Source organism: Gorilla gorilla, chromosome 7 (genome assembly GCF_029281585.2).
Source record: "Gorilla gorilla gorilla isolate KB3781 chromosome 7, NHGRI_mGorGor1-v2.1_pri, whole genome shotgun sequence".
In the NCBI taxonomy this organism is placed as follows: Eukaryota; Metazoa; Chordata; class Mammalia; order Primates; family Hominidae; genus Gorilla; species Gorilla gorilla.
This window is the reverse complement of record NC_073231.2, coordinates 102,234,416-102,306,504: the sequence shown is the minus strand read 5'-3', so window position 1 is coordinate 102,306,504 and position 72,089 is coordinate 102,234,416. Positions and strand designations below refer to the sequence as shown.

Sequence of the window (72,089 nt, the reverse complement as noted above, 5' to 3'; positions counted from 1 at the left end):
TGCTGGCATATAATACATGCTGATAAATGTTAACTGATAACATCCTCCTCCTCCTTACCTGAATGCTAGAAAACCTAGCCCTAATGCTTAGCGTATAGTTCTCAATTCCTTCATTTGGACAATGGCTTAATGAGTGCCAACTATGCCAGGAACTGTAATAGGCACTTTAGAATATAAAGATGAATGAGTGTGCTCCTATAATCATGTTGCTCACTAAATGATGAAGGAGACTGACAGATAGCATGGTAAGTTAAACGATGAGAGTGGTAATGCAGGAGGAAGAATAGAAGGAAATCAATACATTTTCCTGATGAATTCAATGGGCATAAATGTGCTCACTGCAAAGGCTGACCCACCATCTCTATTTCCTTCCAGAACATAAAAGTGTATTTTGTCGAGGCCCAGGGAAAACACTGTACTCCACTATCTGCCTGTTAGTAGAGGCTTCCTGGCAGGGCTTTCAGGGCAAGTGAGATTACGACACAGAAAGACATATTCTCAAAATGGCAGAACCCTGTGGTTGTCCTCTGAGCCCCTATGCTGGACATGGCTGCTTTGCTCAGGTCTGGGGCAGGCCCTCCATTCATTCACTCATTTATTTGTTCATTCATTCATTCTTTCACTCAGGGAGTGAATGGTCTCTGGGTCACTCTCTTATTAACGTGGGTGGTTGGGCTCCTACATAAACATGTGTATGCCTAGCATGTTCCATGTTCACAAACACTCAAAACCTTCTGTCAATGATTTCCTTTTTTAACGGTTTGTATATCTTCTATGTTTACATATTATGATGCTGTATACAGGCTTTTGTGTGTAGAGAAGAGGGCACATGATTCAAGCCTTGGATTTCCCACTAGCTTTCTGGGCAATACTGCTCTCATCTGTAAAAGGGGAGGTGATAAGACTGGCCCTGCCTCCCTCCCATACTATATCAGGATTCAAAGAAGGAAGCACATTCTGGAGTAAAGAAAACTATATACATTTAAGTCAATGTTATTGTTATTACTAAAATGAATACCTTTTTAATTTATCACTGTTTCTTTTCTTAAATAATAGAAAAATCAGTGAAAAAAATCAATGGAGAAATGTTCTCAATTTGCCAGTTGCTTGTCAGTATACATGTTTAGTAAGGACACACTAAAAATATCTTGTACAAAGGGATGCCTCAGAATGTTCAAAGGGCATGCGCCTACAGTATCAGGGTGCAGTGAAACATTTGTCAGTCAGCGACAGGCTTTGCAGAAAGGCCTCATCTATGCAATGATATAGCACTTTATTACAGATGCTAAATGGGATCGTTGCTTATAGAGATCCTGAATGTGGTATTTTAATAAAGCAGAAGACAGCTGGCCTCTGTTAACCAGACAGGAGGACATGAGTGGATGATGACTTTGATCTCTGAAGAAATTTATAGAGTGGGATAAGAAAGGAAGAAGGGGAAAGAGCAATAATATCAAAGCAAGAAACATCCATTAACAAGGAGCTAGGGCAAGAAAAAGATTCCATGTCCAGTTCCCTGTCTCTGTCGAGGGAAATGAATCTAAATTCCATCACAAAAACACTATATTGAGCGACAATGGTTCCAGAATTCCCCACAGATACCAAAATCTATGCATGCACAAATCTCTTACATAAAATGATAATGTAGTATTTGCATACAACCTATGCATACCCTTCCATATACTTTAAATCACTCTAGATTACGTTTAAAATATAATACAATGTAAATAGTTGTTATACTATATTGTTTTCTATTTTTATCATTTTTATTGTTGTTTTTTTTTTCCAAATATGTTCAACCCCCAGTTTGTTTAATCTGCAGATGTGGAACTCATGTATATGGGGGGCTGACTGCATATGAATATTTGGGTCTTGCCAGAGCAGAAAACTGCTGTAAAACTTGTAACTCTATAAACCTTGACATACTCATTTTTGAGCATGGAAGGATTCAAACTATATACATGTTTGTTATAGTATAGTTAAATCTAATCATGAGGTGAAATTTGCATTTGGGGAAATAATAGTTAGAGTCACTATTTTAATTCCTGTGCAGCATTCACACTGAGGCCACACTTTCCCCAGACTTCTCCAAGCCAATGACTAGCACAGTGGAGTAGAAGAGCCTGGTGATTTCTGCCCAAAATGGGACACCTCTACTGGGAAACTTTTGCTCTGGAATTCCCCCATAACCTTGGCTGAGACTTTCTCAGAGCTAAACTACAGACTAAGTCTCTTCTTACTCAAGCCTCTTTCCTTCCCTTCTCCTTTTGCTGGGGTCAGACCAGCCTCACATCTGAAATCTTTCCCTGTTAGACCAGCTCCCTCTTCTCTTTATCCTCCACAGCCATTCCTCCCAATAAATCCATCGCACTTCTAAATCCACCTGCTTTCTGGTGAGCCTGAACTGACACATATCCTCAAAGGTTTGTTGTGAAGATTAAATGAGATCATGCATGTAAAGTGCTTGTCATGATGTTGGACTCATAGCAAAAGCTCATTGAGAACGAGCTGAATTTTGAGAAAGAAGAATACAGTTGGAAGAATCACACAATTTGATTTTAAAACTTATCATTAAGCTACAGTAACCAAGAAATGAGGGTATTGATGAAGGAATACAGATGCACAAATCAATGGAACAGAATAGAGTCCAGAAATAGAGCCACTTCAATATATCCAACTGATTTTTTACACAGGTGCAAAAGCAATTCAATGGAGAAAGGATGATCTTTTCCAACAAATGGTGTTGGAACAATTGGACATTCATAAACAAAAAAAAATGAGCCTTGACCTAACTTTATATCTTATACAAAGCTTATCTCACACAAAGATCTTTCAAAGATCTATATGAAAAATCTAAAACTATAAAATTTTTAAAAAAAGAACACAGGAAAAACTATAACATGGGGTTAATTCTTAGACATAAAGGAATGACTCATAAAAGAAGACAATCATACATTAGACTTCATCAAAACTTTTTACCCGTGAAATGTACTGTTAAGAGAATGAAAAGACAAGCTGTAGACTGGGAGAAAATATTGGTAAATTAAATATCCTGCAAATGACTTATATCTAGAATATATAAGAATCCTCAAAATCAACAGTAAGAAAACAAACAAATCAATTAAAAGCCAGGAAAGACAAACAGATACTTCACTAAAGTGGACATATGGATGGCAAATAAGCAAATGAAAAGATACCCAACATCTTTAACCATTAAGGAAATGCAAATCAAAATCACAATGAGGTATTGCTACACACCAAGTAGAATGGTCAAAATAAAAAAATACTGACAATACCAAGTGCTGGGAAGGATACAGAACAACCAGAACTCTCAGACATAGCTGATGAGAATGCAAAATAGTCAAGCTATGCTGATGCTTCCATATAAAGTTAAATATAGGTTTATCATATGACTCAGCAATTCCACTCCTAGGTATTTACCCTAGAGAAATGAAAATGTGTGCATAAAAAAATCTGTACACAAATATTTATAGCAGCCCTACTCTCAATTGTCTAAAAACAACCCGAATATCTTTCAACAAGTGAATGCATAAACTGTGGAGCATACGTACAATGGAATACTACTCAGCAATGAAAAGGAGAAAACAATTAATACATGCAACAACTTGGATGCATCTCAAAAGCACTATGCAGAGTGAAGGAAGTCATTCTCAAAAGGTTATGCATTGTATGATCCATTTATGTGACATTCTCTAAAAGACAAAGCTATAGTGATAGAGAACTGATCAGTGGCCCAAGGATATGGGTGAGGGGAGGGTGTGACTACTAATGCGCAGCCTAAGGGAATTTTTCTGGAGTGATAGAATTATTCTGCATCCTGACTGTGGTAGTGTTACCGAGAAATCAATGGGCTTGCTGCCTGATGTACACAGAGGTGAATACCACGGCACTCACTTTTGAGCAAAAATTCTTTATTTGGCAAGGAGACAGGAGGAAATGCCCCAGTGTGTCTCCCCAAGCTGGGTTTGGGTCAGGTTTTATAAACATAGGATAATGAGGTGTGATCTGGTTGGATCTTGCAATGAAGTGATGCTGGGAGGCATGATCTGACTGGATCCTGCTATCGACCGTGGGGCAATGCCAGAGCTCGATCTGATTGGATCCTGGATCCTGACATGCAGTGTCTGCTTCTTAATTCAGTCTCTGCTCCTCAGTCTGGGCACTTAGGTTCCCCCTGTGATTGCACACTTGGTTCATCTGGGCATGCTCAGGTTACATGACCTTCATCCTGGGGGTCTATGGCAAATGAAAAACAATTCACAACATTGTTGCATAAAAGTTGAGCCAGTGGCTGGGCACAGTGGTGTAAACCTGTAATTCCAGCACTTTGGGAGGCCGAGGCGGGCGGATCACCTGTGTCAGGAGTTCGAGACCAGCCTGGCCAACATGGAGAAACACCGTCTCTACTAAAGTATGAAAAAAAAAAATTAGCCAGGCATGCTGGTGGGCACCTACTGCAATCCCAGCTGCTCAGGAGGCTGAGGCAAGAGAATCGCTTGAACCTGGGAGTCAAAGGTTGCAGTGAGCCAAGATTGCACCACTGTATTCCAGCCTGGGTGACAGAGTGGGACTCTTGGCTCAAAAAAAAAAAAAAAAAAAAAAGTTGAGCCAGATTGATCTGGTGTGGTTACCGTAGTGGTTACATGAATCCATACTGTATTAAACTTCATACCATTATGTACCAAAAAAAGGTTGATTTTACTGTATGATAATTTTTAAAAATGAAGTCAAAAAATTTGGTCATTGATATAAATATTGATATCATTGAGTGTTTATTATATAAATAATAGTTGTTATTGATTATTGTCTACTTGTTTTACATATTCCTAGTTTTTACTTCCCCCACCCTGCTAAACCTCTACTCAAGCTCATGCCAACTCTCTCTTGCTGTTGGCATGCTAAAACCTCATTCAATCCTGAAGTAAATCTAGGAATATTTTCTTCAGAAAATTGGTTCCGCAAAGGATAGCTAAAAATGCTGTTAACTTTCCCGAGTTAATAATGATGACGATGATGATGATGCAGATTATGATAACAGCATTCTGAAACTCTGAAGTGTTTTCCCAATGGTTCATATGTGTAGGACAAGTTATTAACAGTAACTCTTCTTCCTGGCATGAAAGTCAGCAAGTCATGGCTCAAAATGGGGTGAGGACTTCCAGAGGGGTGCCCTTGGACTAAAGGATTATTTTTGCTTCCTGGGAAGACTCTCGATGGGTCTGTGTGGCGGGGTGGAATTATAGAAATAACTATAAGGATTGATTCATCTCTTTTTCTTTTTCTTTTTTCTTTTTTTTTTTTTTTTTTTTGTGACGGACTTTGGCTCTCGTTGCCCAGGCTGGAGTGCAATGGCGCGATCTCAGCTCACCGCAACCTCTGCCTCCCGGGTTCAAGCGATTCTCCTACCTCAGCCTCCCGAGTAGCTGGGATTACAGGCATGCGCCACCACGCCTGGCTAATTTTGTATTTTTAGTAGAGACGGGGTTTCTCCATGTTGGTCAGGCTGGTCTCAAACTCCTGACCTCAGGTGATCCACCCACCTTGGCCTCCCAAAGTGCTGGGATTACAGGCATGAGCCACCATGCCCGGCCAATCCATCTCTTTTTCACTTATTTTCTGATTATGCCCACTCTTCATCAGTTGCTGACTTGCTTCTGAAAACTAGGCAATCCTGTCTACCAGGTACCTGCTGGATTGCAGATGGTTTGCCTTGGTTGAGTGATGGAACACTCATCCAGTGATGAAGACTGGTATGGGGGCTCCCAGGGCACCAATTGCATGAATCAAATGTAGCCAATTAACTGTCTTTTCCCCCTTTGGATAGTCCTATTATTTTTCTCAAAAGCACATCCACCTCATCTACCTACCAACCACAGAACCACTCTGAGTTCAGAGTTCCTACGCAAGGGCAACAATTCTCTGGTTGAATTCAGAAGTCCACAAACCTTATTTACGCAGTCACTGGAAGTTCATCCACAGTTTTTAAGGAAAATTCACCAAGGATAGCAAGTGTGACTTTTGTGGGTACAGAGATCGCTGCGGGTGTCCCACTTGATGGTATTTTCCATGGCAGATACCTGAAATGCTTTCTCAGTGTTTTTTCCAAAGGCTGTGTTCAACAACAATGGTTATTCAAATTAACAAAGCTTAAACAACACTGAGTTACTATTCTTTTTGTCAAGTTGGCAAAGCATGACCTTGGCCATGCCCTCGCTCTGCAAGTACACAGCTTGAGTGGACCCAGGGCCCCAGGTCCAGCCAAAGCCCTCTTCCTGCACACATACCCTCATGTTTTAACTTACTATTGTCTATTTATTTAATAAAGTTTACTGCTTTTCTATCATAAAAGCAAATGTGTGCTTAGTATAGAAAAATATACAAAACACCAAAATATGTAATCAAGCAAAAGTATTCCCTGTAATCTCAACACTCATAGAAATCGCTGTCAAAATGTTGATAACATTCCTTAAAGTGTTTTTTGTAAGCAGTATTTTTTCCTGCTTTGAAGTAGAGTTAGGATGACATTAAATATAGTATTTTCTGGCTTTTATTTTCACAGAGCCTCTCATCAGGCATAGCCTGTTTGTACCTATGTTTTCATTTTATTTAAGTAGGGAAGTACTCAACAATTCTTGTCCCAAATGATAGTTTTGACATCTCATCATTAAAAATTCATACCACCTACGCCTGCCCCACTGCCAGCTTCAACTCCTTGTTTTGTTAAAACTTTTGCATGCATGTTTTCTCTGTTCTCTGCCATAGGGAACTCCAGGGAGAGGGAAAGATCAACATTTATGTGGGGTTTTCACTTTTGGTTAAGAGCTTTATGGCTAACAAACTTCTCTCTCCTGTTAAGGGCCTCTTGGGATCAAATTCTCTTTCTTAGAGAGCTTCAGATGTGTCCATGCAACACCCTGGCGTCCTTCCAGCAACTTCCCAACACAGAGAGAAGATACACATCTGATTCTAGTGTTACCATCCTTATTAATGCCTCATTTCTTTGCTGGAATAACACCACCTGCCACAGCTTAGAGTTAAAGCCTTCCTCAGTGTTTCTTGTAGTACCCAAGAAAAACAAACACCCATTTGCTACAATCTTTCAAATCTGCTTCCTGAGAAATAATGACCACAGGGGATTCCAGCTGCTTCACAGGCTCTGAAATGGCATCAGCTTTAAAAATCTCATTCAGACCTGTGCTCCAGAATTAGGAAAGAATGTGAAACTTTACTGTGCACCCAAAGAGAATGCAGAAAAATACTAAGTGTTCTGAATTTACAAACAGGGTAAGGGATCATCAAGGCTCAACCTAAGTGCTCTCCTTCAGGGAAGGCTTCCTGCAAGAGATAATATCTGAGGAGAGGTATGAGGAACGAGTAGGAGTTAACCAGGGCGGGGTGGGGGCAAAGAGTGGGAACATCTTGGCAAATGTGTATGATATAATCAAAGGCACTGAAGCAAGAAGTGGGGAAGGAGAGGTGCAGAGGGAGAGCAGTTAAGACCCAAAACCAGGGAACAAATCTCTCAGAAAAACCCCCAACCAGTCTAGGCTGAGTGTAACTATTCTGTTGGGATTCACTGATGTGGGATTGTTGCTGCTTGCTACAATTTGCACCATATTAAAATCCCAATATGTAAACTAAGATATAAACAAATGTATTTTTAGCAATTCTCACTTCTGAAACTTCCTTCTTTCCACATTTTCTCCTCAATAAGAACCTAGCTCCAAATAGTTTCCATCCTTTTTTGATGTAGTTTTATGTAAGTTTAGATTATTAGCAACGGTCTCACCCAACAGTAGGAGATAATCTGCTTATATTTGAATAAAGATATGAGCGTTTGTATATGTATGTGTGTGTGTATGTGTAAGGTGACACAATAGATATGCTTTATCCATTGAACTTTATTCCCTAAGTACCTTTTCATTGCTCTGTGGCTTGGCCCATGCTGTTCCCCATGCCTAGAATGCCTTTCCTCCTATGCCTTCCCCATCTGATGAATCTTTGCTAATCTTTCAAACCCAATACCCACTCCTTGATGCCATTCACCATGGCCCAGGCAGTGTGCATTGTTCCAGCTGTCTTCCCAGAACATTTTCTATCAGTTTTGAACACTTAAGATGCTCAACTGTGGCTGGGCATTAAGATCGTTGGGTTTGTTTTGTAAAAAATACCTTTTCTTAGCTTTACCCCTCGAGATTCTGAGGTCATTGGTCTGGGGTAGGGCCTAGGAATCAGTATTTTTAAAAAGCTCTCCAGATATTTCTAATGTGAATCAATATGGAGAACCAATACTTATCCTAAGAATCTATCTGTTGACCTGTCTTCCTCCCCTATTAGACTTTGTGATGGTTAATTTTATATGTCAATTTGGCTAGGCCATGGTACCCAGATAGATAGTCAAAACTATTCTAGCTGTTACTGTGGATGGACTTTTTAGTGAGATTAACATTTAAATCAGTAGACTTTGAGTTTCTTTGTTACAACCAAGAACCCTGACCAGCTGCAAACCCACACAGAAATAGAGAAGGAACCTTAGGGTAGTCATTTAGATCTTGCAGAAGAGAAAGCAAAAGCAAAACCACAGCTACATTTGCTCAGAGAACAATTCAGGCACCACATGGCACCAATTACGACATTTTTCAGGATTAGTAAATCAATACGAATTAAGCACAGATCACCTCCCATAATATGGGTGGGCCTTATCTAATCAGTTTACGGCTTTGAGAGAAAAAGGTTGACACTCCTTCCCTCCACCCTCCAAGGAAGAGAGAATTCTGCCTCCAGACCATCTTTGGACTCAAGCTGCAACATCAACTCTTCCTTGGGGCTCCAGCCTTCAGGCCAACCATACAGATTTTGGATTTACCAGCCTCCATAATTGCATGAGCCATTTCCTTAAAATAACTCAGTCTCTGTCTCTGACACTCTCTCTCTCTACGTATATATATATATATATACGTATACGTACACACACACACTCGGATCTTATTGGTTCTGTTTTTCTGGAGAACCCTGACTAGTACAAACTGTGAGCCACTCCTGGAAGGCAGCTGTGGCTGATTCCTCTCCATTTCCCCAGGGCCCAGCACAGTATTGGGCACACAGATGGTACAGCACTTCTATTACAGGCAACCAGAGAGCCCTGGCTAACAGAAACCAATTCAATTAGCTTGAATAAAAGGGGGAAATGAATAATGAGGACACCAGGGTGTCTTCCATGATCAGAGGGTGATATGGTTTGGCTCTGCGTCCTCACCCAAATCTCATCTTGAATTGTAATCCCCATTTATTGAGGGACAGAGGTGATTGGATCATAGGGGTGGTTCCCCCATGCTGTTCTCGTGATAGTGAGTGAGTTTGCACGAGATCTGATGGTTTTATAAGTGTTTGACAGTTTTTCCTTCACACCTCTCCTACCAGCTGCCATGTAAGACATGCCTGCTTCCCTTTCTGCCATAACTATATGTTTCCTGAGGCCTCTCCAGCCATGCAGAACTGTGAGTCAATTAAACCTTTTTTCTTTATAAATTACCCAATCTTGGTCAGTTCTTTATAGCAGTGTGAAAACGGACTAATACAGAGAGCAAGAAGTTCTTAGGTCTCAGTAAAAAGCGCTGAGAGCTCATTAGGACTCTGACCCCATCTCTTATTCTTGCTTCTCTTTATTTCTCTTTCCCCTGCTTTCAGCTTTTCCCAACATGGCTTTACCTTTCTTCTGTAGCTCAGGATAAAAATCTTGGCATCATTCTTGACTCTTCTCTTTTTCTCACACTCCTCATCAATCAGTCTGCGAATCCTATCAGCCTGACCTTCAAAATATTTCCGAGTACAAGTACTTCATCCTGTCATTATCAATACTAAGCCAATATCATCTCCTACGTGGAGTACTGCAACACTGTGTCCGGAATTGGGGCATTTTTGGTCTCACTGCCTTCAAGAATGAAGCCACAGACCCTCGCCGTGAGTGTTACAGTTCTTAGAAGCAGCTTGTCTGGAGTTCGTTCCTTCTGATGTTCGGATGTGTTCAGCGTTTCTTCCTTCTGGGGGGGTTCATGGTCTTGGTGGCTCAGAAGTGAAGCTGCAGACCTTTGCGGTGAGCGTTACAGCTCTTAAGGCAGTGCATCTGGAGTTGTTCATTTCTCCCAGTGCGTTCACGGTCTCGCTGGTTTCAGGAGTGAAGCTGCATACCTTTGCAATGAGTGTTACAGCTCACAAAGGCAGTGGGAACCCAAAGAGTGAGCAGCAGTAAGATTTAATGCAAACAGCAAAAGAACAAAGCTTCCACAGTGTGCAAAGGGACCCCAGCGGGTTGCCACTGCAGGCTTGGGCAGCCCGCTTTTATTCTCTAATCTGGCCCCACCCACATCCTGCTGATTGGTCCATTTTACAGAGAGCCGATTGGTCTATTTTACAGAGAGCTGATTGGTCCATTTTGACAGAGTGCTGATTGGTGCGTTTACAATCCCTGAGCTAGACACAAAAGTTCTCCACGTCCCCACTAGATTAGCTAGGTACAGAGTGTGGATTGGTGTATTTACAAACTCTGAGCTAGACACAGAGTGCTGATTGGTGCATTTACAAACCTTGAGCTAGATACAGAGTGCTGATTGGTGCATTCACAATCCCTTAGCTAGATATAAAGATTCTCCAAGTCCCCACTAGACTCAGGAGCCCAGCTGGCTTCACCCAGTGGATCCCATGCTTGGCCGCAGGTGGAGTTGCCTGCCAGTCCCCCACCGTGCGCAGGCTCCTCAGCCCTTGGGTGGTCGATGGGACTGGCCGCTGTGGAGCAGGGGGCAGCGCTCGTTGGGGAGGCTCTAGCCAGGCAGGAGCCCACAGTGTTGGGGGTAGGCTCAGGCATGGTGGGCTGCAGGTCCCGAGCCCTGCCTCATGGGGAGGCAGCTAAGGCCCGCTGAGAAGTCGAGCACAGCTGCTGGCCCAGGTGCTAAGCCCCTCACTGCCTGGGGCTTGCGGGCCGGCCGCTCCGAGTGCTGGGCTCCCCGAGCCCACGCCCACCCGGAACTCGTGCTGGCCAGCAAGCACCGGGGGCAGTCCCGGTTCCCGCCCACGCCTCTCCTTCCACACCTCCCTGCAAGCTGAGGGAGTCGTCTCCGGCCTTGACCAGCCCAGAAAGGGGCTCCCACAGTGCAGCGGCGGGCTGAAGGGCTCCTCAAGCGCGGCCAGAGTGGGTGCCAAGGCCGAGGAGGTGCCCAGAGCGAGCGAGGGCTGCGAGGGCTGCCAGCATGCTGTCACCTCTCAATAGCTCTTCTGGGCCCCTGGGCCTACAGCTTATTTACTGCCCGCATGACTGATCCTCAGAAACATCAGTGAATAGTCAGTATACCGATGTTTCAGGTAAGGAATTCGAGAGGCAAAATACTAAGTGGCTAGCCTAAGATAACACAGCTTGAAGAAATTAAAATTGAGACCCAAACCAATTAATTATAGATTATAGATCATAGGTTTAAAAAAAAAAACCAGTGGGTTTACAAACTAATTTTGGAATTTGGGATCTGTTTCCAAACAACATCTTAATATAATTCCAATATATACATTAGATATGAACAGAGTTGCTGGGATCGAAAGGTGGGATTGGCCTCCAGGACACGATGGCTCTACGTGATAGAGTGTGGAAGTCAGCACCCTGCATTGCACTTTGGCATTGAAGGATGGAGGAATGACCAGTGAGAATACAGCTTCCTCCCATTGTAAGTGGAGTCCATATGATGTGTGTGCTTTATTTCAACAAGTTTTATCACAGTTCAATCCCAGTTTCTTCTGCACACTGAAGTTGAACCCATTTCTCCCATTATTTCTACTCTAATATAGGAAAGAGGAGAATCTTGCATCTTGACAGATCGCCACCTGGTAGACTATTCTGCGATATTCTTACCTGGGTTTACTAGAGAACAAATACAAGATTAATCTTGGGCAATGTCTATGGAAATCCTGAAGTTCTCCTTTTATTAAGCCATTCTTTACAATCCTCCAAAGGGATGCTTTAGCCAGGAGGCTCAGTGAGGAGCAGAAAGGCCGTGGGCAAGGGTCGCAGGGTGGCCACTGATGTGGCTCTCCTCTGCCTCATCTCCAGTGACTCGTTAACAAGCCAAGTTGCAGTGAAGTGTGCGTGACCTCTGTGGCTTTCTGCCACATTGCCATGTGAGTGGCATCTCAACAGAATAATGTTAAAGAGTAAACTTAAAAAAAATTGCTCTTGTGATTACTTTTAAGTTTCAGGCTTGAAATTTAATCTCTACTAATTCCTGGAGAAGAAAAAACAAGTGGCTTCCACAGTCCCAGCTGCTGGTGTCACTACTCACTGTCCCTCCCCCACCACACACACACCTTGGGGTATAAGGAGGTGACCATGTATAAACCCCAACAGCCCACACTTTAGGAAATATATCAATGCCAGTCTGTTTTATTTCTGTGACTACTGGCAGCCAGAGGGGCTAAATGGTGGCTACTGCAGCATCAGACAGGAAGGCGATAGCTTCATGGGGTGTCTAACCACTTCCAACGATTGTACTAGGTCAAATCCTTCACTGATACGACCTATTTGATTTTTTCCGGAACTTTAAACTTTTATTTCTATGTCTTATCTTTCATAATTTCTATCTCTGCTCAGTTTTGCAGTAGGTAATTTGATCATATCAGTCTTCCAATTTTCTAATTCCTCCTTCAGGGACAAACTGTTTCTAGTATAGTCTAGTTTTTAAAAGCATTTACTGTGGGATTACCCCCAAAACAATAACGACTAACTAGTATCTACTCTAACAAAATAAAGCATAGAGGAGTCTTTACCAAACATTGGATTAGTTTCAAAACAAAAAACAAAATTTTTTGTTTCAAGATAGTCAAATAAAATCAATAACAACCTAACAATCAAATGAAATGAATTAACTTTTTTTCCTCTCTTTTTGGGAGACTAGTCAATGCCAGCAAGGATGTGTGTGAAATAGATATTTTCATATATTTCAGGTGTCAATATAAATTAGTACAATAATTTTAAGAAGCAATTTAAAATATGTATATTAAGAAAGTTTCTTCGGTAGCTAAAGATTATGAAACTTATGTAACAAAGATAATGCTCTGAAAATAACATTACATTTTGTTTGTTTGTTTGTTTTGAGACGGAGTCTTGCTCTGTCTTCCAGGCTGGAGTGCAGTGGTACTGTCTCGGCTCACTGCAACCTCTACCTCCTGGGTTCAAGAGATTCTCCTGCCTCAGCCTCCCGAGTAGCTGGGATTACAGGCGCCCGCCACCAAGTCCAGCTAATTTTTTTTTCTGTATTTTTAATAAAGACAGGATTTCACCACGTTGGACAGGCTGGGCCTGCCTCAGCCTCCCAAAGTGTTGGGATTACAGGCATGAGCCACTGTTCCCATCCTGGAAATAACATTAAGTTTTAAAACAAAGTATAAATTATATGTGCAGTATGAATTATTACTATGGAACATACATGGAATAAATTGGGAACAGAATTTGGTTTGGGGTGGTAGAATTATAGGGTAATGTTTTTCTTTCTGCTTTTTCTTATTTTAAAATAATAAATTTCATTGTACTGCTTTTTATGAATGTAAAATTTACATAACATAGAATTAAGATTTTTAAACTGTACAATTCAGTGGCATTAAGCGTATCCACAATGTTATACAACCATTACCTCTATGTTGTTCTACAACATTTGATCACTCCAAAAGGAAACCTCATATCCATTAAGAAGTCTCTTCATACTTCCTCTTCTCCAATCCCTGGCAACCACTAATTTGCTTCTGTTTGTACTAATTTACCTATTCTGAATATTTTATGTAAATGGAATCATACCATATGTGACTTTTTGTGTCCAGCTTGTTTCACTTACTTAGTATGTTTCCAAGTTTCACCTATGTAGTAGCAGGTATCAGCACTTCATTCCTTTTTATGGCCAAATGCTATTTCATTGTATACTATACCACATTTTATTTATCCATTCATCCATCCATAGACATTTAGTTTGTTTCCAACCCTTGGCTATGGGAAGTAAATAGTGCTGCTATGAACATTCATGTACAAGTTTTTGTTCGACACCTATTTTCAGTTCTTTTGGGAATATACCTAGAAGTGTTGGTACAGAACTAGAACTAGTTGCTCAGTGAAGGCATATTTATCAATTTTTCTCTCTCAATTTGTGTGTAGCATCTTGGATGTGATGGAAAGCAGAACCATAGAGTAGATTTCTCATCAGCACAGTCCGAAGTGAAAGTGACAGGAAGTGCGTGAGCTCTGGTGAGCAGCCGCGGTTGTCCTGAGGACACCCTAGTCTAGTGTTACTGAAGTGCAGTCCAGGAAGCATCCTGTGAACAACATAGTGCCAATCAGTGGACCGGCATTTTGAGGAGTATGGCTTAGGGCTGGTAAGGTGCTAAGCACTGATAAGAACCTGAGGAGGTTTTGTAATAAGACTAATGGAGATCCAAGAATCCTTGAATTAGGGTTAAGGTAAGAGGGGTCTTTTAGGTCTGTAGGGACATAACAGTAGGCTTCTATTAACCTTGCATGGCAGCCTCAGGCCACATCTGGAGGTGGGGAGGAACAAGAAGTGTCTGTACACCCCTTCTTCCTGGCAGCCCTTCTCCTCTCACCGTTTATGACTCAAGGCTGGCTTGATGGATTGATGGTTACCCAGGCAACAGAGGTTGTATGGCTCTTATCAAAGGTTCTGCTTTGTGTGTGACAACTTAGTCAGGAACACTGGGCTTTGCAATGCTTTTCTGGAACAATTGGGGCTCTCATCTGGAATTTGCTTCCAGTTTCATCACAGAGAGCTGGTCTCAATGTTATGGGTATGGGCTGAATGCACCTCTAACTTCTTTTTTTCCTGCAGGAAGAATAAAATCATAAAAACAGATTACAAATGGAGAAAACAACCCCCTTGATAAAATGGATAGAAACTCATTTACATATTATTTTTTGAATGTCATATGTTTAAGCCCACAGGAGCCCCTGCAAGGATATTGCAAAGATATTGCAGCCAGCACACACACGCACACACACAAAAACTACCTGAGAAATAGTTACTCCTCTTAATGGGAAATGGAGATTAATCCCAATTGGTCATCAAACATCAGCCAAGTGCTCAAAAATTGTAGAGGCAGAAAATGTTGGAGATTATTAATCAAAGTTCTGGCTGGGTCAAAGTGATCTTCCAAGTTGGTGCAGCCAAATTTAAACATTTCAACCAAAGGTGAGTAGCCTTTAATGCTTCTCCGTAACGACAGTAAGAGTGCTTTAATTAAATAGGAGAGTGAAGCAAGTAGCTGATGTGAATCTGTTCTTACATATTCAATGCAAAGCCCAAGTTTGAGCACTTCTTACCAAGCTTTCAGTGCCATTCTAGGGTCTGGATTTGGGCTAGTCAACAAGTGTCTGCTGGTAGCTAATACCAGGATTGAAACATCAAAGAAAGGCACCTTAACCTTGAAGTCAGGTTCTGTTCCTTAAGTAAGTGTTAGCCTCAGCATTTGAGTAGTAGAATTTCCAGGGGTAACGTTCTTCCCTTTGAGGCAACTGAGAACTTGGAAAAAAGTGTCCTTCCTGAGCCTTTGGCTCTGCGAGTTTCCTTTAGAACCCCTATGGCCCTTCCAGATTTATCTAGTTATTCCAGTTAGCAAATAGCTTTCAAAACTGATTCATAGTGATCCTGCAGGGGTGAATTCAGAAGGAGTCTAAGGCCGTTTCGGGGCTTAGTAACAGAGTGTGCTACATGCTGCCGCAGGCCTGGGAAAGGATTTCTACACCTGCCATTTCTGTTTGGCTTAGAGTCCACAGTTGTTTCCCATTACTAGAGCTGTTTCCCTGGCCTGAGATCCTATCTTCCCACCCATTGTCCCAGGCCTGCCTAGTTTCTCAGCAGTGGGATGGAGTGGAATGGGTTTTGGTTCAAACTGCCCTAGATTCAAACCCTAGCTCTGTTGCTTATTAGCTGTGTGTCTTTGGTGAGAGAATGAATTGAAATAACACAAGTAAAATATACGGGAGAGGACCTAGGCATGGTAGGTGCTCAATTAATGGTACTCTTTTTTTATAACTCAAGTAGAGCTACTTTTTGGAAGCTATTTCTGGCTCACTTAGTTCCCATGGCCTCCCACACACCCTCTCCTATGGACTTGTCCCACTTGACTGTGATCGCCATTTTCATCTCTCTCCCCAACTGGTCTGACTTATTTGTCTTGTTTATCTCCCTGTATCTCCAGCAACCAACACCATGTCTGACACATCTTAATTGTTCAAGAAATGCTGCTTGTTGACAACTTGCTGCTAAGCTACTAGTTCTTACCTATCTGCCTTAACAAGTTAAGATATTATGGCTTGAATGATGAAAAACATCAGTTCATAAGGCTTCCATCAGCAGTGTCAAGGGCAAAGTCAGCCCCAGAAGCAACCGCTCTTCTCCAATAGAAATGAGCCAACAGCACAGAATGTGAAGAGAGCCCCAGTCATTTCCAAACCATCAAACTACAAAAGAGCTCTTCCAAACCACCATACGGCCGGTGAGGCCAGATGCATCCACTGACAAGCATCATGGTGACACACTGAGCCAGGCTGCTCACTGAGTCACTGGCAGTCAGGAGGTAAGACTTTTGATGCTGCTGGAATCAGGATCCCAGTGGGGTTTAGGGAATGATGCATCTACCCAGCTGCTCTTAGAATTCTCTATTAAGTTCTTAACCCTCCTAAATTAGACCTCAGGAGCTTAAGCTTGGCATTGGGTGACCTTATAAAGAAAGCCATGAAATGGTCTCTGTACCAGACCTCTGTGTGGGGAATTAAGTAGAAAATTTCTTAACATATTTCCTGTTGGTTCAATGCTGTGGCCACCCCTATTGTTTTTCTTTGTTCTGCCTTAGTGCAGAGGGGGTCTTTTAACATAAAATAGGTACATATTTTTCTGTGGGAGATGATTGGTTTTAGCATGAAAGAGGCTGGCTTATGTGGTGGGTACTCTACCTAAAGAATTTGAAAACACAGGCAAACAGGACCCCAGTCAGGGAACTATGGAGAGCCCTCCAAGATGACACTCATCAGCTCCACCCCAGGGCAATGACAGTATGAGGCTAGGACCTGGGGAGATGAGTGTTGAGAGGGTGGGACGCCAGGAGGCCAAGGGGAAGTGGTTTCTGTGTGCCACATAATATTGAATCAGTGCTTGCTGAAAAGTGGCCCAAAGGGAAAGTGAAGACATATATATGTATTATATGCATGCAACATATATAGTAGATAATATATATAGTATATACTAGAAATATAATCTATTAGGGGCCACATGTGTTTCTGATAAGCCATAGCTAAGATTAAGTTTTTCTTGAGATAAACTAAGAGGGTTCATCTTTCTGGACTTTGAGGACCACAGTGGCAGGATTACGTGGGCATATCTCATTTCAAAAGGAAAAAAGGAAGCTCCTGAGCACTAACCTGCCTGGAGAATTCTCCCATTCTCTTATCCATGCCATAACAATCACTTTTACTACAAGTCAGGCACAGTTCAATGCTTCCCATGTTTTAACTCACTAATTCTGTAAGTATTATCATTTTATCATTTGTAACTGAGAGGAACTGAGGCACTGAGAAATAAAGTAGCTTAACCAAGTCACAGGAGCTCATGGTGGCAGAGCTGGAATTGTGAGTGTAGGCCCTTGGAGTCTAGAGCCTGTGCCCCTCACCGCTAGGCCATACAGCCTTTCCTCAGCCATCGAGAGCCTCTTCCACACACCTCCTTTAATCCTGACCCGCCTCTTGCTTCCTGCGGCTGCTCCCTTCTGTGATCCCAAACTGTGCACTGGGGGCTGGGCAGTGGTCCTCCTGTTACTTGGAGTATCTATTACTCACTTCTGGGCTAGTCTATGAGATAGGAGCATGAACCTCATCTCTTAATCATTTTTTAATTCCTTGGTGTCCCATTTGATAAAAAGCACAAAGCTAGTACCGACAAATGTTTGACAGATGAAATGAATGAGTAAGTGAATAAACTTAGGAATACGGGAGAAAACTGGGGTCATATGTGCATCATCAGACCTAGTGACAATAGTCATTAATATTTATTGATGGTTTGCTATGTTCCAGGCAGTATGCTGAGGACTTTGCATGCGTTATCCATTTAGTCATTAGCATGACTCTCTGGGACAGGTTCTGCTTCTATCCGCATTTTACATTTCAGGAAAACAAGGCTCCAATAGATGGACTTACTCAAGTTCGCACAGCTAGTGGTCTGCAGAGCTAGTATCCCAACTCACATCTATCTGACGCCAAAACCTATGATCTTAAATCTCCACAACCTTTTACTGTGTTCAGATCCCTGCCCTGATAGTCTAACCTTGCATACTTGGTCATGGCAATCTAGCAGAGGCTTTCAAAGCTACATTTTTAAAGTCCTACCATCTTTGCTGTGGATCTCCCTAAAACAATGCTGTATGTGGTTGTCTTGAAAATCCCTGTTTTTCTTATTGGTGTTAAACCTAGCTACTGGTCATCACATTGCTATTACCACTGCCTAATTTGTAATGGACTCTTGCTATGTACAGGGCTAGATTCTCTTAGTATTTTAATGCATTTAATTCTGTCAACAGCCATATGAGGAAAGTACTTTTATTAAATTCATTTTATGAATGAGGAGGACACTGAGGCCCAGAGAATCAAATTAACTTGCCCAAAGTTCCACTATAAGTAAGGGACAGGCTGGTGTTTAGTTCCAAGCAGACTGGTTGCAGAGCCTGCATTCTCAGCTGCTGTGCTAACCTGACTCAGCAGCAGGATTGGGTGGTTTCACATCCCTGCCTGTGGTTGCGGTTCTTTAATTCACTTGGGATCTTCAAAGGCCAAGGCTATGGGCTTGATCTCTGATAGCACTAGTCTGTGCCTTAATCCTGGCCAGATGTCCTGCAAATATCTCATAGATCTAGGCCCTTGGTTACCAAGGAGACCAGGTGGGAGAATGGGGATGAATTAGTGCCAGTCAACCAGTTCTGTAGGGAAAACTGTGCTGCTGACAATAGGTCAGAACTAGCTTCCCCATATCATTAAAATACTCACTGAAAACATGTTAGTCAACAAATCTGCCTTACTTACATGCCCAAATGCTAAACCTGTCCCCAACTGGCTTTACGTGCACAGAATGTTGGCTCTCACATCCATGATTCGTTGAAAAGGTCAAATTCCACTCTGGCTGTTTCATCAGAAGGGTAAATACTGTGTGTTAGATATTTGATGTGCATAGACTAAGAGCATTTTCCAGTGAAAGCTTCAGAGGTTTGTGGGCAGAGCCAGAGTCACAGGGGATGTTAGAGCTGCCAGGAGTTTTAGGGAATCAAAGTCCAGCCCCTAAAACCCCTGTTTTACAGATAAGGGAGGCCAGATTGCCCCTGCATGCTTGCAGCTAGTGATGGCAGAACCAGGACTAGACCTCCCATCTGCCATGAACTGGCTGATGGAGATTGTCAAATTATGTTATCAAAACTCTTTAGAGATTTATCTGGCTTCATTGGCAAAGGTTGGGAATTGAAAGTGGATATTCCATCATTTGAGAAGGAGGAAGGATGTGCTATTAGGGCGTTAGCATCTCTCTATAGTCCAACTGAAATGAAAAATTAATCGACTTTCTGGCCAATTAGATCAATCAAGGTAGTCAATGGGAAGTTATTTCCTCAAATACTCAGGTTCCATGTTTGAATTAACTGCTGTCTGTATGTTAATTCTATGTAACTGCTCTATGTATTTCACTGTTTCTATTAATAAAATAATATTGAAGTCTTTTTTTAAAATCTTGACTAATAGGAAAATTATCATACTATCTAATAGATCTTATAAATCCTTTGTCTTTCACAAATCTTTGCATGAAAAACAAGTCTGTCACTTCAAAAATAATTTGTCATATAGGGTTTCCATTTGGAATGATGAAAACTTCTGGAAGAAGACAGGAATGATGGTGGCACAACATCACAACTGAACTTAATGGCACCAAATTGTATACTTTAAAATGGATAAAATGGTAAATTTTGTGGTATTATTCCATAATAATTTATAAAGAAGCCCAATTATTGGGAATAGAAAAAATCAATTCAGTGACAAATAATATATTTCATTGATTTGTCCAATAAATATATATGGAGTACCTGCTATGGGTCAAGTACTTATTTGAAAAATGTTTGAAAGTTGAGTACTTGCTTACTGTAAGGTGTTACACAAATATGTTTGTGGATAACAGTGAGTGTGCTTGTGGGGCAAGTGCTGGTTACTTACCCTTCACACCCTTCACTCTTGTGGATTCACTCTTTACTCTTTTCCGCCTTGCTTTGTGTTTTGGAAGTCTCTCCTGAATGGACTGCAGCAACAGTTTCCCTTACCAACCTGGCCTCCTGTTAGGTTTGGCCAGTGGTGGGGTGGCAGCGGGTGGGGGGATGCCAGGAGAAGAAGAGGGAGAGGGAGGAGTGTGAGGTTTGCATATATTCCTTCAACTCCCTTCCTGCTGGTGCATTGTAAATTTGTTGCATCCCTCTACCACAGGGGCCCTGTCCCAGAAATCCAAAAGTATTCAAAATAGAACTAAGTTTCAAGATCTTCTACTTTAAGGTTGCTTCTGAGTTTTCTTTTTCTATATGGCTCATGTTTTAAAAGATGACCACATTTTCAAATGGGTTAACATTTTCTAAAAAGTCCATTTTAGAAAAAAATGGAGTTCCAATTAACAGAGTTTTGAATTATCCAATATATTTTATTATAAAACAAGAAAGCACCATTTCAACTAGGGAGCACTGATTGCTTAAAACTACACTCTTTTGAATAAACCCATATTAGTTTAATGAAGTTTTCCTGTGATTAGTATAATCTACTGCAATTGTATTCAAACCCCAAATTATGGGTATTATATGCCTGAAATACAGCACTGGTTAAAGGCAATTAGTTTAATCACTTTCCTGATGGGAGATGAGACAGGGACACCACAGAGCAGGGCAGCCCATTAGCACGTGATGTGAAGAGGCCAGCCCTCCTTTCTGCTTCTTGCAGGGCACAGCCTTACTCTCTTATGCCTGCCGCTGCACTCTCCTCCTACAGCACATGGCGTTTTACAAAACACTACCCTATGTAGTGGTGGCTTTTTTCTGTTAATCAATATCCTCAAGCCATGTAGTTCAGGCCTTCCTCATCACCCACCTGGACAATTGCCACCATGCTGCCTTGTAAGCTCATGCAGGGTGCTCACTGCCCAGGGGTGCCTCGCCAGAGGGAGAGCTTAAATCCAGCCTGACTGCTCATCACGCCTGTTTGGTGCTTCTACCCAGAAAAGGTACCTTTTTCTAACTTGCTCAAATGTGGCAGCAGCAGCCCTGTTGCCACCATCTCTTGCCTGGTCTCTCTTCCTCTGGTCTTGCCCTCTTCTTATTCATCCTCCCACTTACAAACTTATGTGGGTTTGACCATGCTGCTCCTGCTTAAGCCTTTCAATGGCTCCTTATTCTAGAGAGCAGCGCTTCTCAAACTTCCACATTCAAGTGAATCACCTGCCATGAAGGTGGGGATGGATCTTGTTAAAAGGTGGATTCTAATTTAGTAGGTCTCAGGCTAGTAGGTCTCAGGTGGAGCCCGAGACCTTCCATTTCTAACTAGCTCCCAGGTGAGGCCGATGCTGCTCGTCTGCAGATCACTTTGAGTAGTAAGGCTCTAGGGCAGCACTGTCCAAGGGAAGTCTCTACTATGGTGTCTGTCCAATATAGTAGCCACCACCTGTATGCAGCTACTGAGTACTTGAAATGCAGCTAGTGTGACTGAGGAACTGAATTTTAAATTCAATTTAATTTTAGTTAATTTAAATTTAAATAGGCACATGCAGCTAGTGGCTACTGTATTGGACAGCACAGCTACAGAGGATAACATCCATGCTCCTCACTGTGACTTACAAAGCTCTCTGCAGATCTTTTGCCCACTTCTTGTTCGTTGTTTTCTGCCCTTCCCTATCTCTCATTTTATGTTACACCACGAAACTTCCATAATTTTCCAAATAAGTCACGTGTTTTCATGTCCCCACTTTGCAAGTGCTGTTCCCTTGCTTGGAATTCCTTTCTCTACCTTTTGTGCCCAATGATGCAACATCTTCTGATTCCCGTTCCAGCCCCTCCTCTTCTAAGAATCCATCCCTGACCATACCCTGCTAACAGCAACCATTTACCGAGTGTCTCCATGTAGTGTAACAGGGCCCTGCACACACCTTATTTCATTTGATGTGCACATTAAGTTTGATATATGAAAACAGGCATCAAGTGGCTTGCCTAGGGTCACAACTAGAAAGTTGAAAAATCATAAATTCATACCTAGGCTGCCTGATTCTGAAGCTCATTCTTTCCCCACCACACCATGGTACCCTCTGCTTGCACGGGACTGTGATATCCATAGCACTAACCATGTGATGGTGAAATTGTTTGTCTATGGTCTCTCTTCTCCATGAAATCATAAGCTGCTAGAGATCACAGGCTAGGTATTTTTTATTTCTGTATTCTGGGGGCCTGCTACATCATGAATGCTTGATCACTGTTGTTGAAATGTGTATGTTTCTTCTCTTCAACTCCATGGTAAAATCCTTGAGTGTGACAACTGTGTGTTCTTTTTTTGTTTTGGTTTGGTTTATTTTGAGACGAAGTCTTGCTCTGTCGCCCAGGCTGGAGCGCAGTGGCGTGATCTTCGCTGGCTGCAACCTCCGTCTCCCGGGTTCAAGTGATTCTCCTGCCTCAGCCTCCTGATTAGCTGGGATTATGGGCATGCAACACCACGCCCAGCTAATTTTTGTATTTTTAGTAGAGACGGGGTTTCACCATGTTGGTCAGGCTGGTCTCGAATTCCTGACGTCATGATCCGCCCATCTCGGCCTCCCAAAATGCTGGGATTACAGGCCTGAGCCACCGCGCCTGGCCCTGTGTTTTATTTCACGGATGTGCTCAGTGCTTGGTAGGTCCCTGATAAGTGCTGGAACAAATGAATGCATAATTAAATGAGTGTGCTGACTACGGACAACATTGGCAAGGATTTTGTTAGGAACTCAAGGGTAGGGATTCTTCTAAGCAACTTTAATGCAAGAGATAGATGGGTACCGAATAATGACAAGGAGGAAATAAGGGGAGAGTGTAGGGAAGTGTAAGAAAGGCTGAGAATGGGAGAAAACCGCAATAACAAGAATTTGATGTGTGCTTCCCTTCAAATCTGCTTAATTAGCATGGACAGTGTTCCCCTGAATTAACATCTTGAAAAGTACATGTTATTGAGAAAGTGAAAAAATGGGAATGCTTATATGCTGATAGAAGGACCCAGGGGTATAAATTGGCATGACCTTTATAAGGGAAATTTGGAATAGTATTCATATTCTTTAAAAACATGCGTGTCCTTTATCCTATCAATTCTACTTGTGAGAATTTATCCTAAGATAATCACAGCTATGTACTGAATTTTATCAGCAAACACATCATTATAACATTATTTATAATGATTAAAAATAAAAAAACTTTTGAGCCCCTAGATTAAATTACTTATATCCATATGATTGAATACTATTTAGTCATTAAAGTGATACAAAATTATATATATTGATAAAGAACAATTTTATATATGTTTAAGATAGAAAAGCAGGTTACAACATGGAATATTTCATATTATTTCCTATTTAGGGGGGAAAGTTTGAGGGTGCTTGATATGCACAGATAAAACAAAGACCTAAGGAAATACCTGAGTCTTTTAAAAAATAATTTCAACTTTTATTTTAGAATCAGGGAGTACATACGCAGGTTTGTTACATGGGTATGTTGCATGGTGCTGAGGTTTGGGGTACAACTGATTCTATCACCCAGGTAGTGAGCATAGTACTCGATAGTTTTTTAACCCTTGCTTCCCTCCATTCCCACTCTAGTAGTCCTTAGTGTCTATTGTTGCCATCTTTATATCCATGTTTAATTTCCACTTATAAGTGAGAACATGGAGTATTTGGTTTTCTGTTCTTGTGTTAATTTGCTTAGGATAATGGCCTCCAGCTGCATCCATGTTGCTGCATAGAACATGATTTCATTGTTTTTATGGTTGCATAGTATTCCAAGGTATAAAAGTACCACGTTTTCTTTGTGCAATCCACCATAGACGGGCACCTAGGTTGATGCCATGTCTTTGCTACTGTGAATAGTGCTGTGATAAACATATCAGTGTATGTGTCTTTTTGGTAGAACAATATATTTTCTTGGGGCTATATACCCAGTAATTGGATTGTTGTGTTGAATGGCAGTTCTGTTTTAAGTTCCTTGGGAAATCTCCAAACTGCTTTCCACAGTGACTGAGCTAATTTACATTCCCACTAACCGTGTATAAGTGTTCTCTTTGCTCTGCAGTCTCACCAGTATCTGTTATTTTTTGACTTTTTAATAGTAGCCATTCTGACTGGTGTGAGATGCTATCTTGTTGTGGTTTTGATTTGCATTTCCCTAATGAGTAATGGGGTTGAACATTTTGCATATGTGTGTTGGCTGCTTGTCTGTCTTCTTTTGAGAAGTGTCTTTTCATGTCTCTTGCTCACTTTTTAATAGTTATTTGTTTTTTGCTTGTTGAATTGTTTAAGTTCCTAATAAATTCGGGATATTAGACCTTTGTCAAATGCATAGTTTGTGAATATTTTCTCCCATTTTGTAGGTTGTGTTTACTCTGTTGATGATTTTCTTTTGTTGTGCAGAAGCTCTTTAGTTTAATTAGGTCCCACTTGTCCATTTTTTTGTTGTTGTTGTTGCAGTTGCTTTTCAGGACTTAGTTATACATTCTTTCCCGAGGCTGATGTCCAGAATGGTGTTTCCTAAGTGTTCTTCTAGGATTCTTATAGTTTGAGATCTTACATTTAAATCTTTAATCCATCTTGAGTTAATTTTTGTATATGGTGAAAAGTTGTGGTCCAGAGTTTCATACTTCTGCATATGGCTAGCCAGCTATCCCAGCATCATTTATTGAACAGGGAATCCCCAAAAAGACTCTTAATAAGCTCCCTTGGTGATAGGATTTGATTATTTTTGCCTTTACACTTTTCATCTGTATGTTCTACTTTTATGACCAGAAAAATACATTAAAAAAAGGACATTAATATGTTCACTAGTTCCATTTTACCCTGGTATCTAATTATCGGATATCTTCTAGAAGATCCAGGATACACCTCATAGGAAATCTATAGGAGGCCAACTGCTTAGAAATGTCTCCAGCTCCAGGAAGTCATGCTCTCTTGTCATCATTCAATGCCCTGATTTCTTGATTTCCAATATCTATTATTTTCCTGACTCTGCTTTCAAATCTAGCCTAGCTTGGCGCCATCTCACCTTTGTCCAGTCTTTATTCCATTGATGTTCCCCTCGGGTGGGCCATCTGTAGTAGACGTGAGCCTCTGGTGCTCAAAGCCTGGCCCAGGTGTGTTTTTCACTGCCCTGTTTATTTCTGTTTGCTGTGCATTTTGACATGTAACTTCCTAATCCCTGTTGTCACCATCATCTCTTGCTCTTTTGTTTTTGAGATGCTGTTGTCGTCTTTCCTCCCTTCTGCTGTCTCTTCCTTAGCCTCATAGTCAGCAAGGATAGGGGTCATACACTTGGTCCAGTGTGAATCATTCCACCCACCAGGAGCCTGTGAGTCTTAGATGAAAAGCAAACAAGTAATTAGAGCCTATTCTAGCATCTAGACATAATTTGCTCTATGAAAAAGACCTTTTAAAAGAGAGAAACAAGCGAAGGAATAGCTTACTGGTTTGTTCCAATAAGCACAAGATAGGTTTTAGAAGCACAATATGAAATCCTTCAAGGAAACTTTACATGATCATCCTAAGGAATTTTTCAGCTTTGTGTAAGGAGGAGAGAGTTCTAATAACAAAATTAGAAAATGATGTGGTCCGATTTTTTTTCACTCTGTGAAGACTGTAGATTAAGCTATCTGCTTGTGTTTTACAATATTTTTATAACATATTCCAGCTCCCTGATGTCTATCAGCATTAAAGAGTATGGCAAAGGGATATGCAGGGGCAGCAAAACATCATGGGTGTGAAGAGAGAGGCCTGTACATAGAAACTGCTAAAAAGACCATAGGGGGTTCAGCATGGTGGCTCATGCCTATAGTAATCCCAGCACTTTGGGAGGTCAAGGCAGGAGGATCACTTGAGCCCAGGAGATCGAAAGCAGCCTGGGACACATAGTGAGACCCCATCTCTACAAAAAAAAAAAAAAATTTCAATTAGTTGGGTACGGTGGCACACACCTATATTCCCAGTTCCTGGGAGGCTGAGGCGGGAGGATTGCTTGAGCCCAGGAGGTTGAGACTGCCATGAGCCATGATTGTGCCACCGCATTCCAGCATGGGTGACGGAGCAAGACCTTACCCCAAAAAATAAAAAATAAAGACCATGAGAATGAGGCCAGGTCTGGGACACCACATCCATCAGTGGTCGCTTCAACTGGAATAAATCAGCAAATACTCAGCAGGTTGGTAGGGGAAGCAAATACCGAGAGCCAGGAAATGTACACCTGCTTGAAGAAGAAACTGTCCTCAACTAGTATGGCAAATGCATGCAGGTCACACCTCCCACAGTGAGTGTATGCTGCTGACTCATTGGTCATCCAACAGCCATTGTATCCAACAGCACTTCCCACCTCTCCAGTCCCATCTCTCTCCACATCCCTATTGTCTCTACATTGCATCCAGCTCCATGAATGCACTGTAATGCCATCGGCATCAGAGCCTGTGCCTACACCCCTCCAGCTGCCAGGAATATTCCTTCCCTTCCTGTTTGCCTAGGTAACTTCTGCTCATCCTTCAAAACCCAGGATATATCTATGTCTGACTATACCTATGTCTATGTCTATATTGAGCTTTATATGTAAATAGAGATGTGGATGTAGATACTCATACACACAAACACAAACACACACACACACTCAATTTATTGTGTGTATGGCACAATAAATGGAGTGTGGCGGGGCACAGGCTTAGGAAGTTTCAAGGTCACTTCCTCAGGAAAGTCTTCTCTGATCACCCTGCAGACCAGGTCAAGTGCCCTGTTATAAGTCCTCTGGCACCATGTATCTCTCTATTGTATGGTAATCACAGTGTAATTAGAAATGTAAACTCTCAAGGGTAGGGATTCACTGTTGAGTCCCCAGTATCTAGAGCAGAGCTTGGCACTATAATGGATGTTTAATAATATTTATTCGTATGTTTATTAGATTCACATCTGTCTTCCAAGCTAGAAGGTAAGTAATCTAGATACTGTGTTTTTGTTCATGGTCTGTTTCCAGCACCTAGTACAGAGCCTGGCACATAGGACGCATTCAGCAAATGTCTGCTGAGTGAATGACTGAACTCTATACCATATGCTGACACACTGAATGCAGGGGTGAATGAGGGCCAGTCGCTGGCCTCATGCAGTTTGCATGAGGCAGATCTTTTAGTGGGAAGACAGACGAGCAGACCATTACCATTCAGTGTAAAACATGCTGTGAAGAGTGAGAGCAGAGTGCAAAGGAGACACACAGGAGGACATCTTAGCCAGTCTAGGCTGAGGGAAGGGGAGAAGTTTGCATGGGGATGGGGGGGTCATAAAAGGGACTCTGGAGGGGGTGGCATCTAAGCAGAGAACAGGTGATGGCAGGAAGAAATATGGGCAGAATCATTCTTGGCCAAGGGAGCAGCACCAAAACCCAAAAAGAGAGTTGGAGAAAGACAGGCAGAGACCAAAAGAGACAGACACATGGACACGAAGGACAGACTACCAAGTGCAGTGTAGAAGCAGTGATACTTACCTTTGCTTCAATTTCCTTTTAGCGGGGTGGTATAGATATTGCATGATGCTTGTAAAGAAACTTATCGCACAAAATAGACATTATCTATGAAACCGTTTCATTAAAAAAAGAAGCCTAGTTGGAAGGTTTCAGTATGTAAGCAGGTGTGCATTTTCTGACTTCAGAAAGTCCCCTTAAAACGTCTCCAGGATCGATCCTTGTTTATGCCATCCAAGCCTCAGTTAAATTCAACTGGAGAGGGATTCTGCTGCAGGGCATGCATTGCTGATGCACTCTCTGAGTGACTCGGGCTTACAGGTTAATGACTAGCAGGGGAAAGAGTGTTTTTATAACAGGATCAGCACTCATGGACTTTTTCTTCCCCTAAAAGCTAGCTCTGCTCTCGAAAAGCCCTGGTCATGTGCCTCAGCAGCTGATTAGGGAGGAGATGCTATTTGTTGTGTATCACCTTCCCCACGACTTACGCCTCTCAGTCACCTGTATTCATTTAGAAGACGTTTGTTATGTGCCTTTTTAGGCTCCCAGCCTATTTAAGGGAAACCACAGTATTTGAGTTCCTATGTACCAAGAACTCAGAGAAAACTAAAAGACCTAGTCCATAGTGTCAAAGAACTAACAATTTAGTTGAGGATACAAAATATATGCATCTGAAGCAATTAGGGGATAGTACTAATTAATATTCTGTTATTTTCAAGCAACTGAAACCGTATCTTCCCTCTTAAGAAAAAGGGAAAATTCCTGAGTGGAGACAAGGGAATCACACATAATGGAAGGAGAGTTTGACAGACAGGATGTGAAGAATATAGGGCAGCTCAGGGATCTCAGTAGCAGGAATGTGTGGACCTTTGTCAAGATCTGTCATTTAGGGATATGCATATAAAATATAAGGAAAAAATTAAAACCACCTAGTATCTCACCTCCCAGGGGCAACCACCAGTATGCTTCTGACATATATTCTTCTAGTCTTTTTGTTTTTCCTTTGAGCATCTGGGTGAGTGTGTATATTTGTCACAAAATTGAGATTCTGCACTTTACGCTGTTTTGTGTCTTGCTCTTTTCGCTTAACGTTATACTGAAAACATTGAACTGTCATTGAAAGCTCTTTGAAATACATCTTTTAGTGGCTGCATAATTTTAGTATGTGGCTGCACCATAATTCATTTACTAGTCCCTATTGTTGAGCATATAAATTATTTTCAATTTTTCGCTATTATAAAAGATACTATAATAAACATCACAGTACATTGTCTGAATTATTGTCTGAATTTCTGAGTGGGAAAAAACGTTTCAATCAAGGATTTAAGACAGAATCATTACCTGTGATTTTAAATGCCTGGGATAACCTGAAATATTCTGCCCAGCCAAAATACCGTTCCACTAACTTTGCCATTTTACGAGGGTATCCATTCTTTTTCACTCCACAATCAAAACACCATTTTGTAAATCACTGACTTCTTAGTGCTCTAAATACAACAACTTAGTCACTGGAAAGAAAGAATGACCCTAAAACCAAATCAATATCAGGCCAATTATTTATTCTTGGTCCTCAGACATGAATCTATTTTGTGGAGGCTAGGGAGAGTCAACTGATTGCATTCTGCTTTTCAGTAGACTTTTTCTTCTGGGTCAGGAGAGGAAGGAGGCAGATATGTTCTGGGAAGAAGGATAAAATCTAGGAGACAATTAGGGACCTCAAAAGATTCTAGTTTTTAATCTTTTATTTAATAAACACCATGTGTCAGACGTTGTTCTGAGGGTTTTATGAATATTTAGTCACTTAATCTTGCTACTAATGTGTATTAGTTCGTTCTCACACTGCTATAAAGAACTTTCTAAGACTAGGTAATTTATAAAGGAAAGAGGTTTAATTGACTCACAGTTCCAAATGGCTGGGGACACCTCAGGAAACTTATGATCATGGTGGGGAAGGGGAAGCCAGGACCTTCTTCACATGGCAGCAGGAGAGAGAAGTGCAAGCAGGGGAAATGCCAGACACTTATAAAACCATCAGATCTCATGAGAACTCATTCACTATCATGAGAACAGGATAGGGGAAACCACCCCCATGATCCAATCACGTTCTTCCCTCAAGATGTGGGGATTACAGGTCCCTCCCTCAATACATGGGGATTACAATTCAAGATGAGATTTGTGTGAGGACACAGAGCCAAACCATATCATTCCATCCCTGACCCCTACCAAATATCATGTCCTCACATTTCAAAACCAATCATGCCTTCCCAACAGTCCCCCAAAGTCTTACCGCATTTCAGCATTAAGTCAAAAGCTGCAGTCCAAAGTCTCATCTGAGACAAGGCAAGTCCCTTCCATCCATGAGCCTGTAAAATCAAAAACAAGTTTATTTCTTCCAAGGTACAATGAAGGTACAGGCATTGGGTAAATACATCCATTCCAAATGGGAGATATTGGCCAAAACAAAGGGACTACAGGTCCTATGCAAGTCCAAAATCCAGTGGGGCAGTCATTAAATCTTAAAGCTCCAACATAATCTACTCTGACTCCATGTCTCAAATCCAGGGCATGCTGATGCAAAGGGTGGACTCCCATGGCCTTGGGCAACTTCGTCCCTGTGGATTTACAGGGTACAGCCCCACTCCCTGGCTACTTTCATGGCTGGTGTTGAGTGTGTGAGGCTTTTCCAGACACACAGTGCAAGCTGTTGGTGGATCTGCCATTCTGGGGTCTGGAGGATGGTGGCCCTCTTCTCACAGCTCCTCTAGGCAGTGCCCCAGTGGCGACCCTGTGTGGGGGCTCCAACCCTGTATTTCCCCTTTGCACTGCTCTAGCAGAGGTTCTCCATGAGGGCTTTGCCCCTGCAGACTTCTGCCTGGACATCCAGGCATTTCCATACATTCTCTGAAATCTAGGCAGAGTTTCTCAAACCTCAGTTCTTGACTTCTGTGCACGTGCAGGCCCAACACCACATGGAAGCTGCCAAACCTTGGGGCTTGCACCCTCAGAAGCAATGGCCTGAGTTGTACATTGGCGCCTTTTAGCCATGACTGGGATGCAGAGAACCAAGTCCTGAGATGGCACAAAGCAGCAAGGCCCTGGGCCTGGCCCATTAAACCATTTTTTCCTCCTAGGCTTCCCAACCTGTGATGGGAGGGGCTACTGTGAAGACCTCTGATAGGCCCTGGAGATATTTTCCCCATTGTCTTGGTGATTAACATTTGACTCCTTGTTACTTATGCAAATTTCTGCAGTTGGCTTGAAGTTCTCCCCAGAAAATGGGTTTTTCTTTTCTATTACATTGTCAGACTACAGATTTTCCAAACTTTTATGCTCTGCTTCCCTTTTAAATGGAAGTTCCAATTTCAGATCATCTCTCTCAAGTTCAAAGTTCTACAGATCTCTAGGGCAGGGGCAAAATGCCACCAGTCTCTTTGCTAAAGCATAGCAAGAATGACCCTTGCTCTAGTTTCCAATAAATTCCTCATCTCCATCTGTGACCACCTCAGCCTGGACTTCACTGTCCATATCACTATCAGCATTTTGGCCAAAACCATTCGACAAGTCTCTAGGAAGTTCCAAACTTTCCCACATCTTCCTGTCTTCTTCTGAGCCCTTGAAACTGTTCCAACCTCTGCCTGTTACAAAGTTGGTTCCACATTTTTGGGTATCCTTATAGCAGTACCTCACTCTCCGCAGTACCAATTCTCTGTATTAGTCCATTCTCACACTGCTATAAAGAACTTTCCTGAGACCGGGTAATTTATAAAGAAAAGAGGTTTAATTGACTCACAGTTCCACATGGCTGAGAACACCTCAGGAAACTTACAACCATGGTGGCAGGTGAAGGCAAAGCAAGGACCTTCTTCACATGGCATCAGGAGAGAGAAGTGCAAGCAGGCGAAATGCCAGACACTTATAAAACCATCAGATCTCATGATAACTCACTATTGTGAGAACAAGATGGGGGAACCGCCCCCGTGATCCAATTGCTTCCCTCCCTCAACATGTGGGGATTATAGGTCCCTCCCTTGAAACATGGGGATTACAATTGAAGATGAGATTCAGGTGGGGACACAGAGCCAAACCATATCATAATGTTATGAGGCAAGCATTATTATTACCTTCATTGTATGGATGAGAAGACTGAATCACAGAAGTAAAAGTAAAGGGTAAAGCTGGGATTTGAACCCTGAAACACTGGCTCTCAACAACTGTACCTTGTTTCCATGAATATACTGAAGTTTATATTTTAAAATCAGGATGGTTGAAAAACACTTAAACACTATAATCAAAGAACGTCAAGCCAATATGCTTTTTTTTTCTTTTACTGGACTTTAGTATTTCTTATCTTGTACAACCCAAGCATTAGCAACCTGGACATCCCTAGGTCTTCCAAATCTCACTTTAACATTGTAAAAACTGGCTCAATGCTCTCTTCAGCAGCACATATACTAAAATTGGAATGATACAGAAAGATTACCATGGCCCTTGCACAAGGATGACATGCAAATTCATGTTCACAAAAATTCATTTGTGATTCATGTTCTTGTTAATGAGCAATAAGAAAACATCTGAAGGTACAAAACTCACTGATAATACTAAGTATAGAGATAAACACAAAATATTATGACAAGGTAATAGTGGTGTGTAAACTACTCATGCCCTGAGTAGAAAGACCAAAAGATGAACCTATTAACTACGATGACGATAACAACTTTTCAAGACAGACAGTGTAAGATATAAATAGAAACAACTAAAAGTTAAAAAGTAGGGGTGATGAAGTTAAAATGTAGACTTTGTATTAGTTTTGTCTTTGCTTGTTCGTTTTTGCTATCAATGTTGAGTTGTCATTAGTTTAAAATAATTGGTTATAAGATATTATTAGCAAGCTTCATGGTAACCTCAAATTAAAAAAGCCTACATTAGATACACAAAAAATAAAAAGCAAGAAATTAAAACACACCACCAGAAAAAAAATCACCTTCACAAAAAGGAAGACAGATGGACGGACAGATGGAAGGAAGGAAGGGAGGGAGGAAGGGAGGGAGGGAGGGGGGAAGGAAGGAAGGAAGGAAGGAAGGAAGGAAGGAAGGACAGACCACACAACAACCAGGAAAAAAATCGATAAGTAAGTCCTTATCAATAATAACATTGAATATAAATGGACTAAACTCTCCAATCAAAAGGTATAGAGTGGCTGAATGAATTAAAAAACATGATCCGAGCCGGGTGCAGTGGCTCACACCTGTAATCCCAGCAATTTGGGAGCCTGAGGCAGGTGTATTGCTTGAGCCCAGGAGTTCAAGACCAGCCTGGGCAACATGGCAAAACCCTGTCTCTACAAAACATTCAAAAATTAGCCAGGCATGGTAGCATGTGTCTATAGTCCCAGCTACTCAGGAGGCCAAGGTAGGAGGATCACTTGAGTCTGAGAGGCAGAGGTTGCAATGAGCCAAGATTGTGCCACTGCATGCCAGCCTGGGCAAGACAGTGAGACTCTGTCTCAAAAAACAAACAAACAAACAAAACCCCATGATCTGTTGCCTACAAGGAACACACTTTATGTATAAAGACACACAAAGAAATGGAAAAATATATTCTATGCCAATGGGAACCAAAAAAGAGCAGAAGTAGCTATACTTATATCAGACAAAATAGATTTTAAGACAGAAACTATAAGAAGAGACAAAGAAGGTCATTATGTAATTGTAAAGGGGTCAATTCAGCAAGAGGATATAACAATTGTAAATATATAAGCACTCAACATTGGAGGACCAAGATATATAAAGCAAATATCATTACAGCCAAAGAGAGAGAGATAGGCCCCAATACAATAATAGCTGGAGACTTCGACATCCTACTTTCAGCATTGGACAGATCGTACAGACAGAAGACAAACCACAAAACATCAGACTTAATCTGCACCATTAACCAAAAGGACCTAATAGATATTTACAGAACATTTCAACCAATGGCTGCAGAATACACATTCCTCTCCTCACTTCATGGATCATTCTCAAGGATAGACCATATGTTAGGCCACAAAACAAGTCTTTATAAAAATTCAAAAAAATTGAAATTATATTGCATCTTCTCTGACCACAATGTAATAAAATTAGAAATCAATAACATGAGGAACATTGGGAACTATACGAGCACATGGAAATTAAACAATATGCTCTTGAATGGCCAGTGGGTCAATTAAGAAAATAAGAAGAAAAATTTAAAATTTCTTGAAACAAAAAATGGAAACAATAAGTACAAAAACCTATAGGATACAACAAAAACAGTAGTAAAAGGAAAGTTTGTAGCAATAAACATCTACATCAAAAAAGCAGAAAAACTTAAACAAACAACCTAACAATGCATCTTTAAAAACTATAAAAGCAAGAGCAAACCAAACCTAAAATTTGTAGAAGAAAATAAGTAATAAAAATCAGAGCAGAAATAAATGACATAGAAATGAATAAAACAATACAAAAAATCAATGAAACAAAACTTTTTTTTTAAAAAAAAGAGATAAACAAAACTGACAAACCTTTAGCCAGGCTAGCAAACCAAGAAAGAAGACCTAAATAAATAAAATCAGAGAGGAAAAAGGAGACACTGCAACTGATGTCACAGAAATTCAAAGGATCATTAGAGACAACTATGAGCAACTATATGCCAATAAATTAGAAAACCTAGAAGAAATGGACAAATTCCTAGACACATACAACCTACCAAGATTGAACCATGAAAAAATCTAAAACCTGAACAGATTAATAACAAGTAATGAGATTGAAGTCATAATAAAAAGTCTCCCAGTAAAGAATACCCTGAGACCCCATGGCTTCACTGCTGAATTTTCCGAAGCATTTAAAGAGGATCTCATATCAATCCTACCCAAGCTATTAAAAAAAAAAAGAAGAGGAGGGAATACTTCCAAACTCATTGTATGAGGCCAGTATTACCCTGATACCAAAACCAGACAAAGATGCATCCAAAAAAATGATTTTTTTTAGTTTTCTAAAAACACCAAAGATATCCCTGATGAGTATTAATGCAAAAATTATCAACAAAATAAATACTAGCAAACCAAACTTAACAACACACTAAAAAGATCGTTCATCAAGATCAAGTGCGATTTATCTCAGGGATGCAAGGATAATTCAATATATGCAAATCAATCCATGTAATACATCATATCAACAGAATGAAGGAAAAAAATCATATGATTATTTCAAGTAATGCTGAAAAAGTAGATGACAAAGTTTAATATCCCTTCATGGTAATAACCCTTGAAAAACTGCATATAGAAGGAACATACCTCAACATAATAAGAACTATATATGACAGACCCACAGCTAGTATTATATTGAATAGGGAAAAACTGAAAGCCTTTCCTCCTAAGATCTGGAAGAAGATAAGCATGCCCACTGTCACCACTGTTGTTCCACATAGTACTGGAAGTTCTAGCTAGAGCAATCAGACAAAATAAAGACATCCAAATTGGAAAGGAAGAAGTCAAATTATCCTTGTTTGCAGATGATATAATCTTATATTTGGAAAAACCCCAAAACTCCACCAAAAAACTATTTGAACTGATAAACAAATTCAGTAAAGTTGCAGGATACAAAATAAATAAACAAAGGTTAGTAGTCTTTCTATATTCCAACAGTGAATAATCTGAAAAAGAAATGAAGAAACTAATCCTATTAATAATAGCTACCAATAAAATAAGCTACCTAGGAATAAACATAACCAAAGAAGTGAAAAGTCTTTACAATAGAAACTATAAAACACTGATGCAAGGAATTGAAGAGGACACACACACACACACACACACACACAGACACACAAAATGAAAAGATATTCCATGTTCATGGATTGGAAGAATCAATATTGTTAAAATATTCACACTACCAAAAGCAATCTACAGATTCAATGTAATCTCTATCAAAATACCAATGACATTCTTTACAGAAGTAGAAAAAACAATCCTAAAATTTATATGGAACCACAGAGGACCCAGAATAGCCAAAGCTATCATGAATGATATGGTTAGGCTGTGTCCTCACCCAAATCTCATCTTGAATTGTAGCTCCCATAATTCCCACATGTTGTGGGAGGGACCTGGTGGGAGGTAATTGAATCATGGGGGCAGGTCTTTCCCATGCTGTTCTCATGATAGCGAATAAGTCTCACGAGATCTGATGGTTGTATAAAGGGGAGTTCCCCTGCACATGCTCTCTTGCCTGCTGCCATGTAAGAGGTGACTTTCCTCCTCCTTTGCCTTCCACCATGATTGTGAGGCCTTCCCAGTCATGTGGACCTGTGAGTCAATTAAACCTCTTTCCTTTATAAATTACCCAGTCTCGGGTATGTCTTTATTAGCAGTGTGAGAACAGACTAATTCACTGAGCAAAAAGAACAAAATGGGAGGAATCACATTACCTGACTTCAAATTATACCACAGAGCTATGGTTATGGTAACCAAAATGACATAGTACTGGCGTAAAGACAGACACACAGACCAATGTAACAGAATACAGAACCCAGAAATAAACCCACATATCTACAGTGAACTCATTTTTGACAAAAGTGCCAAGAATATACATTGGGGAAAGCATAGTCTCTTCAATAAATGGTTCTGGGAAAACTGGATATCCATCTGCAAAAGAATGAAACTAGATCCCTATCTCATGCCATATGTAAAAATCAAATCAAAATGGACTAAACACTTACATCTCAGACCTCAAACTATGAAACAACTAAAAGAAAACATTGGGGAAACTCTCCAGGACATCGGACTGGGCAAAGATTCCTTGAGTAATACCCCACAAGCACAGGCAACCAAAGCAAAATGGACAAATGGGATCACATCGAGTTAAAAAGCTTCTGCACAGCAAAGGAAACATCAACAAAGTGAATAGACCACCCACAGAATGGGAGAAAATGTTTGCAAACTACCCATCTGACAAGCGATTGATAACGAGAATACATAAGAAGCCCAAAGAACTCTATAGGACAAAATCTAACCATCTGATTAAAAATGGGCAAAAGAGCAGAATAGATATTTCTCTAAAGGAGACACAAAAATGGCAAACAGGTGTATGAAAAGGTGCTCAACATTAGTGATCATCAGATAAATGCAGATCAAAGCTACAATGAGAGATCACCTCACCACAGTAAAAATAGTTTTTATCCAAAAGACAATAATGAATGCTTCTGAGGATGTGGAGAAAAGAAAACCCTGATACACTGTTGGTGGGAATGTAAATTAGTACAACCACTATGAAGAAAAGTACGGTAGTTCCTTAAAAAACACTAAAAATATAATTACTACATAATCCAGCAATCCCACTGCCAGGTATATACCCCAAAGAAAGGAAATCAGTATTTTGAAGAAATATGTGCACTTCCACATTTATTGTGGCACTATTCACAATAGCCAAGATTTGGAGGCAATCTAAGTATCCATCAACAGATGAATGGAGAAAGAAAACGTGATACATATACACAATGGAGTACTATTCAGTCATAAAAAAGAATGAGATCCTGTCATTTGCAACAACAGGGATGGAACTGGAGGTCCTTATGTTCAATGAAATAAGCCAGGCACAGAAAGAGAAACTTCACATATGCTCACTCATTGGTGGGAGCTAAAAATTAAAATAACTGAACTCATGGAGATGGAGAGTAGAATGATGGTTGCCAGAGGCTGGGAAAGGTAGTGTTGGGGGAGGGGGGTGCAGTGGTGATTAAAGGGTACAAAAATATAGTTAGAAAGATTAAATAAGATCTAGTATTTGATAGCACAACAGGGTAACTACACTAAACAGTAATTTATTGTGCATTTTAAAACAATTAAAAGAGTACAATTGGAATGTTTGTAGTACAAAGAAACGATAAATGCTTGAGGTGTGGATACTTCATTTACCCTGATGTGATTATTATACATTGTACATTTGTATCAAATATCTCATCTACTCTATAAATATATGTATACATACTATGTACTAATTAAAAAAAAACTGCCTCAAACCCATGAAGTGAACATTGCAGTTGTCTCTCCAGCATCCATGCACACTCACCTGCCCTTCCTCCATGTGTAGAAGCCATGATTTGAGTGGGTTGACCCTGCCCCTATTGCTGTCAGTATAACCTCACCTCTTCGTCTCAGTGATTATTTCAGAGATGGGGAGTGCTGTGGTTTGAATGTGTCTTCCAAATTTTCTGTGTTGGGAACTTAACCCCCAGTGAAACAGTGTTGGGGCATGGGACCTAGGAAGAGGAGATTAGGTCATGAAGGTTCTGCCTTCATGAATAAATTAAAGTTGTTATCAAGGGAATGCGTTAGTCATCTTGACAGTGGGCTTGTTATGACAAGCTTGACTCCCTCTTGTTCTCTTGCTCTTCTGTCTTCTACCATGGAATGACACAGCAAGAAGGCCCTCACCAGATGCTGAGTAGAAGCCAGCACTATGCCCTTGGACTTCCCAGCCTCCACATCTGTGAGCCAAATACATTTCTTCCTGTATAAATTACCCAGTCTGGGCCGGGCGTGGTGGCTCATGCCTGTAATCCCAGAACTTTGGGAGGCCAACGTGGGCGGATCACGAGGTCAGGAGATCAAGACCATCCTGGCTAACATGCTGAAACCCCGTCTCTACTAAAAATACAAAAAAATTAACAGGGTGTGGTGGCGGGCGCCTGTAGTCCCAGCTACTCAGGAGGCTGAGGCAGGGGAATGGCATGAACCCGGGAGGTGGAGCTTGCAGTGAGCTGAGATCGCACCACTGCACTCCAGCCTGGGTGACAGAGTGAGACTCTGTCTCAAAAAAAATAAAAATAAAAATAAAAATAAATAAATAAATAAATTACCCAATCTGTGGCATTCTGTCATAGCAGCACAAAATGGGTGAAGACAGGGAGTAACCAAAAAAGAAAAGCCCATCAGCACCTAGTGTTCCTTGCACCACAGGGACTGGTTCAAATTGGTTCAATCTTGGAAAGTGCAAGGTTTTGTTTAATAGTTGTGGAAGGAAACAGCTCCCTTTTGCATGTCACCTCATTGTCCTCTCTACCTTGTTCCTATAAAGGTACTGAGTCCTTCTTTCTTTGACTTAACCTTCCCGAAGAACCAGTACCACAAGGCAGAGTATGTGGCAGATGTTTACTGGAAGTTGAAGACAATGGAGATGACTACATAACACATAGAACAACAAAAACTCAACATAAAAGATTAGCCTGTTTTCCAAAGTCTCTATGCTCCCCCTCCAATCTGGCTTTCTTTTCCCCTTAGTCACCAGTTTCCACCATCATGCTCAACAACTCTGGCTCCAACTTCATTGCATCTTGTTTATTTTCCCTCACTTCCTGGGCCCCTCACCCTCTTCTTCTCCAGCTGCTATGCAAAACCAGAACATTCTCATTTCCTTTGCAAACTAGTTCAGCCTTCCTTCTTCTTATCTTCTTCTTTACAGCAAGTTTTATGTTTTATTTCTCACCCCAATGAATAAACCAAGATATTTTTTAAACCCAAATTGCTCCTTGAGAGAAATTGTACTGTGGCTTCCAGCTTTTAGAATATTTTCTCTATATTGCACTATTAAAGAAAATATGATCTGCCCTATCACTTGAACAGACCCTGTGCCCTGACTTCACAGGCCATTTTCTGCCAGCCATGACATCCTATCAATTCTGCATCAGAGAAACTCTCAAATTAAGCCCTTCTTCTCCCACCCTACTCTGTTCTGCTATATTTCAGGCCACCATTGTCTCTCCCTAGACTGGGGTTACCAAAGACCATTCCACAGACTCTGATAAAGTTTGTGCTAATCTTCAGGGAAAAATAAAAATAATGCAGTGAGTTTCTCCATAAGTCTAAATTCATTTAGAATAACTAATTCAAAACTGGATATCCACATGTAAATAATGAAGTTGGACCCTTACCTTTCATCCATATACCAAAATTAATTTAAAATGAATCAGAGACTTAAATACAAGAGCTATAAAATTCTTAGAAGAAAACATTGGGAAAAGCTTCTTGACACTGGATTTGGCAATGATTTCTTGGCTTTGACACCAAAAGCACAGACAACAAAGGATAAAATTGATAAATTGTACTTCATCAAAATTAAAACCTTTTATGTATCATAGGCCACTATAAACAGAGTGAAAAGGCAACCCACAGAATGGGAGAAAATGTTGCAAATTATATATCTGATAAGAGAGTAATATCCAAACTATTTAAGGAACTCCTACAACTTAACAAAAACAAAACAAACAACTGAATATACAAATGGGCAAAGGACTTGAATAGATACTTCTTCAAAGCTACACAAATGGCCAATAAGCACATGAAAAGACACACTAATCATTAAGGAAACGCAAGTAAAAGACATAATGAGATACAACTTCATATCCACTCAGACGGAAATTATCAAAAACAAAACAAACAAAATCGAAAAACAAGCATTGGCAAGGATACGGGGAAATTGGAATACCTAGAATGAGTTAGGGTGTATTTCCTCCTGTTCAATATTTTGGAAAAGTTTGAGAAGGACTGGTGTCAGTTCCTTAAATATTTGATATTTCTTGAAAAGAAGAATTCTTTTCTTAAGAATAAGAAAATATTTCCTGGAAGTCATCCATTAAACCTGCCCTCACATCTAAGTATTAGATTACATGCTATGTCAGAGATTCATGGTTACACATCATAGCCTTTTCCTACTTCTCTAAGTGAAGAGAATTCTGACTTTTTGATGGATTCTTTATGCATTGTACAAGCCACACACTGTCACTTCTGTCTTATTCTACTTGTTAGATGTGAGTTATTAAATCCAGCCCACACTCAACAGGAGGCGGTTATACAAGAGTGATTACCAAGAACCAGGGATCACTGGGGACCATCCTGAAGGTGAGCTACGATGGATCTACTGTGTGCCAGGACCACCTTAGGCACTTTACATGTGTCTAGTCTTTACAGCATTGTGGCCAAGTAGGTATTATTATTACTATTTTAGAAATTTAAAAAACATAAAAGAAAATACTAATGTGGTGGCCATGAAAATACTCTGCTCAAATCTCCTTCCAGAGAATCTTCTGTGGAGAGTATAGTTAGTTGACAGCCCCACTGTTACTCTAGAATTATTCCCAAATTTGAACTAAGGCATTGCTTTCCCTGGGCTGCTGCTGGCCAGTGACTGAGCACAGCTGGGGCATCAGAGATGGCCCATTCCTGGAGGATGCAGGTCTCATCTAATGGGCAATGTTCACTCAGGGACTTCCCATTGGCCTGTCTGAAAATGTCTCAGAAAAATCTGGGGCTTTTCCTACACAATCCTCCTTCCTTACCACTCTTCTTTCACAGATGTCAGACCTGCCTTGGAGTCTAAGACTGTCCTTGCCCATTCCTGCTCTTTGCCTTTTATCCTTCACAGGAATTTTCTTCCAATAAATCTCTTGCATGTCTAATTCTACATGGTGTTTGTTTCTCAGAAGACCCAAACTTATGTGTCAGAAAAGTTGAGTGATTTGCCCAAGTGAGTTGGGGGCATAGATGGGATTTGAACACGTTTTGACTCCAAAGGCCAAACCCAAGCTCCTTCAACACAGCATGCTATCACTTTGTACTGGGTTAATGGTGGCCCTCCAAAAGATAAATTCATATCCTAACACCTGTAACCTGTGAAGGTGACCTTATTTGGAGAAAGGGTCTTTGTAGATATAAGTTAAGGATCTTGAATTATTTGTGTGGGCCCTAAATCTTATGACAAGAATCCTTAGACAAGACAGAAAAAGAAGAAGACACAGATACAGGGAGAAGGCCAGAGATTAGAAAGATACCCTGAAGTCATCAGAAAGTGGAAGAGGCAAAGAAGGATATTTCCCAAGAGCCTTCAGTGGGAGCTTGACTCTGGATATCACCTTGATTTCAGACTTCTGGGCTCCAGTTCTATGAGAGAGTAAATTTCCACTGTTTTCAGCCACCCAGTTTGTAGTCATTTGTTACGGCAGCCACGGGGAACTAACACAAGTATTTAACCTCTAACTTTAATACTAGCACAGTGCCTGGCACATATTAGGTGTTTTTAAAGCGTGATCCTTGTGGCACATATACACCATGGAATACTACACAGTCATAAAAAAGAATGAGTTCATGTACTTTGCAGGGACATGGATGAAGCTGGAAGCCATCATTCATAGCAAACAGAAACAGAAAACCAAACACTGCATGTTCTTCCTCATAAGTGGGAGTTGAACAATGAGAACACATGGACACAGGGAGGGGAAAATCACACACTGAGGCCTGTTAGGGGGTTAGGGGCAAGGAGAGTGAGAGCATTAGGACACATACCTAATGCATGCGGGGCTTAAAACCTAGATGACGGGTTGATAGGTGCAGCAAACCACCATGGCACATGTGTGCCTATGTAACAAACCAGCACATTCTGCACGTGTATCCCAGAACTTAAAGTAAAATTAAAAAAAAAAAAAAGAGTGATCCTTGCTTGCTCTGGGAAGGTTTTTAAAAAGAGCTAATTAGTTAATAGATAACTACATGGGGATGATGAAACAAAGCTTTAAACTGCTTCTAAGTAACTCGGATTGAATACTATAAAATTGTACTGGATGATTGATTTCTAGTTTGAGTGTTATCTAGGAAGAGAATGAATATTTGTGGAGTGCCTGCTGTGTACCAGACACTAAGATAAGTTTTATTCATAAATTTCATCAGTGGGAGGAAATATTATAAATTATAACGGTGAAAGCAAGGCTTTTGGAGTCCAATTTGAGCTCTGATTCTCATTAGCTGTATGACCTTTAGCAAATTATTTAAACTCTCTTAGCCAAAATTTACTTATCTAAAAAATAGAAAAGTGATTCCTATCTCCCTGCCCTGCTTTGAAGATTAAAGGAGATAATGAATGAAGCAGCTGAGCACAGTGTCTGGCACATAGAAAATTTCAACAAACATCAGTTATTAGGAGTGAACCATGCTGGTGGGTGCAGGACTGTTGAAGTGGGAACTAGGGCTCTCATCTGAGAACAAGAGGTGCTGGATACTCCCTTCTAAGAGGTCAGAGAACTACAGTGTTTGGGACAAGCTAAGTCCCCACAGGGCTTGCTGAGAAATTCCAATTTCAGCCCCACAAACACAAACCCCCCAACTCCTGTCTCCTCCAGGTGAACTGGGAGTATGGAGAAGACAGTCTCTTTGTGTTAGGCCTGCATCTCCCTAAGGTCGAGGAGGGTGGAGGTGGGAGGGGGTGCTATGAATTTTCTTAAGGGAGGAGACTAAACTGAGCCTCTGCCTATACTAATGTGGCGCTGCGGCTGTCTAGCATAGGAACGTTGCCATGCCCCTGGACCAGCAGAGGTTCTGAGTCTTTCAAGACACTCAGGTTTCCGTGACCTACCAAAGCCTGGAAGGAGAAATGCCTTCCCTAGTTCCCTCCATCCCTGTCTGTAACCTGTGACAGACAACCCCAGTATTCCACACACCCCAACAAGACTGCCTAGTCAGGGAGGGGACCCTTGGCAGCAAGAGGCTGTTAGGGGCTCAGGGCTGCTTCTGTCAGAGGGCTGATCTGGGGAGAGTAAGCTGAATACTGATCTCCCACACCACAGGCGAAGCAGCAGGAAGACCCTCACAGGGCCCTCCGAGGAACCAACAAACCGGTTTCACAGAAGTGCCCATATTTGGACGCCTGCCATACCCTGGAACAAATGGCCCGTCGTCATCAAATGGAGGAGCTGTGGTGGCCAACAGAGAGGATTACAAGCTTACAACAGGCATCCAAGTAAGATGAGACCTGCCTGTCTTTCTCCTCCTGCCCCCAACACCAGCGCAGTGCATGCTGGGAAGGGGGAGGTGTTGGGGGAAGCTGAGGAGGCCAGGCCGCCCTCCCAGGGTCCGGCCGTCCTGTCAGCCTGGGTTGCCCATGAGAATCACATGGGGAAGCTTTCAGGAATTCTTCATGAGCCCAGATATTCTGGTTTAACTGGTCTGGAGTGGAACCTAGGCACTGACATTTTTAATGAGCAGCTGGGGCTGCAAACCACTTCTCTAAAGCCAAAGTAGTAGCCTGTGCCGCTGGGAAGGTGTAGGATTGCAAGAATTCGCAAATACAAATAAAAGTATCATATGACACTTATGTTAAACACTGTCTAAAATTCTAATTTCACTGGGCATTCTGTATTGATAAAATATTGATAGTGACAATCTTAGGAGGGTAGGAAAAATATTTGGATTGGGTAGAAGATTGAAATTTGAAAATGAACAAACAGGGCAGAGTCTTAAGGATCAGAAGTAACGGTTTAGTATTAAAAGCTGACTGCAATGTTATGGAACGGGGCTGAGCTGTCAAGAAAGGAGATGTTACCCGGTGAAAAATAGGGGGATGTGACATAAGCACACTGGGGGCAGTTGCAGAAAAAATAAAACCATTTCATATTTATGCCCCTAGTGAGATGAGCCTCCCAGTAAACCAGTTACGTCATTACAACCAACAACCTTGCAGAAGGGATGAGAGAATGGAAGCTGAGAGAATTTATGTGATTTGTGGAAGTTCAACACAGCTCGTAAGTGACAAGCCAGGATTTGAACCAAAGTCAGTTTGTCTTTAAAAAAACAAAAAGGTAGCAAGTTCTTTCTACTATACCATAATGACTTCTAGAACTTTTCTTTCTCCCTTTTCGTTTGTTTGTTTGTTTGTTTGTTTTGAGATGAAGTTTCACTCTTGTTGCCCAGGCTAGAGTGCAATGGCTCGATCTTGGCTCACTGCAACCTCCACCTCCCAGGTTCAAGCAATTTCCCTGCCTCAGCCTCCCGAGTAGCCGGGATTACAGGCATGCACCACCACGCCCGGCTAATTTGTATTTTTAATAGAGATAGGGTTTCTCCATGTTGGGCAGGCTGGTCTCAAACTCCTGACCTCAGGTGATTCACCTGCCTCAGCCTCCCAAAGTGCTGGGATTACAGGTGTGAGCCACTGCACCCGGCCTAGAACTTTTCTTTGGTACTAGTAATACTAGTAGATTGCTTCCCTAAAACAAGCAGGGAAAGGAAGCAAAAAGCCCAGAGAAGCGCCCCCACCACCCCCCACCCCCTATCCCCATTAAAGTACAGAGTGACGAGAGGCAGGGACTGGGGCTGTACATTTTGGACCTTACAGACTGGTCCTATCCCTGGCCTTGCTGACATCTGTAGGTGATCAAGGTGAAAGCAGAAGACCCTTCTGTCTCCTCATTATCTCAGCTGCTGAGCAGCCAAATATGGGGAGCTGCGTGAATGTTTATTTCGCAGTAAGTTCTGCTGCTCCATCATGATGTCTCCTGCTTATATTTCTGTAATTAAATGTCATCTCATTGTGCATGTACTTGTTGTGCTTAAGCCCCAAGGCTGTTTTAGTAAAGGGTACAATTTTGTAAATCAAATGGAGAAAAATAAACAAAACCACCTGTTCTGTGAGACAGTGTGCTGCCAAGCGTGGAGCTCTCCTGTCCCTCCCTGCCTCCTCCAAAGTCCAGGAGGGGAGGGCAAGAGAAGCCCCCAGGATGGGGGGTGAGGAGTGTAACCACTTCAGCGAGGGGTACCTTGTCCCTATTCAAAAATAACTCTTTAGTAGGGGGCTCACCACTGCAGGGCCTTGGCTTTCAGTGGGCCAAGAACAGCTGTTGTGACAGGCAGGGACAGCCACTCAGGACGTGAGGGAAGTCAGGCTGCAGAAGGTGGACAGCCCAAGAAGTCCCTTAGGCTCACATATGGGAAAGCAAAACTTATGATTGAATAATGCCAGCCTTTGCCTCGCCCATTCTCACCTTCTGTTAAACAAAAAGCTGTCTTTTCCCTCTCAGCGTCTCTCCTTCCTCCCCCATATGGAGAACTCCGTGTTTGCCAGCCTGTCTCCTGGGATTTCAAGATGCGGCATAAGAGTAGGTACAGAGAGACAGGACAAGAAGCATAGGAAGGAAGAGAGAGGGAAACTAAACCGACTGGCTTGTGGGCTGGGCTTTGGGGAGCATTCTTTGTAGAGTTGAGAGGGAGATACAAAAGCCGTCTTAGGTTGGGAGAGAAATGGGTTTGTTTCTCCTCTAAATAATTTATCGAGGAGAAATTCACATAACATAAAGTTAACCAGCTCCATGGGAACAATTCAGTGGCATTTGGCATATTCACAATGTTGTGCAACCAACCACCTCTGTCTCATTCCAAAATGCTTCCATTGCTCCAGGTAAGGGTATTTTAAGGTGTGTTGATGTGGATTATGCATTTGATCCCTTAATGTTTGTCAAGGGACGGAAGTGAAGATTGGAGTATATTTTTAATAACTGTTGACTTGTAGACTTTAACCTAGCAAAACTGGGTCAGGTGGACCCAAGGGGTTATTTGGGTTCTGTACAGCCATGGCCCCCAGGGCAGGAGACCTGTAGGAATGCCTCACCCACCACCACATTAGGCTCTGTGCTCCCAGGTTTCCTACAGTGACTTTGGTACCTTGGTATTCTTAATGACCTGATCTTACCAGGTTACATGTTGGTGGGTGGGACACACTCTGTGATATATCCTGCACCTATGTGCTCTAAGACTGAGAGTCTGACCTCAGTATCCTCCAAGAGAGGACCCCACCAGCAGCCTGGTGTGAGCTTTGGGTTACCTCAACCCCTGAAGCAAGCTGAACTACTCATTCTTTTCCAAACATTCCCTGAAGCCTCCCACATTTGTCCTTTCTGGTGTCTACACCAGCTTTCCCCCAGTTCTTTACTCCCAAATAACCAGATGCTAACAGTTTTTAAATTTTCTTATTGCTCATATGATATCTGATATGTGATTATGCATGCATGCTTAAGTACATGTACTTTCTTTCTCTCTCTGTCTCTCTCTACATATTTGAGTTTTTTGTTGGGTTCATTGCTTGCTTTGGAAAAATTGGATCATGTATTCTCTGCATCTTCTATCTCTCATTCAAAAATATCTCACAGAAGTTCCTCTCAGTCCCCTGGTATGTTTCAGATTCATTATTTGTGTTGGCAGCATTGTAATCCATAATGAGGCTCCTTCATAATTTATCCAACCCTTTCTCTATTGATGGATATTTCCTCTGTTTTAAGTTTCTGTCCCTCTAAACAATGAAGCAATATTGTTGTACAATATATATCTTTATATACCAATGCTTTTACTTCTATTGAATGGATTCCAGGGTTGAAAGTCATGTGCATTTTAAAATTTAGTGTATATTGCTTTCAAAAAGGCTGAAACATATTTTCGGCAGCAAAATATAGAGGACTTTTTACCCTCATCCCTAGTAGCAACAGTTGCTACCCCTCGTTTTAATTTTTTTCTAGTCTTATAGTCATGAAGCCATATTCCATTGTAAACTTAATTTGTAGTTTGCTGACTCCTGATGAGCATGAGCATCTTTTTCAACTGTTTATTTGGCAGAGGGATTTGCTTTTTCTGTGTATGTTGTACTTCAATACAAAACTTTCTTAGAATTTAAAAATCTGCTGGGTTTATGATTGGGATTGCATTACGTTTTTTATTTTTTGAAGAATGAATTTTTTATGAGATTAACTCCTCTCAACAAATTGCATAGTATTAAAATGTATCCCTATTATGTTTATGTTTTTTCCCATAGGATTGTTTTTCACATAATCCTGTACCTCTCTTTTATATTTATCCCTCAATGTTTTATAGATTTTAGCTGGGCACAGTGGCTCACGCCTGTAATCCCAGCACTTTGGGAGGCCAAGGTGGGCGCATCACTTGAGGTCAGGAGTTTGAGACCAGCCTGGCCAACATGGTGAAACCCCATCTCTACCCAAAATACAAAGATTAGCGGGGCATGGTGGCAGGTGACTGTAGTACCTGCTACTCAGGAGGCTGAGGTAGGAGAATCGCTTGAACCCGGGAGGTGAAGGTTGCAGTGAGCCGCGATTGTGCCACTGCACTCCAGCCTGGGGGACAAGAGCGAAACTCCATCTGAAAACAAACAAACAAAAACAAAAAAAATTTTATAGATTTTTATCACTAAAATTAAATATTTTTATCATATATATTTCTTGATGAATATGCTATAGCAGATAAATGATTAATTTAATATGCATTTTGGTAAACCTTGCCACCTTACTGAAGTCTTTATTAATCTGAGTGGTGGGTTTTTTTTTTTTTTTGAGACGGAGTCTCACTCTGTCACTCAGGCTGGAGTGCAGTGCTGCGATCTCAGCTCACTGCAGCCTCCACCTCCCAGGTTCAAGCAATTCTCCTGCCTCAGCCTCCCAAGTAACTGGGATTACAGGCGTGGGCCACCACGCCAAGCTAACTTTTGTATTTTTATTAGAGATGAGGTTTCGCCACATTGGCCAGGCTGGTCTGGAAATCCTGACCTCAGGTGATCCTCCTGCCTCCGCCTCCCGGAGTGCTGAGATTACAGGCATAAGCCACCATGCCTGGCCTAATCTGAGTGTTTTGTTTTGTTTTGTTTTGTTTTGTTTTTTAAATTAGTTTTCTAGGTTTTCTAAGAATGCAATCATGTGATTAATGAAAGAAAATATTGTCAAATATTTATGCCAGTGATTCAATTTTATATTCTTATTGTATTTTCTAAAAACCTCCAAGACAATGTCAAATAGTAATGGTAACAGCAGGCATAAATCTGGAAAAGAAAAGATAGAATCATGAGCAAAAAGAAATATTCCAATCTTTGTCACTTCTTTCAAATGTTTACACTAATCATTTATTTTTGTTACCTTATTACATTTGTTTGACTCTCTAAGTCTCTAAGAAAATGTTGAATTAAAATGGTAATAGTGGGTATTCATGTCTGATTCTGATTTTAATTGAAATGTTTTTGGTGTTTTGTTAACTAGAATATTGTCTATTGGTTTTTGATAAAGAGATTTTATTATCTCCAACAATCCTAATTTTTATTTTACTTAAAGTTTTAATAGGAATAGCTACTGAATGTTATCAAGTGCCTCTGCAGAAACTACTGATAAAATGATATGGTTTTTCATCTTTAATTTTTTGATAAAAAGACTTATGTTGATATGTTTCTTGACGTTGAGCTTTGTAATACTAGAATAAATTCTCCTTACTTTAGTGTATTAGTCTTTTTGCCACATTGCTAGATTCTATTTGTCGATATTTTATTTAGGATTTTTGCATCTACAGTTATAAGTATTGGTCTATAATTTTCCTTTTTATGCTGTCTTTATAGGGTTTTAGTGTAAAATTAAGCTTGGTTTGTAAAATAAATTCAGAAGCTTCCATTTTTATTCCTTGGTCTAGAATATATTGATAAATATTACTATTATCTATTCTTTGAAGATTAGAAAACTGAGCTGTGGACTCCTCTGTCCTGACATCCTTTTCAATGGTAGATCTTTGATAATCTTCCTGATCTGGCCCACTGTAATTAGTTATTCAGGTTTTCACTTCTTGGATTAACTTTGGTAATTTCCTTTAGATCTTCAATTTTGTTATCATGGAGTTAGCATATAATATATACTTATAATTGTTCAAATCTCTTCTGTATCTGAGACCATGGCTCTTTATTCATTCCCAATCTTGTCTTTTTGTTGTTGTTGTTCTTTTTTCTTTAATTAGATTTCAGAGAGGTTTATCTGTTTAGTTGAACTTTTTAAGAATTAGCCTTTGGGCTAGGTGTGGTGGCTCACACCTGTAATCCTAGCACTTTGGGAGGCCAGAGGCAGGTGGATCACTTGAGGTCAGGAGTCTGAGACCAGCCTGGGCAACATGGTGAAACCCCAGCTCTACTAAAAATACAAAAATTAGCCGAGTGTAGTGGTGTGCACCTGTAATTCCAACTACTCAGAGGCTGAGATACGAGAATTGCTTGAACCCGGGAGGCAGAGGTTACAGCGTGCCAAAATAGCACTACAGTCCTGCCCTCCAGCCTTGGCAACTGGGTGATACAAAAGAATTAGCCTTTGGATTTGTTGACAGTGTCTCCAGTGTTTTTGTTTTCTGTTTAGTTCACTCCGTTTTCATGTTTATTAATTCTCCTTTAGAACACTTTTTCTGCCTCACTTTCCTCTCCCTCTCCAGAGAAGTCTTAATAAAATAAATTTGACTTTGACTTTATTGTTCCGTCCTTCTCCCACTTTTAGGTTTTGCTGACACACGGAAGAACTTTTCAATCTAGATTACCGTTATTAGAATTTACTTGGAGTATTTATTGCCTATTTCAGGAATCCTTATTTAGAACTTGTATTACACATTCTTAGATAGTCTATCATTATGGGTTTAGATATTATAAATATTTATATAAAAAGCAAGCATGGCTCACTGCTATTTCCTATCTTATTCTTCTTCCATAATCTTGAGTTCTCTGTTCTGATTCATCTGTTGTTTCACCAGAGTCTTTTCTCTCATATTTCCCCCAGATAGGTATGAGAATAATATATTCTCTGAATTCTTGCATACCCCAAATATCTTCCTTTCTTGCTGATATATGAAGGATATCCTGGCTGGCATAGTCCTTTTTTCTCAAGAGTCCATAAATGTCACTCTACTAACTTCCAACACAGCAATGTTAAGTGTCAATCTGATTCTTCTTCCTCGTTCTTTTTATCTGTGAATTTAAAAAATTTATAGTGCTACCTGTGGAATTCAGAAATTTTACTAAGATATGATTGGGTGTGTGCCTTTCCTCTTTAATATAGCCTAAACCAGTGAAACCTTCCAACATACTTTCTGATCCTTCTTTTTTTAATTTTTATTTATTTATTTTGAGATGGAGTCTTGCTCTGTTGCCCAGGCTGGAGTGCAGTGGTGCGATCTCAGCTCACTGCAACCTCTGCCTCCCGGGTTAAAGTGATTCTCCTGCCTCAGCTTCTGGAGTAGGTGGGATTACAAGACACCTGCCACCACGCCTGGCTAATTTTTGTATTTTTAGTAGAGATGGGGTTTCACCATGCTGGCCAGGCTGGTCTTGAACTCCCGACCTCAGGGATCTGCCTGCATCAGCCTCCCAAAGTGCTGGGATTACAGGCGTGAGCCACTGCGCTCAGCCTCTGATACTTCTTTATCCACAGGAAATGTTCTTGCACTATCATTTAATTGTTGCCTCTTCCCACCTGTTCCTTCATCTGGAATTACAGTTTTCCTGTGCAGTGGACATCTTGACTTGATCCTCAGGCCCTGAGTTGAATCTCAGCACTGACTGTTCTACTCTTCACCTAATTCAATTAGTTTTCATTTGAAAAGTCATGTTTATTTGTTTAAATTCCAGGTCATCTTTTAAGGACTTTTCTTAAATCTCCTCAGTTTCTCATTATTTTTATTTTTGTATGGGTCATAGACTTATCTCCTCCAATAGCTCTAATTTTTGATGAGTACTTCTTCTGTCCTGGTTGCTTTGTTTGTCATTTTTCTCTCTCTCTAGCTGTTGTCCTTCTCTGATGTGTGCTTTTTCTGTGTTTACTCCTTGGAGCTCAGGCATAGCTGCTAAGAATCTTATGTGGTCTCATTTCCAAGGGTAGAAGATGGCCTTGTGGTCTCAGTCCTAAAGGCCAGTAGTGGAGCACACAGGGGTTGTTGGGCCCTTGTGAAGGTACCACAAGAAGCAAGACTTTATGTTTTATTATGTTTCCTATCATTCATGAGCTCCCCACCTCAAGGATGAAATGGCCTCAACTTACATTTTCAGCCCTGGAAATCAGATATGCCTTTCCAGCTGATGAGGATGTTCCTCAGGGTTGGGGAATCCCCTGAGGCCAGCTTTCTGGGGAAACTCTGTTCAGATACTTACCTGAGTCCTTCAGACACTAGTACCCAGGCTCTCACATAGCCCAGAGGGGAGAAGCCACTAAACTGTACAGGTGCTCTCTGATCAGCTTCTACCATCTGTCTGGATTATGTAGGATAGTCAGGCTGGAATTGCAGTTGGGAGAGGAAAAAGTTAGGACATGTTAAGCTACCATGTTCCTGTATTCCTGCTGATTTCTTTAAGTCAAAACTCTACCCATCCTTAAAGGGTGCTCACAAAAGCCACTTCCTATAACCTTCTTGATCCTCTTGTCTCATGGCTCGTTCTCAACTCTGGCCGCACCCTAAAATCTCCTGAGGAACTATAAAACATACTAACACCTAGGTCTGCTCTGGTCTAACTGATGTGGAGTGCAGTCTGGACTTCAGGATTTTTATTTTTTATTTACTTTTTTTTTTTTTTTTTTTTTTTTTTTTTGAGATGGAGTCTCGCTCTGCTGCCCAGGCTGGAGTGCAGTGGTGCGATCTTGGCTCACTGCAAGCTCTGCCTTCCAGGTTCACACCATTCTTCTGCCTCAGCCTCCCGAGTAGCTGGGACTACAGAAGCCCACCACCACACCCAGGTAATTTTTTGTATTTTTAGTAGAAATGGGGTTTCACTGTGTTAGCCAGGATGGTCTCAATCTCCTGACCTTGTGATCTGCCCGCCTTGGCCTCCCAAAGTGCTGGGATTACAGGCATGAGCCACCACGCCCAGCCAACTTTGGGATTTTTAAAGCCCTTCATGTGGCTCTAACAAATGAGTCTGACATGCAGCCAGGGTTGAGTATCTAACTTGGTGTGATCATCCCCTCCTCCCAGCATTCAGTCTTTCTTGTATCATAACTTTTGTGTGCTTATTTTATCTTCCTACTAGTAAATGTCTTGAGCCCACATTCACTTATTCTCTCAGTAATTCAGTTATCCACTTCCTCACTTTATTCATTCATTTAACAAATATTTAGTATGCGCCATCCTTCAGGCAGCAGGCCCTGGAAGATTCAAAGATAAGTACGAGTCTCTGTGTAAATATATTTACAGACTTGTTTGGGTTAATATTTTGCAAATGAACATGAATTTTTCTTAGTGCTTCTCCTTAAAACAGACCTGGAGAAAGCTGCTATAGACTGCTCAGCCACTCTGCCCTGACAAGTGTTTGTGAGGAAAAGTGCTATTGCAATTTCAATTTTTTAAAATCCAGATAAATAAAGGTGGCAATTCCAATTGTTGGCAGAGACAAATGGGCAAAGCCAGAAAGATCTGTGAACAGGAAAGCCTCAAAAGTCACACAGCATGCAGACTTGTGTCTCAAACACCTGCCGCTCACTCACCTAGAATCTCTAGAATCCAAACTCCCCCAAGAAATGGATAGCAAGTTTCTCTTTTCTTTCCACAAATTTCTCTTTTTTTCCCCTGACTGGGTATATTCACAGGTCCTATATAAATAATGTTTGCTCTGAGTCATAAACATGAAAAACCATTTCTAAGTACTAAGGTTCTGGTGCCGTCTATTGTTTGCAAATCACTGCTGCACACTGGTTGGGAGGCAGGGCCATAGAGGGAAAGCCTGCTGGCTCTTGAGCTGGAAGATGCAGTCCTGGGACCCCACTGCTCCTCTGAGAGCTACCTGCATGGGTCATGTGTACCCTTCACACATGACTGGGAGCCCAGGTGATCTCTTTCCATCCTGAGTGAACATTTGTGTGGACAGCCTTTTCAAAAATGTGCATCTGGAATGCCAGAGGAAGGGCGTCTATGCAGAGAAGTTGTCCTGAGGCTACATTCCGCAAGCACTGGGAAGCTAAAAAAACAAAAAACAAAAAACAAAAACCTGACTTTTGAGCTAGAATAACAAATACCACCAAATTAGAGTAACTTTTCTCCCCTCTTAATTTACTGTATTTAAAGTCACCTCACCTATCAGGATCCTAGCCAGGAACCAAGAAAAGAAGCCAAAAAGGGCTCTAAGTACAGTTGGAGATGGTGGAAGTTTTGCCGCATGGACTTTCAGGCATTTTATATCTAGGAACACCAAGCTGTCATCCAACATCCATTTCCTTTTCTTTTCTTTTCTTTTTGGAGATGGAGTCTCGCTCTGTTACCCAGGCTGGAGTGCAATGGCACGATCTTCGCTCACTGCAACCTCCGCCTCCCAGGTTCAAGCGATTCTCTTGCCTCAGCCTCCCAAGTAGCTGGGATTACAGGCGTCCACCACCATGCCCAGCTAATTGTTTTTGTATTTTTAGCAGAAACAGGGTTTTACCATGTTGGCCAGGGTGGTCTTGAACTCCTGACCTCAGGTGATCCACCAGCTTGGGCCTCCCAAAGTACTGGGATTATAGGCGTGAACCACCACGCCCAGCCCCATTTCCTTTTCTCCATACCTAGTTTTAATAAGTTGAAGTATCTGGTGTCCAAACTTCCTACAGATGGATAGTAACACATTGGAGGGCATAAGAGGATGTTACAGGCATGCACACTGACAGCCGTGAGAAGCAAGCAGGAGACAGAAAAATGAAAATGTGCAGGTAGTGGCATTTCTCTGTCTTTTCAGCTCATTCCATGTTCAATAAATGTGAATGTTTCATCTCTTCCTAGAAATTCTGATACCTGGTCCCAGGCAGACATCCTCCTCCTCAGCATAGGTGGGCTTGCTCAGGAGGCAGAATCTGGAGCACGTTGTCATGCAGGTTTATTATGGAGAGTCCTGGGGACCACCACTGTGGAAGGAAGGGCAAGGAAGCAGAAGTGGGCAGAGAGAGAAGTCAAGCCACAGTGTGGCTCAAAAATAGTCTTGACCACCTCCATGGGAGGCTCCAGAGCCAGAATAGTCCTTTAGAGCTGCCTTGTTTGGACCACAATGAACAGGTCTTTATATTCATAGATCAATAGTCACTGAAGCAGGCTGCTGAGGCTCCCTGGGCAAGGAGGCTCTCTACAGCTGAGGCAGTCCCTGGAGGGCTGGCAGGAAAGGCTCTCTGCCACAGCATCCCCTGCAGCCGACACAGCAAGCCCCTCCTTGACGGGGACCATGGTGACACATCACAGTGTCCACGGTGCTCCTTGACTCATGCCCTGGAGGACCAGGATAGTCTCACCTTCTCTGTGCCTTACTTGACTGATGGCTGTGACAGAGACTGCTCATTATCCATAGCCTATCCATTCCAGATTTGGGAGGGAAGGTAGCAAGGCACCCAGCTAGAATATTTTATTTCTCTGCCTTCCTTGTGAGTTGGCGTGTCCATGTTATTTTGGCCAATGAGATATAAATAACAGTGCTGTGTAGGAGTTCTGGGAAGGCTTTTTTAGAGTTACACACTCAGCTTTCTCCTTTTCTGCTCCCTGGAATGTGGTCATGAGAGCAGAGTTCTGGCAGCAATCTTGAACCATGAGGTAACTTAAGGATGGGACCTGTGTATTTCCATAGATCAGAAAGACAGTCAGAGCCTGAGTCCCTGATGACTCTGGAGCTGCCATTCTGGAGCAGTTCCAGACTTCTTTTTGTAAGACATAAACAAATGGTTATCCTGTTTAAATCACTGCTATTTTGAGGTTTCTGTTTTGCAGCCAAGTTCAGGGGCCAAACTCTACTGGGGATTTATGGTTAATTAAGATAGTAATTTTTGCTGATTTTGGAATCCATCATCTCTTCATTACCACTGTAGCTATAGTAGAGGTCCTTGTTTCTCCCTCTGCTCTTCACCCCCTGCAATAAATTGCCCATACTGCTGCCAGAGGGATTTTCTACTTGATAAATTTGAACATGTCCTTCCCATTGTTAAAAACCTTTCAAGAAACTCTTGAGCTCTAAATTGTTTGTCATACTTTGTCTTATGAATTGAATATTAGGACACCTCTTACTGCATATTCGTGTTTATTCAACTATGCAGTTTTTATCGTGTGTTCATGAGTATTCAAGGAACATTGCTAGAAACAACACTGGCAGTTCTGCAGGCTGGGAAGCCACCGACTGGAACAACATCCCACAATGGCCAAGGAAATAACATAATTTTATTGTTAGTAAGCTGAGAGTTGGGCAAGTCTAGACCCACCTCTGAGCCACAGTCTAGCAGCCACCCTTATTTCTAACCTTATTTCTAACTCTTCTTTAATAGAATTCCAGTGTCATCTGAGCCATTCCACTTTTCCTTCCTTTGGGTGCCCTGAGCAGGCCCAGCTCCTTTGCAATGAAATGGAAATTACAGACCACCCCTGAGGCCCAGGCACAGCCAATGGTGTGTTGCATGACAATATCAATGTTTTTACCCCAAGCAGATCTCTCTGACTTAATTTTTTGTGTGTGTATACATTTTTTAAAATGATACTTTTGTTTTGACATAATTGTAGTTCACATACACTTGTAAGAAATAATAACAATACTCTTCACCTAATTTCCCCCAATGGTAATATCTTACATAATGGTAATATCACGACCAGAAAATTCATATGGATACAACCCACATCAATTAAAAAAACGTTTTTGTTTTCCTAACTTTTTTTTTTTTTGGGGACGGAGTCTTCCTCTGTCGCCCAGGTTGGAGTGCCATGGTGTGATCTTGGCTCACTGCATTCTCCGCCTCCTGGGTTCAAGCGATTCTCCTGCCTCAGCCTCTGGAGTAGCTGGGATTACAGGCGTACGCCACCACGCCCAGCTAATTTTTGTATTTTGTTAGTAGAGACAGGGTTTCACCATGTTGGACAGGCTGGTCTCGAACTCCCGACCTCAGGTGATCTACCCGCCTTGGCCTCCCAAATAAACTTTTGTTGGTATATGTTATATAGAGTCTGGATGCTTCTTGTGATGAAAATACACTTTTTCTTTATTAAAAAAATAAAAAGTTTTTAAGAGCTCCTCTTCCCCTTGGGATAAAGTCTGGAATTCTCTATATGGGCTTCAAACTCCTCCAAGTTCCGGCCCTAACTCCCCACACTTATCTATCACAGCTCTTACCAGGATCCCCCAGACCCAGCCTTACAGAGCTACTCCACCACCTGGAAAATCCTCCTCTTACTGGGTCTAGATAATTCCTATCTGTCTTTCAGATGAAGTGAGGTCTATAACTCCTCCTAGAAGCATTAGCCACACTCTTTCAGACTGGGTTACATGCCTTTTAATTTTCATTTGTTTTTACTTCTTGAGTGCCTGGCACACAGTAGATCAGGGGTCCAATCCCGTAGGTGTGAACTGGTAGGCAGCAGTGGCCTGTTAGGAACCAGCCGCACAGAAGGAGGTGAGCACCCAGTGAGTGAGCATGACAGCTTGAGTTCCGCCTCCTGTCAGATCAGTGCTGGCTTTAGATTCTCATAGGAGCCAGCCTTATTGTGAACTGTGCATGTGAGGGATCTAGGCTGCGTGTTCCTTATGAGAATCTAACTAATGCCTGATGATCTGAGGTGGAACCGTTTCATCCCAAAAACATCCCCCAACTGCCCTATGTCTTATATGAAACTGGTCCCTGGTGCGGAAAAGGTTGGGGACCACTGCAGTAGGTAACCAAAAAATATTTGTTGAATGAACAAATGAGTGGGTAGCTCTTACCAGTTTAAGAGTGTTGGAATAAACTGCCCACTTCTCCTTTCCCATAACCTGACTCTAGATTCCACTTTTGGATGTGGAAATCTTGTTCAATTGCTTTTCTATGGGCAGCACCCAGCCCAACGCCTTGCATATATTGGGTGCTCAATATGAGACAGTGGCTGGCTGGTGGGGAGCTGGGAATTGAGACAAGAAGAGCAGTGTGAGCACAGGCATGAGATAGTGTGTTCCAGGACAGCAAGTGGACCATTTGGCTCAGAAAAATCATTTTACAGCCCATTTAATCCATGTCAGCAGTGAGTCTGGCTTATAGCGCTGGGCTTCTCAACATCAGACATTTAATGGATCCCTCCTGCTTCTGTGCTGCTAAAACACAATGTAAAAGAATCTGCAGCTTCTGCAGCCTTATACTCTGTGAACATCATTAACCTCCATGGGCTCAGTTAGTGCCTATATTCATCTATCGCTATTCACAGAAACTCCTAGAATTAACAATCGAAGGGAATTGGTGTGGCAGATCTGCTCCATTCACCTTCAGGAAGGTAAAATTTTGCCCAAATTCTCAGATAGACTTAAAATGAGCTCCTGAATAGCTGTGTCACCCTTAGTAACTTAAAGGGCGCTCCCTACTCTCTCAGCACAGCATTTTATCTTAGGGTAATATGAAACTCAGGAAGCTGCAATCCACACACAGTTTGGTAGTTGGCAGCTTCTACTGCATGCCTGCAGCAATAACACCCACTCCTGCCTGTTAGATGCTCTTTCCCATAGAGCCAGGATGCACCACCAGTGAACCAGAGGCAGGGTCACTGGGGCTGGATGTCCCCAGTTTTGAACCTGGTTCTGCCATTCTCTTAGGGTGGATTTAGCCTCTTCAGTTTCCACATCCATAGAACATGGAAATATGATGGTCCCACCTCATAAGAATAATTGTGAGAATTCTGTGGGCTAATGCATGGCAGCTCACACCACAGGAGCAGGCACACAGCAGGTGCTCGATAAATGTTAGCTCCGATCGTCATTGCTATTATAAAAGAGTCACAATCAACCATGAAGTATGGGGGCTCAGGAACACAGAGGGGATGTTCTTATAGGCATTTCTCTTATTTTTCATTATGCTAGGTCATTGGTGTATAGATATAATTAATATTAGCTTTACCACCGTGGTAGGCTGAATAATGGCCCTCCAAAAGACATGCATGTCCTAACCACTGAAACCTGTAAATGTTACTGTATATAGCAAAAAAGGATATTGCAAATATGGTTGAATTAAGGATCTTGAGATGGGGCATTATCCTGGATTATACAGATGGGCTCTAAATATCCTTATAGGAGGGAGGAAGAGGAACAGCTGACACACACAGAAAAGAGGAGAAGTGATGTGACCATGGCGTGATGTGACCGCAAACAAAGGAATGCCATCAGCCATCAGCAGTTGGAAGAGACAAGGAATAGTTTCTCCCGTAGAGCAGAGAGTGTGGCTCTGCTGACACCTTGATTTTGGCCTAGTTGAACTGATTTTGGACGTTAGCCTCAAGAACTAAGAGATAATACATTTCTGCTGGTTTTGGGGGGATTGTTTTTTGAGAGACTAGGTCTTACTCTGTTGCCCAGGCTGGAGTGCAGTGGCACTATTATAGCTCACTGCAGCCTCAAACTTCTGCTCTCAGGTGATCCTCCCCCATCAGTCTCCTGAGTGGCTGGGACTACACGTGAGCACCACTATGATTAGCTATTTTTAAATTTTATTTTATTTTATTTTTTATTTTTGGTAGAAACAGCGTCTCGCTACGTTGCTCAGGCTGGTTTCAAACTCTTAGCCTCAGACAATCCTTCTGCCTCGGCCTTCCAAAGTACGGGGATTACAGGTGTGAGACACTGCACCGGCAGTTTCTACTGTTTTAAGCAAAGTTGTGGAAATTTGTTATAGTAGCCACAGGAAGCTAATATATCACTTAGCTGCATTTTTAATTTTTATTTTTGCTATTTGTTTTTAAGGTTATTTCCCCTATCTTTTTTGTTCTTTAGGAAAAAAGCATGCAAAATTAATGGACCCCAGATTCAAGTTATAAGTAGCAGATTTTGATGCCTTTTTATTTGCATTCCTGAGTGGTAAAGTGTTATTTTGCTCAATACTGGTCTTCTAATGGGTTCTATGGAGCTTCAGTACAATTTACATTTTAATACTTAATCTGTATTTTAATCTTTAATAAAAGAATCTGAATTTAGAGTATTGCAGACCTGAGGGTTAGGTGAGAAGTTATTGTTTTTTTCATTATAAGTGGTTTTAAAAAACCAATTACTTATTAGTGATGTTTCTAATAGACTTTAAGTGCTGAAGACAATTAGCTTTTACTTTAGAATTCCCACAGTAAAATCATGGGCTGGAAAGTGAGAAGACAACTGGGTGCCATTTTTACTTTTCTGGGACAATCATGTGGAGTGTTTTAAACTGTACGGACTCAGGGGAGGAACATGATTTTGGGGACAACTGGACTGGCCATCTCTCTGTCTTGTTTTTTGTCTGAATGAGCCCATTTGTTCAGCATGGTCGGAGAATCCCTGTAAAGATATTCAGGCCTCTTCTCCTTGTAAAAATGCAAATACAGTTGTTTCTTATTATTTGTGGTAGTTATGTTCTATAAAGTCACCATGAACACGGAATGAACAAATACTGAGCCATTGATCTAAGGGGCAATGCAGGGTTAGACTCTTTGGAGTCTCTGGTGATAACATTTTGAACAACTAGTCAATATATAACCTTATTTTATGTGTGTTTCTGTTGAAAGATACCTTGTTTCATATACATTATTGATTCATTAACACTGAACTCATGTCCACCAGCGCTAGAACTCATGACTAAATGGAGCTTAGCTAACATGCATGTTTTCTTTGTAAGACACATTAAGCCTAGACCTAGACCACAAAAAGGACACGTGTAGAATATGGCAGCTGACTCAAGAAGGCAGTGTTAGCTAACACGCGTGTTTTCTTTGTAAGACACATTAAGCCTAGACCTAGACCATAAAAAGGACACATGTAGAATATGGCAGCTGACGCAAGAAGGCAGTGTTGCCTCGTTTGACCTCACCTGGGAATGTGTGCCTCGGGCTACTCACATTTTTCACCTCTCTGTGCGTGTCCATGAAGCTCCCTGTGAGTGTTGATTTTGGAGTTACAAATACATTTTAGTGAGCGCCTGTAGGTACCTTTGAAAATACACAATCCGGGCCGGGCGCGGTGGCTCACACCTGTAATCCCAGCACTTTGAGAGGCCGAGGTGGGCAGATCACCTGAGGTCAGGAGTTCAAGACCAGCCTGGCCAACATGGTGAAACCCTGTAGATACTAAAAAATACAAAAAATTAGCTGGGCATGATGGCGGGTGCTGGTAATCCCAGCTACTCGGGAGGCTGAGGCAGGAGAATTGCTTGAACCTGGGAGGCAGAGGTTGCAGTGAGCCGAGATCGTGTCATTGCACTTCAGCCTGGGCAACAAGAGTGAAACTCCGTCTCAAAAAAAGAAAAGAAAAGAAAAAAAGAAAATACACAATCCACGAATAATGAGGTTCAAATGTACTCCATAGAAAGCTAATAAAGCAGGCTTCACCAGCAGTGGGCCCTTTGATGTGAAGTGACTTATTTGAAACTATAAGCTGAGCCTGTGCTCATAGTGAGATATAGTTCTTGCCGTTGAGGAGCTTAGAATCTGGTAAAGGAGCTGGGCAAGGAATCAGATGCCTTATACCATGGGTGCCTTTACAAAGCTGGGTCAGAATTCTCCATGGATGGGGAGAAGCATATCTGAGAGAACTACAGAGACATTTCCTGGCAGTGGGTCTTTAAAAAGAAGAAGGGAAGAGGATGAGAATTCTAGGCTCCCAGGAGACAGAAATGGTGAGGGAAGAGAGGCGGAAAGGGAAGCCATGGAACAACAAAGGAATGTTTGCTTCCATTGCAATTTTGTCTGGAGTCTGTACTCCATGTGCTAGTAGCAATTGCAGAAAGATCTGATGACAATGTGATTATAATCTGATTAACTTTTCTTGACATAGGCACAGGGGAAAGTTACATATAAAGAGGATTCAGTCTGGCAAAGACAAAATGTTTGTGGGATGACTCAAGTTCCTGAATATAGTTTTTATTATACAAGATCTAGAGCTAAAGGGGGATATGATTTTATCAAGTCCCTTTTCTTCATTTTTCAGAAATGATTAAATAATTACTCCGAGGTCTTAGAGCAGCAAGGCTAGAACTAGGGTCTCCTGATGTCAATGTCCACCCTGCATCATCTTTTAAAAATAGACTTTATTTTATGTCTATTTTATATTTTAGATCTATTTATTTACCAGTTTTTGGTTCACTAGGACCTACAATTTTTTTAGAAGAACTGAGCAGAAGATACAGAGAGTTCCCATATATCCCCTGCCCCCACACAGGCATAGCCTCCCCCATTGTCAACATCCTCCACCATTTGTTACCATTCATGAACCTACACTGACACTGACACATCATTATCACCCAAAGTCCCTAGTTTATTTCAGGGTTTACTCTTGGTGTTGTACCTTCTATGGGTTTAAACAAATTTATATTGACATGTATCCACCATTATAGCACCATATAGAATAGTCTCACTGCCCTAAAAATCCTCTATGCTCTGCCTATTCATCCCTCCCTCTCCCTAACCCCTGCGAACCACTGATCTTTTTATTGTCTCCATACTTTTCCAAAATTTCATGTTGGAATCATACAGTATGTAGCCTTTCACTTAGTAATAAGTAATATGTAATAGTAATTAGTAATAAGTGAAATGTAATTAGTAATTAGTAGTAAATGAAATGTAAGTGTATATTACTAAGTGAAAGAAGCCATTTACATTTATATCTCTCACTTAGTAATATGCATTTACATTTCCTCCATGTCTTTTCATGGTTTGATACCTCATTTTTCTTTAGTACTGTATAATATGCGGTTGTCTGGATGTACCACAGTTTATCCATTTACCTACTGGGGATATCTTGGTTGCTTCCAAGCTCTGGCAATTATGAATAAAGTTGCTATAAACATTTATGTGCAGGTTTTTGTGTGGACATAAGTTTCAGCTCCTTTGGGTAAATGCCAATGAGCATGATGGATGGATTGTTTGGTAAGAGTATGTTTAGTTTTGTAAGAAAGTTTCAAATTCTCCTTCAGAGTGGCTGTATCGTTTTGCATTCTCACAAGCAATGGGTGAGAGTTTCGTTGTTCCACGCCCTCACCAGCATTTGGTGTTGTCAGTGTTTTGGATTTTTGCCACTCTTATAGATGTGCAGGGATAGCTCACTGTTGTTTTAATTTGTAAGTTCCTCATGACACATGATGTTGATCGTTTTTTCATATGCTCATTTGCCATCTGTAGATCTTTGATGAGGTGTCTGTTCCTATCTTTTGCCCCTCTCATTCTCCCCTACACTAGAATGTAAGTACTTGAATGTCAGGATGATGTTATATCCTTTGCCCACTCCCAGGGCCTAATCCAGTGTGGTCAATAAATATTATACAGCAATAATAGCTAGCATTTGTTAAGAGTTTACTACATGGCCTGGAGTGGTGGCTCACACTTGCACTTTGGGAGGCCGAGGCGAGTGGATCGCTTGAGGTCAAGAGTTCAAGACCAGCCCATGGCGAAACCCCATCTCTATCAAAATACAAAAACTAGCTGGGCATTGTGGCAGGTACCTGTAATCCCAGCTACTAGGGAGGCTGGGGCAGGAGGATTGCTTGAACCCAGAAGGCAGAGGTTGCAGTAAGACAAGAATGCACCACTGTACTCCAGCCTGGGCAACAGAGTGAGACTGTCTCAAAAAAAAAAAAAAATTGACTACATTCTCAGCCCCATACTAGACATATTATGTGCTGTCAGGAAGCCACGATGATGAATAGAAAGGAAAGGAAGAAGATCCACACCCTCCCTCAACACCCCCTACCCCTGACAGAGAGGCCAGCAGAACAGATTCAAGCAAATCCAAGGCTAAATGTGAAGTGGGTAAGAGAGGTAAGATCTTGGTATGTCACTTAAGCTCCCTAATCTGTATTTAACCTCATTTGTAAAATGGGCATAGTATGAATACCCACCTCAAGGGGTTCTTGGGAGGATTAAAACAGATAATATAGATGTAAAGTGTTTCACGTAGGGCCAGGCACATATTAATTGTTTAATAACCATTAGCAATATTTCTGGGGAAATGGGGCAACCCCCACCCCCTGCCCAATCAGGGCTGCAAGGCAGTGATAGAAAGAGGTCAGACACATGCCATTTCTACAATGCTCACCTAATGCCAGTAAAAGAGAGCAGGATAGATTCTACCTGGTTCTTCCCAAACACAGCTAGGGCACAGGTGAACCGACCATGCTCACAAGCTGCCATTTGTTCCCTCACATTCAATGATCCTGAGCAAGATACTGAAAAACTTGGTGACTGGGGCAAGGGGGGTTTTGAACCTCCCCTTCTGGCATGGTTGCAATTGTTCCAAAACTTGGGGGAGGAAGTGGGGTGACTGATAGCCTAATCCACCCACTTTTCTCCCTGCCTAAGGGAGAGGTGGGCAGAGCAGCCAGAAGGCTGTTTGGGAGTCTTACTGGGACTAGTTGAGGAAGACAAGTGGGGAGAGGATAAGGAATGGGATACTTCACTGCTTGACTGACCAGATACTCATATCACATGGGACTTGTTCTATGCCAGTACTCAGTGCTTAACCCACGTTCACTCATTTCATCTTCCTGGAAATGAGGATGAGGCAGGTACCAGATTTCTATTGTCATTCTTTCTGGGGAAGGAGGAAACTGGGGTCCTCAGTGGCTTAATAACTTGCCCAAAGTCATCAAGCTGGTAAGTGGCATAGCCAGGATCCAAATCCAGCTAGTGCCAGAGCCCATGCTCCTCACCACCAGGCCAGAAGAGGGGATGGGTATGTGCGAGAGACAGAGGAAGAGAGGTGTGTTTGCATAAGAGAGAAGTGTGTGTGTGTGTCTGAGAGAGAGAGAGAGAGTGAAAAGGAGGAGGAGGGAGAGGAACAAGAGGAAGAGGAAGAAGAAGAAGGAGGAAGAGGAGGAGAGGGGGAGGGTAAGAAGAAGAAGAAGAGGAAAAGAAGGAGGAGGAGAAGGATATGGTTTGGCTGTGTCCCCACCAAATCTCATCTTGAATTGTAACTCCCACAATTCCCACGTGTCGTGGGAGGAACCCAGTAGGAGGTGATTGAATTTTGGGGTTGGGTCTTTCCTGTGCTGTTCTCATGACAGTGAATGAGTCTCAAGAGATCTGATGGTTTTAAAAAGAGGAGTTCCCCTGCAAAGCTTTCTCTTTTTGCCTGCTGCCATCCATGTAAGATGTGACTTGCTCCTCCTTGCCTTCCACCATGATTGTGAGGCTTCCCCAGCCACGTGGGACTGTAAGTCCATTATAAACCTCTTTCTTTTGTAAATTGCCCAGTCTTGGGTATGTCTTTTCAGCAGCATAAAAATGGACTACTACTGCTGCTGCTGCTACTACTACTACTACTACTACTACTACTACTACTACTGAGAGAGATGTGTTTGCATGAGAGAGATTTCTCTGTATGTGTGTGTGTGTGTGAGAGAGAAAGGTTTCACCTTCTCAACTTTTTGGGCTTCCTCCCCACTTCCTGCAACCCTCAACTCTTTCTCATCTGCTTTGATGGTTACACTCTTCTTCTTACTCCCTCACCATTGGCTTAGGGCTGTTCTGAGACAAAAAGTGAGAAGAAAGCTCTTATTAGTGTAGATTTTGGGTGGTATTCACTGTGAGATACTATTTCTTACAGGCCCCAATCACCTCAGGGCAGAAGCTAGACCTCAGAAATGGATCCCACAACCAACAAGGTGCATTTAAGACAGGACAGTAGTCCCCCTACCCCCAACAAAGGGCTCCCACAGTCTTAATGCCAAAGAGTAAATCAGCTAGGCTCAGAGTGTCTTTCCCAAGCCTTGTGCTTGGGTTTGTTACCCAGTCCGTTTTGCCCAGATATAGATTTGACCTGTTTCTGGTATTAAAGTGAGGATGGTGAGGAAACCAGAGAGCAGGGTCTGATGTTCCTTTATAAGGGATGTCAGTTTGGTCTGGGGATCAAATGGACAGAAGCTCAACAAATATCCTGCTGGCAGCACCCCTCCTGGGCTGTTCTGGCAGCTCCGGGGATGGTATGCTCTCATCACTGGCCCACGTTCCTCTTATTTATTAGCTGCTCTGGTGGCAGCTCTTCTTGTTTCCTGTGACCCTATAATCTCTCTGTGCTCTTCCTTAGAAGGAGTAGGGGTGATGGGATGGCAGATTTCAGGAGCAGACCCTGGGTTGGCATCTTATTATACAGCTCATGTCAAGAGACAAATAAAATGCCCTGCTGATTTACTATGACAACTCCCACCTTCGGCAGTTGCAGAAAGACAGGTGCATAGTACATGATGTGGAGAGGGACCATAATGCAATGCAGATTTTGCCCACTAGCCTCCTGAGGTGGAGTGAGTAAACTGGTTTTATTCACATACCTGATGTAAAGACCCAAAGCCCTGGTGTTCTTTCTGGCCAGAGAAGTAACAGTTAATCTGCAATAATGCCTGCCTGAGAGCCAAAGTTGTGATCTATCTGCCCTGTTCTGCTCTTTACAGCCCCTTCTCCTGCTAGCTCCTTTATTCCGCAAAGGAGGATAAAGGTTCTTGTCCACTGTGCCCAGCACTAAAGGTAAAACATTTTCTTTCAAAGTTTTTGGCCTGGGTGCTTATTAAGGTCCACTGAGAATATGCCCAGGGAGACAGGGTGACTAGAGATACAGCAAGGATGCTAGGAATTCACATGGCACCTCTGAGCCCAGAAAGGGCACAGGAAACCCCAACTCCACTTTAATGTAAGCAGGGCACAGGAATAGGAGCCCCATAAACCCTTGTGTGACTGCGCTCATTTTAAGTTGGATCAATCAGTCCAAATACATTTTTTAAATTTATTATAAAATAGTTCAAATATGCAGAAGGCAGAGAGATTATTATCGTGAGTAACAGTTTACCAGCTCTCCGTTTTTAAAAAAAAAAGATATTATTAGAATGGTTAATGCCTTCTGGGTACTGTTCTCAGATCACATTAGCCTCCTTCATCCTGGAGTTAGCCACTGAACTGGCTTTGGTGTTTACCATACCTTTAGATGTCTTTATACTTTTATGACATCTACAAGAATCCCTATACAACATATTTTGTTGTTTCACTTATTTACAATATTTATCTAAATGGAATATTGTAGTATATATCCTTCTGAGATTTGTTTTAATTATAAAACTTTAAAAAAGATGTATCATGCTAACACATGAAGTTCTGGTTTATTTGTTCATTTTTTGCTGTAATTTATTCCATGTATGACTCTATTATATTATTTATTTATATGTCTGCTGATGGACAGTTAGGTTACTGTGCTTTTGGTTGTTTGCTATTTCAGTCATTTCTTTGTGCTGGGCAGGGGTGCAAGAGTTTATCTAGGATGTCTACCTAGGAGTAGAATTTCTGAGTCATAGGGTTTGGCCATCTTGAGTTTCTTAAGTGTCTTAGTCCATCAGGCTGCTATGATAAATTATCATGGACTGAGTGGCTTAAAAACAACAGAAATTTATTCACAGTTCTAGGAGCTGGGAAGTCCCAGATCCAGGTGCCAGCAGATCTAGTGTCTGGTGAGGGACCACTTTCTGGTTCATAGAGGGTGCCTTCTTGCTGTGTCTTCACATGGTGAAAAGGGCAAACAAGCTCTCAGGGATCTCTTTTATAAGGGCACTAATCCCATTCATGAGAGATCTGCCCTTACTACAACCTAATCACCTACCCCAAACCCCACTTTCTAACACCATCACCTTGGGGGTTAGGACTTCAGCGTATGAATTTTAGGGGGACATAAACATTCAGTTCATTGCAATAAGATACTGCCGGAGTTACCTCAAAAGTGTTCGATACCAAGTATCAATGGGCACTCTCACCAACAAGGATGAAAGTTTGCATTTTTCATATTCTGGCCAACATTTAGTATTGTCAGACATTTTAATTTTTGCCAATATGGTGGATGTAAAATATCTTATTGAAGTATTGATTTACAATTTCCTGATTACTAGTAAGTATGAGCATCTTTATATATACTAATTGACCATTTGGAGTTTATCTTCTGTGAATTGCCTGTCCATAAACCTTGACCATTCTTTAATTTCCTTTTTTTTTTTTTTTAAACACTTATTTGTATGGCTTCTTACGTATTGTGGATACTCATTGTAAACACTTTTTCTTCTAGGTTATCAATTGTTTTTTCACTTTTTTTTTTTTTTTTCTTTTTTTGAGATGGAGTCTCGCTCTGTCGCCCAGGCTGGAGTACAGTGGCACAATCTCGGCTCACTGCAAGCTCTGCCTCCCGGGTACATGCCATTCTCCTGCCTCAGCCTGCCGAGTAGCTGGGACTACAGGTGCCCGCCACCGTTCCCAGCTAATTTTTTTGTATTTTTAGTAGAGACGGAGTTTCACCATGTTAGCCAGGATGGTCTCAATCTCCTGACCTCGTGATCCGCGCGCCTCAGCTTCCCAAAGTGCTGGGATTACAGGCGTAAGCCACCGCTCCCGGCCTGTTTTTTCACTTTTTAAAAGTATTGGGTTTTTTAAGTTGCGGTAAAATATACATAGCATGAAATTTACCATTTAATCATTTATTGTATACAGTTCTGCAGCATTAAGTACATTCACATCGTTGTGCATCACCAGCATCCATATCCAGAGCTTTAGGATCTTTCTCAATTGAAACTCTGTACTCAATAGCATTTGAGATTTTAATGCAGTCAAATTAATCAATCTTTTCTCTTAAGGGTTAGAAATCCTTCAGAAAGATACTCTCTAATACTTCCTTCCAAAAGGCTTTTTTTTTTTTTTTGAGGTGGAGTCTCACTGTGTTGCCCAGGTTGGAGTGCAGTGTAGCAATCTCAGCTTGCTACAACTTCCCCCTCCCGGGTTCAAGTGATTCTCCTGTCTCAGCCTCCTGAGTAGCTGGGATTACAGGCATGCACCACCATGCCCACCATGCTAATTTTTGTATTTTTAGTTGAGATGGGGATTCACCATGTTGGTCAGGCTGGTCTTGAACTCCTGGCCTCATGATCTGCCCGACTTGGCCTCCCAAAGTTCTGGGATTACAGGCGTGAGCTACTGCACCCAGCCTCCCAAAAGTTTTAAAGATCCACTTTTCATTTTTATATCTTGATTTACCTGGAGATAATTTTAGGAAATTGAGTGAAGAGAGGATCTATTTTAATTTTTTCTACACAGATGACCAGTTGTCCTGGCATAGTTTTATTGATTAAACCATTCTTTTCTCTTTGATCTTCAATTTTAATTTTGTTATATATTATTATCATTATGCAAGGATCTATTTCTGAACTCTGTATTCTTTTGCATTGGTCTGTTTTTGTCTGCCTGCACCAAACCACACCATCTTAATTGCTGTAGGCAATTAAGGGTACCTTATTTCCTCTATACTTTCACTACCTGATTCTTTTCAGAATTGTCTTGATTATTCTTGGCCCACTACCCTTTTATCTAATGACAGTACCAGCTTGTCAAATGCACAAAAACTCTCGTCATGTTTCCTTTTAGTTTTTCTCAGGAATTCAATTAGAGTTGTATTATAAAGTATTTATATCCATGAATATGGTCTATTTCTCTGATTACTTAGATCCCTTTTAATGTCTTTTAATAAAGCTTTATAATTTTCTCCACAAGATCTTACATAGCTTTTGTTATATTTATTCATATACCTTATATTTTTATATTGCTATTATAAATAATATTTTTAAAGTTATAGTTCAAATTATTTATTGCTGATATGAAGATATACGATTTTATTTTTTATATGTTGAACTTATATCTAGGAACCTAGGTGAGCTCTCTACTAATTCTAATAATTTTTGTAACAAAGAAATAGGCTCAGAGATGTTAATTAATTTGCCCCAAATCACATGCACGATTTTATTTTTTATATGTTGAACTTATATCTAGGAATCTAGGTGAGCTCTCTACTAATTCTAATAATTTTTGTAACAAAGAAATAGGCTCAGAGATGTTAATTAATTTGCCCCAAATCACATGCCTAATAAATGTCTTCCTTTCTGTTCGGAAGTAAAGAGAATGTCAGGTTAAGAATTTCCATATATTTAGCTCAAGATTCATTTTCTACTTCTCTGACTCATTTGCTTATAAGCCTGCAAGGATTTATTGAAAGGCTCCTGCGGACTCATCTGCATACTAAGATGTCTGGACAGGGGAACAGGAGGATGCACAAGGAAGCATGGAATCATCTAATCCCAGAGAAATCAGGGATCCTGGAGTAAATCTACCCTAAGCCTCATAGAAATATTTTCTGAAAGTGCTCCCTACAAAGCCATTTACTCATTCAACACATATTCTTTGAGCATCTACTAAATGACAGCTTCCATGCCTGATGTTGATGAACAGCAGTGAGCAAACCCTTAAGGCAATTATAATTTAGTGACAAACTGTATGTAGTGAAATAATCACACAAATATATGACCATGCATGGGGATAATGCCAGAAGGATGTAAATGAGGCTCTGAGAGTAGCAGTGTGGGGGCGGGGCAACCTGACCTTCTGTGGGAGACGATCCTGCAAGACTTTAGGAACAGGAGGAAGTCCAATGTGGCCAGAGCTGATTGAGAGGAGGTTGTATTAGCCGAAGCTGGAGGCTGGTGTGCTGAGGCCAGACCTTGCATGATGTTGTGGGCCTTGCTAAAGATTTTGGCCTTCATCTTAAAATCAATGGAAGTCACTACAGAGTTTTAAGTCCAGGAGTGAGTGACATGATCAGATTTGCATTTTAGGAAGGTCACTCATCTCTAATATGGAGAATACATTGGACAGGGCACGAATGGATGTGGGAAGACTAATTAAGAGGATATTATAGTTCCCAGTGACAGATAACAGAGACCTGGACTAGGTGATGGCACAGGTAAAATTGAGCTGAAAACCCAATGGGTGTTTATTCTGTGCCAATGGACATCATCCATGAATCATCTCATTTAACCCCCATAGCATAAGACCCATGACATAGTACCACTGTCATCCTCAGTGGGTGAATGATGAAACTGAGGCTTAGAGAGGTTAAGTTTACACTGCCAGTTAACTGTAGACCTTAAGAATCAAGCCCAGCTAGGATCATTCTTTTTGTTGTTTGTTTGTTTGTTTTTGAGATGGAGTTTCACTCTTGTTGCCTAGGCTGGAGTGCAATGGTGTGATCTGAGCTCACCGCAACCTCCGCCTCCCGGGTTCAAGCGATTCTCCTGCCTCCACCTCCCAAGTAGCTGGGATTACAGGCATGCACCATCACGCCCAGCTAATTTTGTATTTTTAGTAGAGACAGGGTTTCTCCATTTTGATCAGGCTGGTCTCAAACTCCCGACCTCAGGTGATTTGCCCACCTTGGCCTCCCAAAGCGCTGGGATTACAGGCGTGAGCCACCTTGCCTGGCCAGAATAATTCTTTACTGTGCTATACTTCTGTGGGTGAAGGTGGGAACAGAGGGGTGAAGGATGATCCTTAGGTGCTCCCAGGCAGAATTTGAAAACTCCTAGCCAAAGGAGCAGGCTGAAAGGACACGAAATGTCAGTTAGGAACACTGGACCAGGAGGCTGGGAGAGCTGATTCCAATCTCAGATCCTCACTCACTTCTTTGTCTGGATGACATCTTTTGTCCCTTCCAACACTAAGACTCTAGGATGATTATGTGACTTTGGAAAAGCCATGGATCTCACAGAATCCTGTTTTCGCATCAGTAAGATAGGGAAATGCCTCTCCACTGAGATGATACATATGAAAGTGTTTTACAGACCTTAAAGAGACTTTAAGTAGCTGGTGATTACTTAAATCACCAGCTACTGATTACAAGGATTATCTTCTCATGGAGCAGTTCACTCCATTTGGGGCAATTCTCCGAATCAGAAAGCGTTTCTTCATCTTGATCCGAGATCAGCTTCGCTGAGTGTTCCTTCCACCCTGATCCAAGCTGCTCTTGGGTGCTAAATCTAAGAACACTGCCCCTTCTCTCTCAGGACAGGGCTCCAGCATCAGAGGCTACTGTGCTGCCTCCTGTGCCGGCCTCTCCTTACCCTGCACACCAGCAGCACCTGGAGCAAACTTTAGCCGGCATAGATTCCAGCCCTCCCAGCATCTCTCAGTGTTCTCTGGGCTGTCGGTGTCTGGGCTAAAATGTGGCACTCAGAGCTGAACACACAAGATTCATGATGCTGTCTGACAAACCTAGCTCCTCTCTCATCTGGATTCTCCACTGCAGTTCTTGAAGTATGCAAAAATTCAGTTTACAGGCCCTGATAGGCTGGCAGAGGGCTCCAGCTGTGGATTTGAGGAACTATTTCATTCTTATACAACCTCCTCCTGTCTTCCCAAAAGGGCCTGTGCACCATTCATTCTTATAGGATTTTAAAAAAATTAACACGTATAAATACAGGGCTTTATAGATATGATCCAAATAAATCCTAAGGAAAATATCCACATGAACCTGGTCCTCTCCCTCATTGCCAGAGTTAGGTGCCTTAATTTCATTAGTCAAAGTTTGTCATATTCTGGGAAAGAGGATTTTACTGGAAATTTGACAGATTTGAAAAGAAAGGTAAAGTTGGAGCAAGGCTCAGGAGGGAGGAACGATGGGAAACGGTTCAGCCAACTTTTATTGATAGTGGAAAAAAATTCATTAAAAAGATGTGATGCTTTTTTTCCCAATATCACCTCAAAAATGAGTTCCAAAGCTTTGAAACTTCAAATTCAATGCCAGGAGTCCTCAATAAAATGAATGTGTTGTCTAAGTAAGTTGAAAAAATAAAAAGTGAGAGAACTAATTCCCTTGCCTCCATCAGAGAATTTCTTCTGTTTCAACCTGAAT

The 72,089-nt window shown here is 41.5% G+C and overlaps 1 long non-coding RNA gene and 1 other non-coding gene across 2 annotated transcripts; one reads left to right on the top strand and one right to left on the bottom strand.

Annotated features, from left to right (window-relative positions):
• Positions 1-22,548: 22,548 nt before the first annotated feature.
• Positions 22,549-43,662, bottom strand: LOC129523978 (uncharacterized). The gene is made up of 3 exons (XR_008667621.2): positions 43,530-43,662; positions 30,110-30,185; positions 22,549-23,011 (listed from the first exon to the last, which is right to left on the bottom strand). It is a non-coding gene; the product is annotated as an uncharacterized lncRNA (long non-coding RNA).
• On the top strand, positions 32,250-32,355 carry LOC115935649 (U6 spliceosomal RNA). Its single transcript, XR_004071273.1, has one exon. It is a non-coding gene; the product is annotated as a U6 spliceosomal RNA (small nuclear RNA).
• Positions 43,663-72,089: the final 28,427 nt, after the last annotated feature.